Source organism: Malus sylvestris, chromosome 2 (assembly GCF_916048215.2).
Source record: "Malus sylvestris chromosome 2, drMalSylv7.2, whole genome shotgun sequence".
NCBI classification, from domain to species: domain Eukaryota; kingdom Viridiplantae; phylum Streptophyta; class Magnoliopsida; order Rosales; family Rosaceae; genus Malus; species Malus sylvestris.
Window position 1 is genome coordinate 9,879,028 of NC_062261.1, and position 70,530 is coordinate 9,949,557.

The window sequence follows — 70,530 nt, forward strand, 5'->3', positions numbered from 1 at the left end:
TAGCTGATTTCTACAAAATGTCAGTCAAGTAAGAAATTGAAATTAAATATAAATGCCATAGCAAAAAGGCATACCACTGCATAATTGTAGCAACAGCCGAACTGAATGGTTACTCGTCGCTTGCCCCTAATCCACTTTTGAGGTGCTGTATACGTACGTGCTGCAAGAATTTCAGAACAGGTTAGCCAAAAGATCATACATCTCCTAATAAGAATTAAATTACATCAATATAATAAAATGCAACTAGAAAATCCTGAAACAAGTTTGAGCTAAATAATAGACTTTTCATATTTTCTGTATAAAGAAAAAATACATAAAAGATAACTTACAACTCGTCGTGAAAAGAGAGGGGGAACCTTAACATTTGGCACATACATACCACTGAAAAAAGTTCTTTGGCAACTTACAACGAAATTGATAAATAAATAAAATTTGAGGAACAAAATAGATGTAAATTCATAAAAGAAAATCGAAGACATTATGTGCATTCCACACAACTAACATTCTAGCTAGGCAAAGAAGGTTTACCAATAAGGCCTACGTATCAAGTCATCACAGATAGGGAAAACATGTTATTGGAAACATTACAAATATATATACACAAACACACACACATATAACATGTACAAAAACAAGAAGAAATATCAACAGGAAGATCAAGTACTGTAATGGCATTCCGAAAGCAAAGAACTAACCTTTTAATAAACCATTCCTGCCCATCTCTTGAAGCTTATAAACATAATCAACAATCCTATTCTGTTCCGCCGCACTGAAGATACCAGTGTGGAGCTCAAGCCCATCGACAATGTTAACCAATTTCCCATTAATCCTCTCCAAACAAATATAATCTTTCTTCCTCCTAACATTCGTGATCCTAAAGTGTTCCCTCTGCTCCCTAGACAATGTAGACTTCGTAATCCTCAACTTTCCAGTCGCCTCGTTCACATTGACCACCCGCTTATTCAACTCATGCTCTTCCTCTTCTTCCAGCTCATCTTCCTGTGCCATATCGGCCCACGACATTCGAGGGCTTGGAGTCTCTAATAAGGGGGCCAATCCACTGTTAGAAGTTTCTGGGTCGGGTTCCGACATCCCCTGAGCTCCGTCGTCCCAATTACCTAGTGACTTTGTGTCATCATCATGATGCTCCTCACCATTATCATAATCACTACCCACCTGCAATTCCTTGCTCTCCGTATTCAAATCTCCCGAATTCTCATCCGGGTGAACGGGTTTCGAATCCCCACCAAGTTCTTCAATTCCCAAATCACAAAATCCCATTAAGGATATGCCAAAACACAAATTCAAAATTCAAAATTCAAAATTCTTCTGTGTACAGGACAACATAAATACTGAAACTTTTTACTTCTACACACTTTCTAGCCCTAAATTTTCTCAGGAAACAAACAGAAAGTGAAAAAAAATCGTACCTGGGCCGAGAGAGCGGACGCGATCGGCGAGTTTGGCGGAGCAGTGTGGACAAAGATCTCTGGTGAGAAAGGAGAGCCAGGTTGAGAGAAACTCCGAGGCGATTCGGAGCTCCGATGGCTGATACGCTACGAGGAACGGGTCCTCCGGTTCGACCCGGTTGTTATCGGCCGTGTTGTCGGTCATGGATTGGTGGGGCTGGGTTGCTCCGGCTTGTTGACTGGGCGAGTGGATGTTTTTGCTTTGGAAAAGAGAGATGCTAAAGAGCGGGTAGCCAAAAGCGTACTTTAGTGACTGTAAAACCTTCGCCGAGGGGTTTGTAATAATGGAGATGGAGGAGGGGTAGTTTGGTATTTACGAGGGGTGGTCAAAGGTGGATCCGGGTAGGATTTGGAATTTGAGATCCTCGTCCAACAGCTTGTGTTGGGCTATAATAAAAGCTTGCCCACTTGTCCGAGTCCAATCAACAATTTCATTCCTAATTGGGATATGAGAAAGAGTTTGGCTCCTTAAGGTTGAAGAAGGGTTCTTTCTTAAAATATAAAGTCGCTTAGTTATAGAATTTTATGTTTATAATCGAAACTGTTTATATTTTAAATTATTTTGTTAAATTACTTTGTAAGGTTAATCTCTGAAAGAAAAAAAATCAATTAAAACTAAGATAATTTAGTAAATTGACTGAAACAAAATGATAGACGGTTTGTAATACTTTTACTAGATCTGTTCTTTTTAGTAAATCAATTATTTTGTAAGGTTAATTTCTATAATAAAAAAATCAATTAAAACTAAGATAATTTAGTAAATCAATTGAAACAAAATGATAAACGGTTTGTAATACTTTTACTGAATATTTTCTTCTATTTTTATACAATTTGTTGACTAAATGATCTTGGTGTTAATCGATTTTTTATATATAAAAAAGATCTTTACAAAGTGATTTACAATATAAACGGTTCTAATCATAAGCACGAAGTTTGGTGAATAGGTATGGTTGTGAAAATGGTAGTTGAGATGATAGGGATGATGGTGACAAGAGATGGTGGTGGATATGGTGAGGGTATTGGGATGGAGCATGTGGTGGTGGTGGTGGTGGCGATGGTGGTGCGAGATGATGGTAATGGTAGTAGTGTAGTGGCTGCAACGATGCGATGGTGAATAATATGGTGGTTGTAATAGTGGCGACAAAGGTAAATGTTGTGGATGTCATGTTAGTTGTGGCGAAGGTCGGGTGGGGGGGGGGCTGCCACGGTGGCGAGAGTGATGGCACTTGAGGATATGATGGTAGTGCTGATGGTGGTGTCAAAGATGGTGGCCATAGTGGTGGTAATGGTGAGATGATGGAAAATGTGGTGTGATGGTGGTGGCAGCATTGGTGACGGTAATGGTAGCATACCTAATTTTATTTTATTTAGTAAAACTCTAAATTTATTTTCTAACTTATATTTTATTTTATATTATTTTGAAAAACAGAAGAAACATCAATTTGATGTTCTACATAATTCAGGCTAAATATTGTTTTTTGTGTCTCAAAGTATATTTTCACAAAATTATCTAACTAAATGCATTTTTCACCCATTTTTGTGTCTAGAAAACGAAAAACTGTTTTGCAAAACGTTAAGGAACATGCCCTTAGTTTTTGGTGAAGTTTGAGTTTGATTACAAGTAAATTGAAAAACTGTTAAGGCCCACTTGAAGTTGAAGCCCAACCACACTATTCTTAATCAGATTGGCCTCTTTCATAGTGGAAAAAAAAAAAGCAACGAAAAGATAAAGTGATAAAACCAAAATCCAACCACTCACTCACCCGGCTGCAACACCAAACTTGCTCAGCAATGGAGGCCAAACTCCTCCACCTACTCAGCTCAACACCAGCTTCCCCAACCCACCTCGCCCTCTCAAAACCTTCTCCAACAAAACTGAACCATATCTTCTCACCCGCCACCCGTCCGCGGCCTCTCAGAATCAGCACACTAGTTTACAACACCACCGGCAGTGATGGTGGTGGCAGCACTAGCATTCCGGACACTGACGGCAACAGCGTGGCAGCACCGGACCCCACGGGAGTGCGGTTCAAAAAGAGGTCGAGAAGGCGGACGAAGCAGCAGCAGCGAGAGGAGGGCAATGAGGGGGACGGCGGACGGGTCATGAAGGCTCAAGCTAGTGACGCTCCAAAGAAGTGGGAAGATATGAGCTTGGGGGAGAAGGCATGGGAGCTTTACGTGGGGGAGAAGGGTGCTTTGTTTTGGTTAAACAAGTTTGCTTATGCTTCAATTTACATAGTGATTGGGGCTTGGATTCTGTTCAGGTTTGTTGGACCGGCTCTTAATCTTTACCAGTTGGATGCACCTCCTCTCTCTCCCACTTCCATCCTCAAGGGTTCCTGATTGATTCAGTCACTCTCTTCTCCAAGAGATTTTCTTCTTCTCGTTTTGATTTCGATGACTGCGTACCAAATCTTTATCGTTTGCATAGCGTTTGTAGCTCAACTGGTTAAAAGCCTTCACCTGCATCGGAGACTCTGTAATATTACTCGATCAATAAAGTATACACAAAGCTTTCTCTGTGAGACGAAACTATGAAGCTGTAAATTACATTCTTGGAGAGCAGCGATTGACATTGAAATATCGACATGCTATCTGAATAATGTGAGATAACCAGCCGCTTAATGCAAAAGGTTCATTTTCACCTCAATATAGTGCAAAATGAGAGGCTAAATCAAAACTTGAATGAGCACCAAGCATGCAACTTTATGAATTTGAATGGCTACATGGCATTGACTGGCTGAGCGGTCGCATCTCTTTCGGTCTTGCACCTGCAGATAACAAGGGTTCCAACATTCAGATCAAATTACAATGTATAATGCACAGATCATTTACGCGTCTCAACTTGGAGCAACAGGAAGTACACTCGTTAATTGCAATTCTGAAAACATAATTGATACACAGATTTGAAATTATTGTTCAATCGGCATATATCGAGAAAGAAGTTTCGCTGCTCTATCAGGATATATTCCATGCCATACTGGAAACAGTTTGATACGCCAATGATAAAGTTGGGATTAAACCCGAGGAAAAGGATGAAGTAACGAATGTTAGCAAAGGAGGAATCAAGGCTTAGTTTATACACTAACCTATTGCAGTTCAATCGAGAAGCATAATTATGATTGTTGCAATTTGTGCACATCCAATCCCCATTACACCATTGCTTTGCTCTGCGAAGTCAATAAATTATAAGTAAGTCCTTATCAAAGAAGCTAACCTCACAATAAGCTGAATTTATGCTAAAAATATAGGCTCGTCATAATTGACATTTATCAGGGCCGTATGTGGAATTAGGGATATTATCCACGTTTACAAAGGAGTGGAAGCACACTGAAAACAGTTAAATAAACACGAATCTGTAACATCTAATATGCATATCAGAATGTGGTACCTAAGTATGCATATGTAAAAGGAAAAGCTGATTCCAAACTTACCCTTTTCCAAGGAGTGCAGGTGTCAATGCCTGCTGTGTGAATGGCATGTGCACTTGCAAATTCGGAGCCATGCCTGAGCTTATATTGGGATGATAAGGAGCGTAAGGTCCAGTTGCGAGGTTACCACTCGCTCAAACCGAGGATAAGATTGCTGCTGCCCAACTGTCTGCAATTTAGTGAAAAGAATAAGGAAACAACTAGGAGGAGGAGAAGAAGAAAGCATAGGATACTGTATGTAACAATCTTATAAATTTATAATCTAAAATTTCATAGAATAGATAGATCATCCTTACACGTCCTACGTTCAGTCTCTTGTTATCCCAGTCATGAACGAGCTCTTCGGATGCTAATCGCTTCATTCCAAGAGCTTGATACGAAAAAAGAGGAATGTAAATAAGTGAGCATTATTTACAATCTACGGTACCAGCATGTGCTTCTAAACCACAAATATATCATAAGACAATTGCAATGCTGATGAAGAAAGAGTGTACCTGGTGGAAAAGCATCACATTTTTTGCACTGCAGATAAATCAAAATTGGATCAGATATCAACAGTCAGGTAAGGAGAACTCTTTGCTTTGAATGCTCATGTAGCATCATACCTGTGTTCGAGATGAATAATTATGGAAACCGCAACCGCATAGCCAGTCACCACTGTGCCATCCTTTTGGAACTGAGAGAAGCTGATTAGTAGGGTTTGCATGTAGAACTCCACCATTATGGTTTCCACCTACAGACCAAGTAGAAGCCGGCTGAACTCCAAACTAATCAGCTCCTGCTATAGGCCAGTTCAAAGGAAGCAAATGTGGGGGAGCACCATTGGCCATCATTCCACTACCCATCTTTTGGTCCAGTCCTCCTTGGGACCTGGGAAAACAATGTGAATAAGTTGGGAGAGAAGCTCCAGGCATTGCAACCGCTGTCATTGCCGCTACCTCCTTTGGTTGCCCGCACTTTTTGCACTTTTCTCTTGATGCATAATTGTTGTTGGTGCAACCTATTGATCCATTGCCACAGACACCCAACACACAATCCAGCCAAGAATGCACACCAACAAGTCCATCCCACACCAAAATACACATACAAGAAACAGAAACCACTCAACCTAATTGATAGCGAGTTCCTAACCTTTTTTTTTCAACTTGATAAAAAAATGAAAGCAAAGAAAAAGACAAGCTGCAATAACAATTATGCATTCTCATTCGACAAACAATGTCAAGGAAGCGTGTCATTAGGCCGCGAATATGCAAGTCATATACTCTTTCCATAACTGAAATCGAACGCACCAAAGAAAAAAGTCTGTATATTTGTTCAACTGGGAAATTATTTTATTTCTTTTAATGAATTTAGGGGTATTCAATCAGGAATTTAAGTGATTCTCTGAAATTCAATGTGTATTTAATCAGGATTTTAAGATAGTTTATGAAAATCCTTAGAAATCCGGGTGTATTCAATTAGAATTTTAAAGAAGTTTATAACATTCCAGGTGTATTCAATTAGAATTTGATTTTAAAGAATTTGAGAAAGTTGAGGAATTAGAGGGAATTTGAGAGATTTCGTAGTGTATTTTGAGCATCCACAAATCTCACCTCTCCCCAAGAGATTTCGAAGGAATTGAATCAAAATTTTACATGGAATCTCTACAAATCAATTAAACTCCATAAAAATTCATGGATTTATAAATCCATTAAAATCTCTCAAATTCTCAATTGAATACACCTCCTAAACTTCAAAGTTGTGTTTCATTCCTTTCCTATATTCTTATTACCAGAGCAGTACCCTAACTGCCATACACAGCCCCTATCTCTCTCAACATAACCGATAAACGATTTGTAAAATAACCTTCCTTCGCAGTTTATCCAACTTATGAAATGGCAACTGAAAATGGGTAAATGAAATGAACTGAGAAGACAGCACTCCAAGCTTTAATGAACTGAAAATGGGTGAAATGTTTTATGTCGATTAAGCTTGGTACCGTCAATGAAAACTAAAACTAAAAACGAAATGGTTATCAATCGGGCCATAAGCTTTTTAACTGTTGATGAAAAATAAGAAAAGGGAGAGAAAGTTAGAGAGAGAGAGGGGGGGGGGTGAGGTCTAACCGGTGCAGATCCAATCTCCGATGCGAGGGAGCCACTTGGGGTCGGCGGGAGTTTTGGTGTCGACGAGGATGCGAGGCTGCTTGCAGCGATTGCAGAAGGATCCGAAGGCGTAGTTTCTGTTCCTGCATCCACTGCATTCCCAATCCCTTTCTCTTCCTTCCGCCATTGTTCGATTAGATAACAGTTCTCAGTGTTACTCCGCTCCTTTGTCTTTCGCCTATATATATATTTTTATATATATATCTGTGTGTCTGCTAAGCTCGGAGGATGGACGAGCGAGCAAGCGAGCCACAGGGATCGTACGGACTACGGAGCCTTCGAGTTGCCGCCCTTGACCAGTTGGCCTTCAAAAAACAAAGAGGATAATATGGGCCGTCACTATTCGTTTAGGGCCCTGGCCCAATATATCCAGGCCCAATAGGCCCATCACAAGTGAATGATGGGTTTTATTAACCGCGGAACAAAGAAAGCAAAAATCTTTCAAAACAACGAACAAGCCGCGCCTGCTGTTTTTGCAATTCATAAGGTTGTCTCGACGCTCGTAACGGCATCTTTCTCCGGCCACGTCTCTCCACCTGCCATGCTGAGCCCCAGTCGCATTCGACACCCCTTATTATCCGTTTCTTGTTTTTGCGGTTTTTTTAGATTGCTTCTGAAAAAGGCTAAAAGTGTTATTTTGACATCAATAAATGCGTTTTTGCATGTTTACCTTTTGAGTCATAAAAACATTTTTTTTAGAAGCAATTAGCATATGCTTCTTCATTAAGCACTTCCAAATGCTTTTCCAGAAGGCAGAAAGAAGCACTTGGATTTTGATTAAAAAAAGTGCTTTCGACGGTCACTTAAGTGGATCGTTGATTACCTTATCAATGCACATCCTTCTCCACATGTGCTTTTTGTTGAGGTTAGTAACATTTTTAGCTTAATATATACTTCAAGTCTCCGTTGACATGCTATTAACTCTAATCTTAAATGGACCCCGACGCTTAGGTTGATAGATTGTGAATCGGGACAATTTATTAGGTTTGTTATTATCTGAATTTGTCATCTAGATTCACAGTCTAGCAACGTAACGTGTTGGTCTTGCGATGTAAGTTTGTTAAGGGAAGAACTTCACTCTCAGTATCATGTTAGTACCTTGTTAGAATAACTAGGACGGCTAGATCGTGAATTGAGACAATTCATTAGGCGGTCTGTTTGGGTGATAGAACGGAACAGTCTACATAGTGTTGTGGCTTCAGCATTTCTAACCATTCTCTATGGTGACTACACGCGTAATTTAAAACTGAAATGTTGTATTGTGTCGAGAAATCCTACAAGCTCGCTGATCTTCATAAGCTGATTTTTCTTGTATTTTTTCACCAAACTGACCTAATTGCAAGCTACAGGCGGATTATGAGCTAGGCGAAATATGACAACCCGTCCCTAATTTTTACGTTTTTATTAATTTTAAAGGAGTGATTTGACAAAAATGCCCCTAGAGGCAAGGGTATTGACTGTCGTTGACCAACGTATAGTAAGGCGTACGAAATATTATTTTAGAGCACTCTTGTATTTAGACACTTTTAAGTTTAAATTTATTCACATTTTCCACATCACTACACTTTATGGCTTCGTCACATTCCAGGTGTCGGCAAACACAACTTCATTCGGAGTCTTAGTGGACATTCCGGGTCGGGGTGTGTCACGAAAAGCAGGTACCCTCAATATGTTCACCACAGGGGAGTTTCAATTCCAGTCGATGCAGAAACCGGCTGCAGCGACGAGTTTAAGTGGCTAGACTCTCCCAATCCGAACCTAAATGTAGCTGTTGGTGCGCTAGTTGGTGGCTCTTTCATGAATAAGACCTACATTGATTCCAGGAACAATCCAATACAAGGTGAACCAAACACATACAATACTGCCCTTATTGTGGCACTCCTCTCGGGCTTAGTTACCACTTCTCCAGTAGGCAAGACTTTCTAATATACACATAAGCTTTTTATGGGGCCTTCTCGACGCGAGGCCCTAAGTGGCCTTAAGTAGTCGCCTCTTTCTACTACACTTATGGCGGACTGTGTTTTTATATAATATGTAGCATGTAGATTGATTATATAAGTTTGAGCGATATTCTAATGTAGTCTAAACTAGGGTAAGAGATTCAAACTTGGGTGCAGAAGGTGAGCACACTGCGCTGGCCAGCCAGCTTGGTTACGTTAGGTTTGCACTCGTACAATATATATATTTTTTATGTTGTTCTCCTTGTAATATAAGCAGACTTTTGGTTTGAAATTGTAGGCTTTTCTTCTTCTGTTCCGTTTCAAATGATTCTGCAACTACCAAATTAACATGTAGGTTTCAAGGGTCATCACTTTTCACTCGTGATGAGCGATGTGCCATTCGTCAACTAAGAACTTAACTTTTGTTTAATAAGTTGTAACATTTAGAGAAAATGATTTATGTGGTATATATAAACCCAACAGATCCTCTTTGGATCCTTTTGGTGAGGATCATGGAAATCTATAAATTGTGTCAATTCATCGTACATATTGTGATAAGTTTTTATCAGGTATTGTTTGTATTTAATTTTAAATACAAATATTTAAAAAAATTTCTGACCGCATGATGTACGATGAACGGATATAATTAACAGATTTCCAGGATCCTCACAAAGAGGATCCGGATTCTATATAAGCATATTAAGCTCCACTCGTCTTTTCCATATTTTTAGACAATTTTAATTGTTATTTACGTGATGAGAGAAAATAGCACGAAAGAATATACAACTAGTTAGAAACACATTATCTCAACCTACTGTTGTCGATACATGCTATGTAATGGAAACGAACTTGTTCCAAAAAAAAAAAAAAAAAAAAAAAAAAAAAAAAAACCCTAACATAGTTTTGAAGCTTGTTGCTCAAAATTCAGAAGTCAAGGACCACTTACACCTAAACCTAACATAATTTTAAAAACTTATTTATAGTTTATACATTGATATTGAAAGTGAGGAATCACGCTAAATTGTATAATGAGTCAAAAAATTTTATTCATAATGCTAATCATAGTGGTGCCTTGTCTATTTCATCATAAAAAATAAGTTTGTAGCTTAAATGGTAAGAATATTTGAATCACATGATATTTATTCAGACTCCTTCACCTTGGTGAGATTTTGAACCCTACCATTGAGTTATAACTAAAAAAAGAAGGCCTAAGGTCATAAGTTCGATTCGTCCTCTCTTAGTTAGTATCACTTGCATAAAAGGAACGACATTTATCATTGTAAGCGAATAATAGATTCGATTCCTTCATCGCCCATATCTGTTGTATTAATTTTTTTTTAAAATATGACATTTTTCATTATAAACGAAAAATTTCAATTTATATTTGTTATCTGTATATATATAAAAGTGTTGTTCACACCTCCATTTTTTACCTTCTATATATTTTTTTAAACTTTTGAACATTGATCTTTTTCAATTTCATTTGATTGCCGAATATTGAGAATGATGTGGGTGAATAACACTATCCCATATATAAAAAAGTGAAGCTTTAGTAATACCTAAATAAATTGTCTTTCCCCTTCCCTTACAAGTTCATTTTTTTGGAATTGGATCCGCTTCGGACCTTAGTGTCCGGAGCTTAATGATCAATCCATTTGGATGCTGATTGATGTGTAAAAGAAATCAAAGCGGTTGATTTGTGTGTGGTGGGCTAGAAAAATGAGTTAATAGAAACTGTTGAATTCACTTTGTACACCCTAGATTAGTTGATTCTTATGCTCCGAATACTAAGATCTAGAGCGGATCCAATTAAAAAAAAGGGAACTTTAACGAAAAGCACCGGTACTGTTCACTTTAACGAAAAACCACATTTTTACACTAAAAAGTCAATCCTGGTACTATTCACTTTACCCTTTATTTTGTCCTTATCATTAAAACTCAAAATTTTCAAAACATTTTCATTAGTTTTCTTAAAAAAAAGAGAGAGTCAATTCTCATACGTGGCAAGAGGCTAGTTTGAAAACAGAAAACGAAAGGGGGCCAAATGGCAGACAAAAAAAGCAGGCACTGTTGTTCTTTCCCTCTCACATTCTCTCTTTGTCATCATTGCCCTCTCTTACCTTCCACCTAAAAAAAAAAAAAAACACCAGCGTGCTGTACGAAGACGAAGGAAGACGGCGCCCACCATCCACCCATCTGCTCCTCCTCCACTCCAACCTCCGTCGGAATTCCTCGCCTTTTCCACGATTCCGAAGGTCCCTTCTCATCTCTCTCTCTCTCTCAATGTTTTGCTTTTTGCTTTAATCGGTCATCGTTTCCTTCTCTTTGGTGCGTCCGATGCTAGATTTTCCGTTATGTTTTCGAAATTTACGTGCTTTTCTCAGTTTCTGCTTTGTAATTTGGTCAAAGTTTAGGTCTTTTGTTAAGATCGGATTGTTTGTCTGCAAAGTTCGATGAACTGTAGAGCAAAAATTCAACATATGATAATTAGGGTTTTATTTGGTGATTGTTTCAGGAATTGCTGTTAATTAAGCGTCATTTAAGTTTCCGTGCAAATAATATTTTTCTTAATCTTCACCTCCATTTCTCAGACTTTTTGAACTGGAAATGGACGTGGATTTATGATTCACATTTTGGATCTTCTTGAATCTGTTTTTGGGTAGATTTATTTTGCGTAATACTCACCGATTCGTAGTTGAGGGATTCGTATGACTTGATGGTCTGTTGTTGTTTGGTCATCTGATTGCATGTTTGAGTGATTTTGTAGCTTTTCAGTGAAATACTGAAAAGTGCTCGGGTGATGATCACCCATTTGTTCCTCTATTGACGAACTAAAACATTTTTTTTGTACATGTTAATATTTGTTCTCGAGGTGTGGATGTAGCTCCATTCGACTTTAAGTCTTGTTTAAGCAACGTATTAGGTTCGTTGGGCTAGAGTGTATAACCTACATTACTTGAAGCTTAGAACAACAACATCACGCAGATATCCCAGTTCTTAGTGCTCGCATATGCAGCTTGGATTTAAGCCTTTTTCCGTGATTGAGTAATTTGGAGTGGTGAGTGTGTTTAATATGATTTAGCTTAGATTTATTTTGATTTGCGTGCATTTCAGCTGCATTAACTAGAGCACTATGCCAAATATTGCAAGATGGAAACTTCGTATATTTTTTTATGCTATAAAGCCTATTTGAGTTACTAACTTACTAGGCACCTTGCTTTCTGCTTATAACATGTGTTATTCCTTTGAAGGATCTACTGGTAGCTATTCCTTTGATATTGAACTGGTCGCTGTCGTATTAAATTTCAAAGTTTTCATTTTTGTAACTTTGGACAGGGGATGGCAGCAGAGGAAGATGTTGACTTGTCAACCTTGAAGTCTCAGCTGGGTCAAACACGTGAACCGTGGAAGCAGGAGATAGAACAGCGCCAATCCCAAGTGGATGTTTTACAAACAAAGCTTATGGAGGTAAAGCTTTGCATAGAGGGGTCCGAGGAAGATTCAAAAAAAGAATTAGAGGTTCTTTGGCGGAGAGTTAAAACTACTGCAACTGTGTTAACATACTTGAAATCAAAAGCAAGAGTAATGGCTGTTCCGCATTTAGCACATACATCATGCGGCATCAAACAATTAGAAGGGGTGGGCCTTGTTGATAAAAATGGTACACCGTTGTCTGGTTGGTCTAGGAATGTTGATCTCACTTCCTTTGATAGTCTAGATGAAGAGATTTGGGTTGGGATTAGCAACCAACATGATCCTCTGGATGAACAAGATGCGGCTTATATTGGTGAACTTCTTAAATCTGTTCAGATGGTTACGGATGTAATGGAAGCTCTTGTCAAGAGAGTTTTACTGGCAGAATCTGAAACTGCAATTGAGAAGGAGAAGGTGACTTTTGGTCAGGAAGAAATTAAAAAAAAGTCAGTTCAAATTGAGAACATGACTGTGAAGTTAGAGGAGATGGAACGCTTCGCTCTAGGAACAAATGGTATTTTAAATGAAATGCGGCAGAGAGTTGAGGATTTGGTTGAAGAAACTACTAGACAGCGGCTACGAGCTGCAGAAAACGAACAGGAGCTTTGTCGTGTGAAGCGGGACTTTGAGTCTCTCAAATCATATGTCAGCAGTCTTATCACTGTGCGAGAAACTCTGCTTTCATCAGAGAAGCAGTTTCAAACTATAGAGAGACTGTTTGAGCGGTGAGTATGTTTTCTTCTGAAATACATATTCATTTTTCTTGAGTGCTTCCGCTAGATCATTTAGTTGGTTATGCCAGATTCTTTGCTATCTTTGTTTTTCTCTTGTTTGTCCTACAAATTATCATGGATTGAGTGCTTTGCTAGGCACTGTATTGCTTGTGTCATGACAAGTGACATCAAACATGAAATGGTTAAGTATAATTCTTGGTATAATCCATGGTAATTATCATGGATTGAGTGCTTTGCTAGGCACTGTATGTCTAGAAAAAGATTTTTAGGTTGGTACTGTTAGATCCTTTCGTTAAGAAAGTAGCTTTAGCTTCTCGGGCTTTTTCATGTTTTGGTCTCAATTACATGGTTAAGGTACATAGAATATTGACGGAGAAAATGTATTTGAAGTATTTATGTTTCTGATGATGTTTTAAAACATATATGTTAAATTTATTCTGCATATGTGCACTCTCATTCACATAATATGTTTATGCCTGTGTGGTAATCGAAACTCTTCCTTTTGTACAACCATCTACCCTACGTGGAAATATTGGTGCTTTATTATCTGAGACTGATTTGAAACAGGCTAGTTGCAAAAACAACACAGTTAGAGGGTGAGAAAATCCAGAAAGAGACCGAAGTTCAGAAACTTATGGAAGAAAATGTGAAGCTGAGCGCTCTTCTTGACAAGAAAGAGGCCCAACTTCTGGCCATGAATGAACAATGCAAGGTGATGGCTTTGAGTGCTTCGAACATCTAATTTGCTAACGCTCAACCTGGCCGGTGGTTTGCTTTGCAACACAGTTCGGATCAGTTCCACCTATCAACATACCAGAGAGGCATGCAGGAATGAGCGACTCCGGATGGAAATCTATGTCCAAGACCCCTTCTTTCAGTTGTAACATTGTGAAGAGCCCCTTGAACTCGTTATCTAGTTCTGCGTTTGCGCTGTTGCTGGACCGAACCCAGAAAATCATACATTGATTGGAATGCGATCTCATTGTTAAATCATTAATCACTTGCTGTATAGGTTTCATTTGAATATTGTTGGTGAATGATCTGCATTTGTCCGAACTCCGGTGAAGTTTTATATCAAGCATGGTGATTTAATCTGTAGGCTACGTGAAGTTTAATCGGCTCCTGTTTTCTCAGCATTTGTGTTGGCTTCTAAACAAGTCTAATTATTAGGGAAAGACTTGCAGGAAAGGGAGAGATGCCGAGGCGGCAATGTCCCAAATCTATAACATGTTGACGTGTGTTTTAATTTTTCACATGACATCATATGGTTGATTTAAGATACTGTTACCTTAACGCTCCTGTTTTATGCGAGTCCTACCCGTTTGATTTCGTTTTCATCGTTGGTAACTTAGTTTGAAAGCTATTTTTTTTAATTTTTAGAATTTGACTAAAAACTAAAAGTAGTTACCAAATGAGTAAAAAAAATTAAAATTAAAAATAAAATAATTATCAACTGATTCTAAATTAATAAAAAAAAATTTCCTTGTGAAAAAACAAACAAATTCGAAATCCCGCTTAAAATAAACGAAGGCAAACGAACTAATACCCTAACCCCTCTTTACTCCTCCAATTTTCCCCTTCTGAAACCTAATTGCAAGGGAATTGCAATACCAATTAGCAAATTTGCCCAATTGAAGAACCCTTTTCTGCTTTATTCGACGAACTACTTGCTTGGATTCCTTTGTTTAAATTGGAAAACGAAAAGCCTGACATTTTCTCACAATGTCAGTGAGAAAATCAGGTGAAACTGAACCGCCTCAGCCGGAGGAGGGTGGCGGGTCCGCCCAACTATCCCAGCCAGTCCGAACTTCAAATCCTGCAGAAGATGGAGACAAGAAGGTAGTGCATTCTTCTGCTGTTCGTTCTTAACATTTGGGTTCAATTTTTTTTGGTTTTAAATTTGTAAATTAGCTCAATAATTTAGTGGGTTTCCTGTGAACGACAACTAAGAAGCTGAAAGTTTTGAACTTTTCTTCTTTTTTCGTGCGCAAATTGTAGCCTTTTGCTGTTTATTTCTGCAATTTGTAGATTTTTAGTTCATTGACTTTGAGGGAGCAACGGGAAGGGGCGAAAGATTTGTACATTTGTTGGTTCCATATATTTGAATGCCTCTTAATTTTCATTTTTCGATGTAATTGCATAACATCTCTGATGATTTTTTTTTCGTTTCGTTTATCAAAGAGCACAAGCAGGAGACTGAAGGATGTTGATATATGTGTGCCAATTGTATACGGGACAGTTGCGTTCTACCTCGGTAGGAAGGCCAGTGAGTAAGTATTTTCATTTGATTGGGTCCTCGTTTATGCCTTTTTTGTGTCTTTGAATCATTTCCGCCTATGTTTTCCGTTAATTAGGTCTCAGTCACATAAGTGGACGGTTTATGTTCGTGGGGCAACAAACGAGGACCTTGGGGTGGTGGTAAAGCGAGTTATATTTCAATTGCATCCTAGTTTCAATAATCCTATGAGAGTGATTGATTCGCCCCCATTTGAGTTAACGGAATGTGGTTGGGGTGAATTTGAAATTTCCATCAGTCTGTTCTTCCACAATGATGTCTGTGAGAGACAGTTAGACTTGTAAGTTGCGTATTCTGATATTGATTTCATCTACTTGAAAACATCCACAAGATAGTACAATAATTACCTGAGCTCATATCATGCAGGTATCACCATTTAAAGTTATATACTGAAGATGAATCTGGGCCCCAGTCAACTAAGAAACCTGTTGTTGTGGAGTCTTACGATGAAATAGTTTTCCCCGATCCTTTAGAGGCCTGTTTTGCTCGTGTGCAGAACCATCCAGCTGTTATAGTGCCCCGTTTACCTGCTGGTTTCAACTTGCCTAATCCTGGTAAATTTTATAGCTTGGCTATCTTTTTGATATCATTTTGAACCTTCGATTCTTATAATCCATTGATTTTAAATGTCTTACATGGATTTTTTGTCAGTGCCGATTGATCAGAAGAATGACAGCGAACGAGGGGACACGAAGGATCATCCCCTTGGTCAGTGGTTCTTGAATTTTTCAGAGGCAGATGAGCTCTTAAAACTTGCAGCGGCTCGTCAAGAGGTTAGAATTAGTAGCTGTGTTTTCTTTTCTTTTTTTAACTAATCAATGTGGTCAATGCTGTAAGTTTTATTCTGTGTTGTTGCATTGTACAATGCTAATAGTTTTTTTGTATTGGTCTCGTTGTAAACTGCTAATGCTTTGGAACTAACATATTCTCAAATTTTTTCCTCTCCCCCCCGACCTAATATGGCCTTTCCTTTTTCTTTTTAACCTTTTTTAATGTAAGAGCTTATATGATCATGCAAATTGTGGTCATGTTTAGGGTACTGCTTTATAAGATTACTTACTAGAGATTACGTTCTATTACTAGTTTCTATTGGGCTGGTGATTATGATCTGTTTCTCTTCCCTTATAGTGTATGTGTATCCTCGCTACATCTGTCCATTGTGTGCAAGTCTGAGTCATTATTGCTGGATGTCTTACATGTCCCACACTATCTTGAATGCATTTGATTTAGTTTTCTCATCGCGGGTTTCACTTGTAGCTATGACCCATTGCATGTACTGTTGCCCTTGTCATTTCTTGCGACTTGTGTTCCTCTTTCTTCTGACTTTTGGTCAAGTCTAATACCATGTTATTGTTGAGTGTCGTGTGATATTCACCATTACAGAAAGCCTGCGATGAGCTTTACTTTGTAACTTTTAATTTATCGGCCTGGCTTCACATGTAGCTATGTCCAATTCAATGTACAGAGTTGTGCCTTGTTTCACTCTTTCCTTTTGTGCCTGTTTGAATGGTCTGACTGTGGACTGTATTGGGATTTTTGAGAGAATAACATGTTGTACATTGCCTTCAACTTGATAGGTCCAAGCCCACATTGTCAGCGTGAGAAGAAAAATGAGTATGATGGATGGGCCGCCCCAACTGTCAAAACCACCGTCAGGATACGAATATGCATGATCATGCTAGATCATCCTTGAAGTTTCCACGTCAGTGTCAATCACGGAAGATCAAAGAATGGTTGTTGATATAAACATGTGTATCCAGACTTCCACAGTTATGGTAAACTCCATGTTTTATCTCTCCTTTATAGCTAACTAAAGGTTAGTATAGGAACAACAAAGGGTCCTAGCGAAGCATATGACCGAACAAGAATTAGAAGTTTGCGTGCACGAACAGATGAATGTAAAACACGTATGAATGCACTTATGCATATGTTACAGTTATATTATGTTTTAATTGGTCAATTTGTGAGTATCATAAGGAGGGCACTCGGTTTCTTTGCTCATTTTTGTCCAAGTAATTTTGATGTTTTTCGGTCTTACGAGCCGAGTTTACTTTCACCGAATGCAAGAGGTTCAAGATAAGCTCTCAACTAAAAGTTGAATACATGATTCGAACCGATTCCAGTCATTTCACACATTTTAGTTACTGTTACAACAAACATTTTAGTCATTTCAAACAGCTTTAATCTGTTCATCAACTTCTGCTGATGCAGCGGCAATGAACGTAATCAGATCAATTGAGTTTTCGAGTGGAACTCTGATTTCAAATGCAGAGAATTCCGAATTTTGATACAGTGATTTGCAACACAATGTACATATATTGTTCAATTTCTTTGTGTTCTTTAAAGATAGTGTCATCTCATCAAAGGCGCCATATCTGTTTTTGCCTCTCGGAGGTTTCTTAAAGACAAGAGTAACATGGCATTCACATGTCGATAAATTAATAGGTTTTGAACTTCTACTGTAACTCTCTCTCTCTCTCTCTCTCTCTGTCGATTGGCAATCATGGTCCTGCCTTCAGTTATGATGATATGGTCTGTGGTGCTTCTTCCAGTATTCAATTCTGAACTCTCTATCCATATTCATATCGACAAAATGGGCAGCCGCATATATAAATATATGAACACTCGGGAAGAGTTTGAATGTTGTACGTGAAAGCGTTGCAATTCGTATTCACATTTCAAGGTTTGTTGACATGAATTCAACACGAACGTGATTAAAGTTAACCTTAACACGATAAGATTATAAACACGTAATTTTTGTTTCCCTAATTCGCGCATGATGCAGTTTTTAATGTGTTTATACAGTAATAATTACCCACGAAACTTTATAAGAATAAAGTGGTGTTACTGACACTCCAAAATAGTCATTGTGCACTCCTCTTTATAATTGTATTTTTCTCCCAAATATAAAATGTTTGGAGTGCACAATGATATTTTTGGGGTGCACAATGACGTCTCCCAATAGTGGGTGGGTGCAAAAACATAATGTATATCAAATAAAAGGGTTAAATTTGTTGTTTCTCTTCAATTTTAATGAGCTTATCTTTGATATTACGAGTTATGTGGATCACATCGTGTTAACAAGTTGCACTATTACGTAAACATGTTAAAAGTGTGCTATTTTTTTAGTTAAAAGTGTGTTATATTTTTAGTTAGGCAGATTGACTTGATAGACGAATTTGTTTATTAACCATGTCAACTCATTTGACACTATTATGATCAATATGAACCCGATTATTTCACATTTTATTCTATTCAGACTGTCGTGTCATTTTCAAAACTACCATCCATACATATTCGTACATAGACAATCTTGCATGGATATGAAACATTGTGTCTTTGTATATCTGTATGTAGACAAAATTTACGGTAATCATTAGGAATGTGAAATAATACAAAGGAAAAAAAATGAAGAAAAAGCAAGACAGATGGCCATGCCGGCTGCTGCTGACCTAGCTAGAAGCTCCACGGGTGGAATTTTTGAGCTTTAGAACATGGGTTAACTCAATTCTCTCATAAGTGAGTCAGAGAAAGAGACTAGTACTGCTGTATGAGTAATATATGTCTTTAACTTCGAAGCTCCTTCTGCATACATATGGTCTGGTTTTTGGCACAGTGATTCCGATGCAGAAATTCCGACTTTTGATACAGTGATTTGCAACACAATTTACATATGGTCTGTGGTGCTTCTTCCAGTATTCAATTGTGAACTCTCTATCCATATTCATATCGACAACATGGGTAGCCGCATATATCGATATATGAACACTCGGGACCATATGGGTCCATTTAGAGTTTGAATGTTGTACGTGAAAGCATTGCAATTCGTATACACATTTCAAGGTTTGTTGACATGAATTCAACACGAACGTGATTAAAGTTAACCTGAACACGATAAGATTATAAACATGTAATTTTTGTTTCCCTAATTCGGGCATGACACAGTTTTTTAATGTGTTTATACAGTAATAATTACCCACGAAACTTTATAAGAATAAGGTGGTGTTACTGACACTCCAAAAAAGTCATTGTGCACTTCTCTTTATAATTGTATTTTTCTCCCAAATATAAAATGTTTGGAGTACACAATGGCATTTTTGGGGTGCACAATGACATCTCCCAATAGTGGGTGGGTGCTAAAACATAATGTATATCAAATAAAAGGGTTAAATTTGTTGTTTCTCCTCAATTTTAATGAGCTTATCTTTGATATTACGAGTTATGTGGATCACATCGTGTTACCAAGTTGCACTATTTCGTAATCATGTTAAAAGTGTGTTATTTTTTTAGTTTGGCAGATCGACTTGATAGACGAATTTGTTTACTAACCATGTCAACCCATTTGGCACTATTATAATTAATATAAACCCGATTATTTCGCATTTTATTCTATTCAGACTGTCGTGTCATTTTCAAAACTACCACCCATACATATTCGTACATAGACAATCTTGCATGGATATGAAACATTGTGTCTTTGTATATCTGTATGTAAACAAAATTTACGGTAATCATTAGGAATGTGAAATAATACAAAGGAAAAAAAATGAAGAAAAAGCAAGACAGATGCCCATGCCGGCTGCTGCTGACCTAGCTAGAAGCTCCACAGGTGGAATTTTTGAGCTTTAGAACATGGGTTAACTCAATTCTCTCATAAGTGAGTCAGAGAAAGAGACTAGTACTGCTGTATGAGTAATATATGTCTTTAACTTCGAAGCTCCTTCTGCATACATATGGTCTGGTTTTTGGTTTTATCAAGAAGGTAACATGGGCAGACTTAAATGGTAAGACATTTCCAGAACTCATTGCAGCAAATGAACTCAAGTTGAACATGTGCTTCCTACAAATTGTCTGTCACTAAGTTCATGTATATATGTATGAACTCATCTCGGGTTTCACGTGTAGCTATGACCCCATTGCATGTACTGTTGCCCTATCAGTTCTTGCAACTTGTGTTCCTCTTTCCTCTAACTTTTGGTCAAGTCTAATGCCGGGTTACCGTTGAGTGTCTTGTGTGCTATTCACGAATACAGAAAGCATGTGATGAGCTTTATTATCGGCCTGGAATGACATGTAGCTATGTCCAATTCAATGCACAGAGTTGTTGTGGCTTGTTTCGCTCTTCCTTTTGCGTCTGTTTGAATGGTCTGACTGCGGACTTCTATATAGGGATTTTTGGGAGAATAACATGTTTGCATAGCCTTCAACTTGATAGCTCCAAGCCCACATTCTCAGTGTGAGAGGAAGACTGAGTATGATGGATGGGCCGCCCCAACTGTCAAAGCCACCGTCAGGATACGAATATGCATGATCATGCTCGATTATCCTTGAAGTTTCTTCGTCAGTGTCAATCACAGAAGATCAAAGAATGGTTATTGATGTGAAACATGTGTATCCACAGTTATGGTTAAACTCCATGTTTTTTAAATCTCTCCTTTAGAGCTAACTGAAGGTTAGTATAGGAAGAACAAACGACTCTAGCAAAGCATATAATCGAAAAAGAGTTGGAAGTTTGCGTGCACGAACACTTGAATGTAAAACATGAATGGATGCACTTATGCATATGTTACAGTTACATGTATGTTTTGATTGATCGATTTGTGAGCATGACCTGAACTATCATAAGCCAGCCACTCGGTTTCTTTGCACATTGTGTCCTAGTAATTTTGATGTTTTTCGGTCTTACAAGCCGAGTTTACTTTCACTGAATGCAAGAGGTTCAAGATAAGCTCTCAACTAAAAGTTGAATACATGATTCGAACCGATTCCAGTCATTTCACACATTTTAGTTACTGTTACACAGGGACGGTCCTGAGTTTTTTGGTGTCCAGTGCAAAAGCTCAAAATGTGCCCTTTTTTAATATGTAAACATATGTTTAAAAAAAATATTTAACGAGGATACTCACATGTATGTGTAAAAAAATTCATCACTAATAGCATGCAAAATGGCTTCCAATTTTTGTCATGTATGTGTAAAATTTTATTCACATCAACCAAATTATGATTCAAAACAGATGGATAATCACACATACAAACCTGCAAATGGCTTTTGACTTCATCATTAGTAAGCCCATCAACCTTCATTAACTCTCTAATTTGTTTTCGTATAGCAGCTGCAAGAAAAAAAAAACCAATCACATAACGCATTAAACACACATCCAATACATCCCAATCCAATTAGATATTCATCCAATCATATAAAATATAGGTATTCATCAATTTACCCCTGAACTTGTAAGGATTGGCCAACACAAAACAAAGAGTGGCCAACACAAATCTGCCTGTGCAACATTTCCAGAAAAACGCTTTCGAAATCTTCACTGGTATCCATCTGCAAATCCACAAAGACAAGTAATTAATGTTTCATATCAATCACATTGACAAACAAACTAAACAACCTCCTCAAAATTTTAAACCCAAAAAATGTACTAAATTTGATATTTATTAACATAATCAAAGCAACTAAACAAAAACCAAAATTGAAAGTAATAAAAATAAGGCCTAATCGGATAAATGGTATTCGTGGTTATAAGATATTCGGATAATAGCCCCTGTGGTAAAAAAATTCGGATTTAAACTCCTGTGGTCACAGTCAGTTACTATTTAAACCCATGTGGTCTAAGTCTGTTAGGATTTATGCCCTTCTGTCATTCCTCCATTAGGTTTAGGTTGGCCAAATCGGATAAATGGTCCCCGTGGTCATAAGGAATTCGGAAGATAGCCCATGTGGTACAAAAAATTCGGATTTAAACCACTGTGGTCTAAGTCTATTAGGATTTATGCCTGAAATTAGAGGTTTTGTCATTCCTTCGTTAAGCTTACAGGTGGAGCAGAGTTTCTCTGCGTATCTATCAATAAAAAATATCTTACAATAAAAAGAGGAGGGGGGGGGGAGAAGATTTCAGTTTATGGTAAAAAAATTCATTCATCTCAGTTATTTCACAAGAAGAAAAAGACGAAAACAGAGGATCTGTTGAATTTCAAATAGTTAGTTTCACCAATAGGATACGAAGACTTACTTCACATTTACAATTACACAAAAAAACTATTTATCTCAGAGAGGTTTACGTAAAATTCTAGGAAAACGCCAACGATTACTGTCTTATTTGTCAAAGAAAAATAGAATATGTTATAAAGAATTAATTAATCAGTTGGATATTCGGGAGTCAAAAACTCGTTAATTTTATAAAGGCATTTTGAATTATTTGATTTATTAGATCTTGAATTTTAATGAATTATGTGATTTATTAGTTCCACCTCGTTCTGTCGCGTCTCCTCAGAGAAACTCTGTTCTACCTGTAAGCTAAGCGGAGAAATGACAAAACCTCTAGTTTCGGGCATAAATCCTAACAAACTTAGACCACAGGGGTTTAAATCCAAATTTTTTTTACCACATGGACTATCTTCCGAATACCTTATGACCACGGGGACCATTTATCCGATTTTGCCAACATAAACCTAATGGAGGAATGACAGAAGGGCATAAATCCTAGCAGACTTAGACCACAGGGGTTTAAATCCTAACAGACTGTGATCACAGGGGTTTAAATCTGAATTTTTTTACCACTATCATCCGAATACCTTATGACCACGGGGACCATTTATCCGAATAGGCCTAAAAATAAATTGGTATATTTTTGGGATGGGGCTCCTTCAGCACAGATTGGGCATCGTGCGGCCCAACCTGATTCATGGAGGTCATCGTCGCAGAGGTCATCGTGCGGCCCAGTTAATCCCTATTTTAATTTTTTTAATACCTAATTATTTGTATTTTCTCTGTGTTCTTTTCCTCTCACATCAGGTTCTTTAAAGATGGTGTCATCAAAGCTGCCATATCTGTTTTTGTCTCTCTGAGGTTTCTTAAGACGAGTACAGGCCGGTCTAAACATTTAGGAGGCACTGGGTAAAAATAAAAATAGGGCCCACAAACCTACAATGCACAAAAAAAAATTATATATGTTTTTCATGTGATTTTTTTTCTTAGGTATTTGAATTTTCAATATTTTGAATAAGTATTTTTCTTTGTCGGATAATAAGTTCGTCATATATAGAAAAACAAAGTTACAATGTAAAAGTGGTCATAAAGAAAAGAAGATTGTCATATGGTAAAAATACTAGTCAATCAAACAATACTTGACATCTAAAGTCTCTAAGCATGGGACTCTAACAATGCAATTTTTCTGAGCAAAAGCCTTGTAGCTGCGTGAAAGTTCCAATTTTTGCAGCTGCGTGAAAGTGATCTCATTTTTTGAATAATCTTTGTGCTTGCCAAATTAAATTGGTAAAGACATACATACATTATTTTGTTGAAAGCTACTTAACCTTTTTGATGAATTAACCAAATTTTAGTAATTATAATCAAAGATAAAAAAAATTAACAATCAAACAAAAATTAGTAAAAAATAGAAATAAAAAGGCATAAGACTCATTCAAACCCGGGACCTCATGATTACTAGAAAACAACGCCACTAGCGGCTCCAGTTAACCCTCTTGTTGAATTAACCCAATTTTTGTTAAATATAAGTATATAAATGAAATTAACAATCAAACAAAAATAAGTAAAAAAAGAAAAAAAGGCACAGAGAATAGTTCGAACATGGGCCCTTGTTGTTTTGGCTTGGGTTTAAAAATGAAAAGGGCTGCACGCAGCAGCTCAGAGCAGCAACATGCCTTCATTCAGGCATTTCAAACACCTTCTATGGAGGTTCAGAGGGATGAAATCCTCGCTTTTCATGTGGATTTTCGATGATCGGAAGTGGGGCTGCACCTTCTTGCGCTTATGTGGCTTTGCCACTGTATAAGTATATTTTTACGATAAACACAATGAACAAGATGTATAAAAACATAAAGCATCTATTACAACAAATAAATAAATAAATAAAATATATAAAAGTTGATTGCAAACTGCATAATTAGAGTAAATAACTATACGGGAGCATGTCGGAACTTTTTTTGTCGGGATAAGGTCGGAACACTTTAGATAAATTCGGATCGGAAATTCTATATTATAGGAATTCTTAAATGCATTCCAATTTTTCAAAAAAATGTTCGATTTAAGAACTTTTGGGTTCGAATTTGGAAGTTCACTATCTCAATCAGAATTACCATTCCAACTTGGACGCTATTATTGGGATAACCCTAATGGTTTTCCTTTTCAAAATGAATTTTTTGGTTCCTATTTAACCTTAAGATATTTATTTAATATAAATACAAAAATGCATAGTCACGATTTTATTTTGAGTAGAGTGATAGCGTTAGTGGGTTAGAAAGTTAGTTGTTAGGGAAAAGAATCGGTAGAGATCAAACCCTCACCAAAATGTGTAAATATGATTGTCTTTTGTCACTACCTTAAAACGCCATTTGCAAGTCGCAACATTTTTGTAGACTATGAACTGATTAACTCTTACATATTTCATGCTCCAACCACCATTTATGGGAAAATGTTGAGTGGGATAAAGAAAGGCTGAACATTACTTTTAGAGAAAATGTAGGAACAAAGTTATGATAGAAAAAGACTGAAGGTTATTACGCATAACCACATACAACTAACATGGACATGAACTATAAATCCTCTTGTTTTGTAGTTGCTTTTAAAAGATAAACCCTCAAATTTGTGATAAATGGCTTGGTTAAAAGTAGAGCAAACCATTTTCAACAAGAAGCTAGGTCGGCACCATGACCATGCATGAACAATAATAACATCTTATTATAAATTAAAAAAGCAAATACAAGTTTAAGCTAGCCAGCAAGCAAGGTCTCCACCTATTCTTGAGCAGCCATGGATTTAGCCTTCATACGTTGCTTATGAGCCTCGGATGGTGTTTTCACATCTGTTGCCAACCCTAGAGCCTCAAGAAATTTTATGATGTACCAAGTCACGTCAATCTGCCACCATTCGAGGCCTTGTCGAGCTGAGTATTCAAAAGCATGGTGGTTATTGTGCCATCCTTCTCCAAGTGCAAGCAACCCCAACCACCTAAAGAAGTTCAAGATTTTACATAAATAAATGGGATAATTTGGATGCGGCCTCTAATCCTTAACATTCTTTGATTAAAATCTTAATAATATTCAAAGTTTGATCAAGGTCCTTTGACTTTGTACATCTCAGTATATTACTATTAATATTTATAGTTTTATAGCTTTGACATTAATTGTTTGATATTTTATGAGATTTATAATCCTATAAATTTTAAATCCCTCATTATAATACTGTTAGAAATGGTTACAATAAAAAAAATTCAAACATTTTGATTGAATAAATGGATAAAAACTATGTAAAAATAATAAATGGCAAAATAATGTATCCATAATGTTAAAAAAATTGGTACATTTTACAAACAAATTGGTACATTTCACATATAACAAAGTGGTACATTAATAAAGAAGAATGGGTACATTAGAAATAAATTAGGGTACAAATAAAAGATTAAAAATTATGAATACAAATGAATTTTTAAAAATATAGGCGCTAAAAGACATTAATACATGGGTACAAAATAAAACTAAAAAGAAAATACTACAAATTTAAAAAAAAATGTTGCAAATTAAAAGTGGGTACAAACTAAAAATATAAATATATAATACAAAGTTTAGGCATAAAACATAAATATACCATATGTAATTTTTCTATCATTGATTAAATGTCACATGACGGTATACACATGGGTACAAACACAAATAAAACTTTAAAAAATGTGGGCACAAAAAGAAACTAATATATGGGTATTAAAAATGAAAAGAAAATTGGTACAAATTAAAAAAAATATTTGCAAATTAAAAATAGGTACAAACTAAAAATAAAAATATATGATAAAAAATTTAGCCATATATATAAATATACTAATTGTAACATTTTTATCATTAAAAGACCTTGATCAAAAATTGAAAATGAATAGGATTTTAATCAATGGAGTAACAAAAAGAAGGATGTAAACCTAATTTTCCCTAAATAAATACTTGTACGTCTTTGTATAATATCAAATTTTCAAAATAAATTTTTATATCTCAACTATGAATATAATATATACCAAAGGTTTTTAGAGTTGATCAAAAATTGAAAATGAATAGGATTTTAATCAATGGAGTAACAAAAAGAAGGATGTGAACCTAATTTTTCCTAAATAAATACTTGTAAAATCAAATTTTCAAAATAAATTTTTATATCTCAACTATGAATATAATATATACCAAAGGTTTTTAGAGAGATCGCCGGTGTTCCATGCCTGATATCCCCAAATGTGGCCAGCCGAATTTACAAAGAAAGTGCTATGGAAAACAATCACCATCCTCACGCCCTGAAATCATAAGGAACTTATTATTCAAACTTATGAGGGCTAGCTCTGTAGCTATATACATATATCCTCAAAGATGAAAAAAAAAAAAAAGGAAATTTAGAAATCTAGCTCTCTCACCATTGGCCAAACCACGAAGGGAAATCCACCGATGTAATATAGTATACATCCAAGAAGAAATGAGTGTAGAAGGAGAGTGTGATGAAGAAACACATAGAATGGCTGCTTCTTCAAGTCTTCAACATTCCGAAGACCTCCGTACTGAAAATTTAACAAAACAAATATTAGTAAGTATTTGTACCAAAAAAGAAAATTCAATAAAACAAAAAGTGAGGAAATTATCAGTTCAGAGTCTGAGAGAGAAAGTGTGTGGCTTACTCTTCCAAACCGAGAACGGCTGTCTAGAATCCAACCCATGTGACTATACCAAAATCCCTTAAGTGGGCTGTGAGCGTCTTTCTCTGTATCGGTAAATTGGTGATGGTACCGGTGTGTGCTCACCCACTCAATCGGGCTACCCTGCAAATAAAAACACATCAATCGCAGCTTTTTCTCATCTAATGCAGATCCTAGTAAAAATAGTCCCTGAAACAAATATGGAAAGAAGAAAGAAGAGAAAAATAACAAAGTTGAAAAATGTTGATATGTTTTGACATACGTACCTGAACTGAGAGAACCCCACAATAGGCAAACAAGTACTCGAGCAGTTTTGGGAGCCTAAAGCTCCGATGAGCAAGGTTTCTATGGTAAGAAAGAGTGATTCCGAAACCAGTGATGTAACCCAGCACAAGCATCAACCAAAATGCTGTCCAAGTGAAGTAAAACGGTGCAAACAAACAAAGGACATGCACACTCAGAAACATACCAGCTGTGACAATGTCAAGCAGATTCCATTTCCTCCCCCAAAAATTTGCACAAGGAGTCTTAAGAAGGGTGACCCAAATCTTCAAAAGACCCATGGTATTAAGGACGTTCCCCTCAGCTTCTAATTCTATGGATTGGCTTCTTTTTTTAAGGACGTTGTATTGCACTTGTATGGGACGAGTGTTTGTGGAATGGGTAAGTTGGCCATAACTTGGCCTCTTTACTTAAGAGTGAAATAAATAATTTAATACGTAGCATTGTCGCCAGGTCATGGTAGGTGATACTATTAGGGTTTACTTATTGTAAATTTCCCATAAAAAATCTCTAAGCATGTTCTCAGGGTTTTGCATGTTTGATGAAATTCACGGTTAGAAGTTTACGTACTAATTTAAATGTCACGGTCCAAACCATACTTGCAGCTGCTAGCTATGGAGGAAATTCAATTCAAGCACAAGAGGTCAGAAAAGGGAAAAATAGGACCCTATAGCTCGAACGTAATACAAACCCAGCTGAAGCTCTTATATTGTCTGCTGTTATGGTGTCATTCTCATCCCCTCTTATTTGTGCGGTCACGGTTAAGCCACGTCAACATTTTATATTCCTATTGCTTTTTATCTTATTATCTCTATAAAAAATCAATATAAAATGTTAACGTAGCTTAACCGTGACCGCACAAATAGGAGATGATGAAAATGACACCATAACAGAAGGGAAGACAATCTGCCTCCTATTAGGAAACCAACAGCTTGGAGAAATTTTATTATATGTCAGATAGAGTAAGAGCTGGTAAATCAATAAGCTTGCTTGACGACCACCTAAGCTGTAACTTTAAATAATATCTGCTCGTTCTCAAAGAAAATTAATAATTCGTTTTTTTTACTGGCCATCAGATTACACGGGAGAAATCACCATCATTCATTTATTATAAATGTGCAGCTGGTTAACTCTTTTCTGTTTTCAAATTGTGCCACATGATCCGTTATGTCATGCATTCAAAGCATATTTAATAAAACAAAATCATCAACTAAGATGACCATTACACATCACTTGTCTCACTATGTAGTATTGAAATATGTGGTATAAAAAATAGTATAAGTAAACTGTTGCTCTATTTTTATTTTGAATTTGGAGAACATATTTTTATTAATTATAAAACTTTTTGACCGAAGACATGATTGTGATTACTTAGACGTAAAGTTAAAAGAAAGAAGTACCGTTTAATCAAGAAAAGTAAATAGAGATTTGGTAATTCACAAGTTAAAAAATTGGATATGACAAAAGTTTTTTAAACCTTTGGTTTGTTTGGATAACTTTGAGCTGCATCGCCGGAAATTTGGCCCCATAAATATGAATTTTAAGGGAACAAAATGATTTACAAATGAGTAAGTTTTCGTCCGGAATAATAGTGGTGGGACTCCATGTAGTCGACAATTTCTCTAATTAAGAATTCTGCCAAACGATTAAGAATTTATGAGTATATTTGAGTCGGTCGATGATCACCCAACGCAGATGCAACCTTCACTTGGCCGAAGTAACTTGTACATGAAGTCCATGGTGACATCCTCCACTTCCAGACTGAAATAGGAAGTGGTTAAAACAACTGGAATGATTTTTGTATCTTAGCTTTCACTGCTGACATTCACGCATCATCTGCTTCCCTGGAGTCTTAAAACACTTGTGTTTTGCCCGTGAGAAAAAAAGTGATTGTCACAAGTCAGTCTAGATTCTAAACTCCTAAATTAGGAATCATAAAATCAGATTCAAAAATCTAAGCTATGATACCAAACTGACGCAATCTGACCTAGATATTTAGTGTGTCCATTCAGTGTAATGCATTAAATAAATGTATGTAATGGAAGCCAAAGCATCTAAATATCTATAGCGAAAGTATACAATGTAATATATCTGAAGATGTTAAGAAAAAATTATTGAAATTAATCCCTACATGATGAGGGAGGATTATACCATCAGCCAACGACATCAAGAGCTCCAAAGCCTACTAAACTTGGAGGGGAGAAAAAGTAAAAGTGAGTGGGCAAAAGATTTATGAAAATCTATTGTCTCGTTCGAACATACTAACCCGTCCCTACAAAAACTCGTATAATAATCGAAAACATACTACATAGCTAGTATGGAAAGCCAAGCATTAATGTAGAAACAGTTATTTCGAGAAACAGGTAGAAGTCACAATTTCAAAATATCTCACTGTGAAACTGTAATAAATACTAAAATACCATGGCATTAGTGAAAAATTAATATTTCACGTGAGCAGGTAAATCACAAATCATCAACAAAACATATATGGTATGAACACCAAATAATGCAAACGTGCGAGCTCATTCAGACATATTCTAACGTGAACATACTGGGTGTATATATCTACGTTCTAGTACTATAAATGTGAAGTTGGCGCTTAGCACATCGCATACAAGTCTTAGTTGCCAAATGCAAACTATAAAGGTTAACACCTACAATGGATCCAATGTGAACATAACAGTGCATATGAACATACGTGTAAGTTGGTCCTAAACAATACTATTGACACTATATAAGTATACATGATGAGCGGACAAATCATATGAAAACATTCCATGGATAATATCTCAAATCATAATATCGCATAAAGTATTTCATAATATCAAAACATTCTAAAGTGAGGTTCTCAAGATTATAAATCGCATCACCATCAACACATAAAACATTTGCACCTTCTAAAAAAGGGCATGAAATCAAAGCATATCATAAAACCAATTTTGAAAACATATAAGTATAGTATAGTTTAAAAAGCAAAACCCACTCAAACACTGTATGATTGTTACTGTATTGCCCTGCACGCTCTTTGTAATCTTTGCGATACCAACCCTAAAGTGAAATAACCCATACTTAGTAAATAAATTGAAAACTACAAAGAATACTGATGAATGAGTCCTGAACTACTATTTCGGGCGTTCGAAAAACTCATGTTTACCATAGTGAGCCGCCGCACGCACCGATTAGGGCCGGTCTAAACATTTTGGAGGTCCTGGGCAAAAATAAAAATAGGGCCCACAAACCTACAATACACACAAAAAAATTATGTTTTTCATGTGATTTTTTTTCTTAGGTATTTGAATTTTCAATAATTTGAACAAGTATTTTCTTTGTCGGATAATAAGTTCGTCATATATAGAAAAACAAAGTTACATTGTAAAAGTGGTCATAAAGAAAAGAAAATTGTCATATGGTAAAAATACTAGTCAATCGAACAATACTTGACGTCTAAAGTGTCTAAGCACATGACTTTAACAATGCAATTTTTTGAGCAAAAGCCTTGTCGATTTGGTAGAAGTGAAAGTTCCAATTTTTGTAGCTGCGTGAAAGTGATCTCATTTTCTGAATAATCTTTGTGCTTGCCAAATTAAATTGGTAAAGACTTACATACATTATTTTGTTGAAAGTTAAATTTGAATTGGAATGGATATAAAAAATATGTGCCTCTAGTTAACCTTCTTGATGAATTAACCAAATTTTAGTAATTATAATCAAAGGTAAAAGAAATTAAGAATAAAAAAAAATTAGTAAAAAATAGAAAGAAAAAGGCGTAAGACTTATTCGAACCCGGGACCTCATAATTACTAGAAACCAATGGCACCAGCGCCTATAGTTAACCCTCTTGTTGAATTAACCAGATTTTGTTAAAAATAAGTATATAAATGATATTAACAATCAAACAAAAATAAGTAAAAAAAAACAAAAAAAGGGGCATAGAGAATAGTTCAAACATGGGCACTGGTTATTATTGAGGAACAACGGAACCAACGCCTCTAGCTGACCTACTTGATGAATTAACCAAATTTTCTTTTAATTTCCATGCTTACAGAGACATATATGAATAGACTACCCTAATAATTTTGGTGTCTTTGATTTTTTTGAGATCTCGAACGGTCACTCTGCTCTGCTGGCACTAGGCCAGGACTGGCCCTGCAAGAGTAACATGGCATTCACATGTCGATAAATTAAAAGGTTTTGAACTTCTACTGTAACACGAAGTTCTCTCTCTCTCTCTCTCTCTCTCTCTCTCTCTCTCTCTCTCTCTCTCTCTCTCTATTGAATGGCAATCATGGTCCTGCCTTCAGTTACGATGATATGGTCTGTGGTGCTTCCAGTATTCAATTCTGAACTCTCTATCCATATTCATATCCACAACATGGGTAGCCGCATATATATGGACATATGAACACTTGTGAGAATAATGGGCTCATTTAGAGTTTGAATGTTGTACGTGAAAGCGTTGCAATTCGTAATCACATCATATCTTTAGTTAGGTAAATTGACTCGATAGATGGATTTGTTTATTAACTGTGTCTACCCATTTGGCATGATTATGATCAACATAAGCCCGATTATTTCACATCTTTTTTTATATAGATTGTCGTGTCGTTTCCAAAATTTCCACCCCGTACATATACGTATATAGACAATCTTGCAGGAATATGAAACATTGTTTCGTTATACATATGTATGTAAACAAATTTAGGGTAATCATTGGGAATGTGAAATAATACAAAGAAAAAAAAAGTGAAGAAATTAAAAACAAGACAGATGCCATGCCGGCTGCTGGTGCCCTAGCTAGAAGCTCCACGAGTGGAATATTTGACCCTTAGAAATTGGGTTAATTAAAAGGAAAACTAATAAAAAATATTTGAAAACTTTAAGTTTTAATAATAAGGACAAAATAAAGGGTAAAGTAAATAGTACCAGAATTGACTTTTTAATGTAAAAATGTGGTTTTTCGTTAAAGTGAATAGTACTGAGAGCTTTTCGTTAAAATTCTCTCAAAAGTGAGAGAGAGAGAGAGAGAGAGAGTTTAATTAAGAGAATTTTAACGAAAAGCTCTCGTTATTATTCACTTTATGTATTCCTCATAAAATGAGCACCACTTGTTACAGGAGAGAGAGAGAGAGAGAGAGAGAGAGAGAGAGAGAGAGAGAATTTAATTAAGAGAATTTTAACGAAAAACTCTCGGTATTATTCACTTTATGTATTCCTCATAAAATGAGCACCACTTGTTACAGCAGAGAGAGAGAGAGAGAGAGAGAGAGAGAGAGAGAGAGAGAGTAGTACTGCTGTAACAAGTGGTGCTCATTTTATGAGGAATACATGTCTTTAACTTAGCAGCTCCTTCTGCATATGCATGGTCTGATTTTTGGTTTTATCAAGAAGGTAACATGGGCAGACTTAAATGGTGAGGCTTTTCCGGAACTCAATGCAGCCTATGGAACTCAAGTTGAACATGTGCTCCTTACAAATTATCTGTCACAAAATTCATGTATGTATGAACTCATGTGCAAAGTTTAAAAATTATATATATATATATATATATATATATATATATATATTTTTTTTTTTTGTGTTTTAATTTTATGGTTGTCAATGAGTTTCAGTTCCACAAGGCAGCAAGCAACACCAAAAAAGTTTGCTCCCCGTTTTTACGGCGTAGGGCAACTGGGCTGACCTAAGGAGGATGTCGAGGGAAGGTTGCCCTTAACCTGTTGGGCATATGGATGTTTGGTATCTTGCTATTTCTGTTCCTTTGTGTACATGACAAGCATAGAAAAAACGGTGAGACAAATATGTGTTCATTTGGTCCCCTATCGAGGAGGTCGAGGAGATCCTTACATATTTTTGAATCCTTGTAGCAGTGAGTCACATGGTGAGTGTTGTAGAAATATAAGATTATATCTCGATAACACTCAAGTTTTTACGTAACTAGTTAAGAACTACCATTTCTTATGGCACACCTTGAATCTTAAACAAAAGGCTTTGTAACCATTCCCCTCACTTGTGGGGGCAGTTTGTCCTTAAACCGTAGTATATAAACATTCATTGTTAAATTATTAATCACTTGCTGTATAGGTTTCATTTGAATATTGTTGGTGAGTGATCTCCATTTGTCCGAACTCCGGTGAACTTTTAACTAGAAATGTTTTATATCAAGCATGGTGATTTAATCTGTAGGCTACGTGAAGTTTAATCGGCTCCTGTTTTCTCAGCATTTGTGGTGGCTTCTAAACAAGTCTAATTATTAGAGAAAGACTTGCATGAAAGGGAGAGATGCTGAGGCGGCAATGTCCCAAATCTATAACATGCTGTCATGTGTTTTAATTTTTTACTTAACATTATATGGTTGATTTAAGATACTGTCATCTTAGTGTTTCTATTATATGCGAGTTCTACCTGTTTGATAATCATTTTGTTTTCATCATTGGTAACTTAGTTTGAAAGCTTTTTTTTTTTTTTTTAGAATTTGATTAAAAACTAAAATAATTACCCAATGAGTAAAAAAAAAAATTAAAAAAAAAAATAAAATAATTATCAACCGACTCTAAATTAATAATTAAAAAGGTGAAAAAACAAACAAATTCGAAATCCCGCTTAAAATAAACAAAGGCAAACGAACTATAACCCTAACCCCTCTTTACTCCTCCAATTTTCCCCTTCTGAAACCTAAGTGCAAGGGAATTGCAATACCAATTGGCAAATATGCCCAATTGAAAAACCCTTTTCTGCTTTATTCGACGAACTACTTGTTTGGATTCCTTTGTTTAAATTGGAAAACGAAAAGCTTGACATTTTCTCACAATGTCAGTGAGAAAAGCAGGTGAAACTGAACCGCCTCAGCCGGAGGAGGGTGGCGGCTCCGCCCAACTGTCGCAGCCAGTCCGAACTTCAAAGCCTGCAGAAGAAGAAGACAAGAAGGTAGTGCATTCTTCTGCTGTTCGTTCTTAACATTTGGGTTCAATTTTTTTTGGTTTTAAATTTGTAAATTAGCTCAATAATTTAGTGGGTTTCTTGTGAACGACAACTAAGAAGCTGAAAGTTTTGAACTTTTCTTCTTTTTTCGTGCGCAAATTGGCCTTTTCCTGTTTATTTCTGCAATTTGTAGATTTTTAGTTCATTGACTTTGAGGGAGCAACTGGAAGGGGCGAAAGATTTATACATTTGTTGGTTCCCTATATTTGAATGCCGCTTAACTTTCATTTTTCGATGTAATTGCATAACATCTCTGATGATTTTTTTTTTCGTTTCGGTTATCAAAGAGCACAAGCAGGAGACTGAAGGATGTTGATATATGTGTGCCAATTGTATACGGGACAGTTGCGTTCTACCTCGGTAGGAAGGCCAGTGAGTAAGTATTTATATTTGATTGGGTCCTCGTTTATGCCTTTTTTTGTGTGTTTTGAATAATTTCCGCCTATGTTTTCCGTTAATTAGGTCTCAGTCCCATAAGTGGACGGTTTATGTTCGTGGGGCAACAAACGAGGACCTTGGGGTGGTGGTAAAGCGAGTTATATTTCAATTGCATCCTAGTTTCAATAACCCTATGAGAGTGATTGATTCGCCCCCATTTGAGTTAACGGAATGTGGTTGGGGTGAATTTGAAATTTCCATCAGTCTGTTCTTCCACAATGATGTCTGTGAGAGACAGTTAGACTTGTAAGTTGCGTATTCTGATATTGATTTCGTCTACTTGAAAACCTTCACAAGATAGTACAATAATTACCTGAGCTCATATCATGCAGGTATCACCATTTGAAGTTATATACTGAAGATGAATCTGGGCCCCAGTCAACCAAGAAACCTGTTGTTGTGGAGTCTTACGATGAAATAGTTTTCCCTGATCCTTTAGAGGCCTGTTTTGCTTGTGTGCAGAACCATCCAGCTGTTATAGTGCCCCGTTTACCTGCTGGTTTCAACTTGCCTAATCCTGGTAAATTTTATAGCTTTGGTATCTTTTTGATATCATTTTGAACCTTCACTTCTTATAATCCGTTGATTTTAAATGTCTTACATGGATTTTTTTTCAGTGCCGATTGATCAGAAGAATGACAGGGAACGAGGGGACATGAAGGAACATCCCCATGGTCAGTGGTTCTTGAATTTTTCAGAGGCAGATGAGCTCTTAAAACATGCAGCGGCTCGTCAAGAGGTTAGAATTAGTAGCTGCGTTCTCTTTTTTTTTTTAACTAATCAATGTGGTCAATGCTGTAAGTTTTATTCTGTGTTGGTGCATTGTACAATGCTAATAGTTTTTTGTTTTGGTCTCGTTGTAAACTGCTAATGCTTTGGAACTAACATATTCTCAAATTTTTTCCTCTCCCCCCCCCCCGACCTAATATGGCCTTTCCTTTTTCTTTTTAACCTTTTTTAATGTAAGAGCCTATATGATCATGCAAATTGTGGTCATGTTTAGGGTACTGCTTTATAAGATTACTTACTAGAGATTACGTTCTATTACTAGTTTCTATTGGGCTGGTGATTATGATCTGTTTCTCTTCCCTTATAGTAACTCTGCCGTGTAAGTTTATCTTACATTGCCGGTCCCAAGCCCGGATAAAGGAGGAGGGGGAGGGCGTCAGGTAGTCGACAGCCGGCACTCCATGATCACGTTGAATCCTTATGAAAATGAATCCAGAACGAAATCGCGCTAAAGCTAGGGCGTCACCCGTAAGTGGCGCGCTGTGTGGCCTGAGCACAGTGATAAGTGAGCAAGGGTCGCTGTATCTCCATCGGCACCCGGATACAGTGTTAAATGAGTAAGGGGGCTATAGAAACTTCTTTTCGAACGACTCCACTCAAAGTTGTTTGGGAGCATATGCTCCTATCAACTTTACACGGGACACACAAAAGAAGTACTTTGATCCTATTAGACGGGGAATGGTGAAGAAGCTAGGACAGAAGGGTAGAGTTCAAGAGAGCAAAATGCGTTTAGGAACGTGGAATATAGGAACCTTGACGGGAAAATCTATGGAAGTAGTAGAAGTTATGGTGAGGAGAAGGATAAATATTATGTGCCTACAAGAAACTAAGTGGGTTGGTCGTAAGGCAAAGGATCTAGAAAACTCAGGGTTTAAACTATGGTATTCGGGCACAAATAGAACGAGAAACGGTGTTGGCATCATCGTGGACAAGACCTTGACACAAGATGTTGTAGATGTCAAGAGGGTAGGAGATAGAATCATGGCAATCAAGATTGTAATAGGACAAGAACTTATCAATGTGATTAGTGCGTACGCACCTCAAGTAGGGTTGGATACGAGTTCGAAGGAGAAATTTTGGGAAGACCTTGGAGACTTGGTGCAAGGAATTGCTCAGACGGAGAAGTTATTTATAGGAGGAGATTTAAATGGACACGTGGGCAGGGAGACAGGCAACTATGGAGGTTTTCATGGTGGCCATGGTTTTGGGGAGAGAAACGAGGATGGGGAAGCTATCTTGGATTTTGCAATGGCATATGATCTCTTCTTAGCCAACACCTTCTTTAAGAAGAGAGAAGAACATGTGATCACCTACAAGAGTGGGTCGTCAAAAACACAAATAGATTTTCTTCTAATGAGGAAAGGGGATCGTATAACTTGTAAGGATTGCAAAGTTATACCAGGAGAGAGCGTGACTAATCAACATCGCTTGTTGGTGATGGATGTACATATCAAAAGAGTGAGAAAAAAGAACAAGACTTGGAAGTGCCCAAGGACTAGATGGTGGAATCTAAAAGAAGAAAAACAAGCCATTTTCAAAGAGAAAGTAATCACCCAGTGTGTGTGGGATAGAGAGGGGGAAGCTAACCAAATGTGGGATTCCATGGCTAGTTGTATCCGAAAAGTAGCAAAAGAGGTATTAGGAGAGTCCAAGGGCTTTGCCCCACACCAAAAGGAATCTTGATGGTGGAATGAGGAGGTACAAGCAAAGGTGAAGGCTAAGAAGGAATGTTGTAAAGCCTTATATAAGGATAGGACCGATGAAAATGGTGAAAGGTATAGAAAAGCGAAGCAAGAGGCGAAGAAAGCTGTGAGAGAAGCTAAGTTAGCGGCTTATGACGATATGTATAAGCGACTAGATACCAAAGAAGGAGAGTTGAATATCTATAAACTAGCTAGAGCAAGGGAAAAGAAGACAAAGGACCTAAACCAAGTGAGGTGCATCAAAGATGAGGATGGAAAGGTTCTTGCTACAGAGAACGCGGTTAAAGACAGATGGAAAGGTTATTTTCATAATCTTTTCAATGAAGGACATGAAATGAGTGCTTCTTTAGGGGAGTTGAGTAACTCAGAAGAGTGTAGAAACTACTCTTTTTATCGTAGAATCCGGAAGGAAGAAGTGGGTGTAGCTTTGAAGAAGATGAAGCATAGAAAAGCAGTAGGCCCAGACGATATACCAATCGAAGTGTGGAAAGTTTTGGGAGAGACAGGTATAACATGGCTCACTGACCTTTTCAATAGGATTTTGAAAACGAAGAAGATGCCGAATGAGCACTTTGGTGCCTATCTACAAGAATAAGGGCGATGTACAAAATTGCATGAACTATAGGGGAATTAAGCTAATGAGTCATACAATGAAGCTCTGGGAGAGAGTCATTGAGCATAGATTGAGGCAAGAGACACGGGTTTCAGACAACCAATTCGGGTTCATGCCAGGGCGCTCAACCATGGAGGCAATCTATCTTTTACGAAGATTGATGGAAAGATATAGAGATGGGAAAAAGGATTTACACATGGTCTTTATAGATTTGGAAAAAGCGTATGATAGGGTTCCAAGAGACATTCTTTGGAGGATTTTAGAGAAGAAATGAGTACGAGTAGCATATATCCAAGCTATACAGGATATGTATGAAGGAGCAAAGACTGCCGTAATAACTCATGAAGGACAAACCGAAAGCTTTCCCATAACTGTAGGATTACATCAAGGCTCATCCTTAAGTCTTTACCTTTTTGCGTTGGTAATGGATGAGTTAACAGGACATATTCAAGGTGATATTCCTTGGTGTATGCTTTTCGCAGACGATATAGTGTTGATAGATGAAACTCAGGAAGGGGTAAATGCAAAGCTTAACCTTTGGAGAGAAGTGTTGGATTCTAAAGGTCTTCGCCTAAGCCGATCAAAGACAGAATATATGGAGTGCAAGTTCAGTGCAAATGGAGGCCAAAACGAGTTAGGGGTGAGGATCGGAGATCAAGAAATACCAAAGAGCGACCGTTTTCGTTACCTAGGATCTATCTTGCAAAAGAACGGAGAATTAGATGGAGATCTCAACCATAGAATACAAGCTGGATGGATGAAGTGGAAGAGTGCATCCGGCGTGTTGTGTGACCGCCGTATGCCACTGAAGCTCAAGGGAAAATTTTATAGGACGGCAATAAGGCCGGCGATGCTGTATGGCACAGAATGTTGGGCGGTGAAGCATCAACACGTACACAAAATGGGTGTAGCGGAGATGAGGATGCTTCGTTGGATGTGTGGGCACACGAGAAAGGATAAGATTAGGAATGAGGATATCCGGGGTAAAGTAGGAGTAGCCGAAATTGAAGGAAAGATGAGAGAAAATCGGTTACGGTGGTTTGGACATGTGCAAAGAAGGCCTACTGACGTTCCGATTAGAAGATGCGACTATGGGACAGAGGTTCAGGGCCGAAGGGGCAGAGGAAGACCTAGGAAAACTTTGGAAGAGACCCTAAGAAAAGACTTAGAGTACTTGGATCTAACGGAGGACATGACACAGGACAGAACACAATGGCGTTCTAAGATTCATATAGCCGATCCCACTTAGTGACTTGGATTTTCCAAGTCTCCAACCGAGAAGTTTTCCTCACTCGGAAAATTAAGGGAACACTACCTCAACCTATATGCTCCACTCACAAAGCTTCAACATACAAGCTTCAACAAAAGAAAATTCAAAGAACTTAGCGAAGAAGGCTTTGGTGTATTTAACACAATACGTTGAAATGAAGGAAAGCTTATTTATTGATATCCCCGATAAGTTACAAATATGTACATATACTTGAGTCAAAATAAACAAACAAGAGGGAGCCTTCACAAAGGTTGCTTAGAAGAAGTCTCAGCAGTCGGTAGAGCCCCAGAAAGAGAAGGCACCGGAGGGGGATCATTCGGAGCCTCAGTACTGGACAAAACCCTAGAAGGAGGAGGCATCAGAGATTGATCATTTGGAGCTTCATTACGTGGTACAGCCTCAGAAGACGAAGGCAATAAATGCCTTTGGAACAAACCCACAAATCTCTGATGATCAAGTAAAACCTGACCATCAGATTCCTTCATCTGGTCAAGCTTCCTCTTCATGTTTGTAGCATAGTCATGTGCGAGCCGGTGCAACTGTTTATTCTCATGCTTGAGCCCTCTAATCTCCTGTTTGAGACTCATCACTTCAGCCGCCAATGATTCAACTTGGCGGGTTCGAGCAAATAGGCGTTGGGCCATATTAGACACAGAACCTGCACACTGAACACTGAGAGCCAGAGAATCCTTAACAGACAACTCATCAGACCGTTTGGAAAGTAGTCTGTTATCTTTGGGAGTGAGAAGGTTCCTTGCCACTACCGCAGCTGTCATATCATTCTTCATCACGGAATCCCCAACGGTAAGAGGACCAGTAGGGGAGACGAAGGATGGGCGCCATATGTTGTCTGGAGAAGGCGGGGCTGCCTCTTCAACAAGGTTCAAGTCAAAACGACGGTCGGAGGGGCCAAACATTTTCAAAGGTGTTGAAGAGAGAAGAGGTCGGACAAATCAAGATCTTAGAAGTGCAAGAATGGAGCTTCTACTGGTGGATATTCAAGTGTGCTTTGGAACTTAATGTCAGCCCCTATAAAAATCTGCACTCGACGAAGCTTCAGAAATCGAAGAGGCGCCTGCTCAGAAATCAAAGAGGCGTTTGCTTTCTCAAAAGCTGGGCTGCTCAGAGACCACGAGGGTCGATCTCAGAAATCGAAGAGGTGTTTGCTTTCTCAAAAGCTGGGCTGCTCAAAGACCACAAAGGCCGATCTCAGAAATCGAAGATGCTTGCTTTCTCAAAAGCTGGGCTGCTCAGAGACCACAAGGGTCGATTTCAGAAATCGAAGAGGCACCTACTTTTCCAGCATTGTCAGCACCTGTCACACGCACACTCAGCTTTGCGGAAATTATGTACATTCTGTCGAAGATTTCTGGCGAAGTAGAAAGCACATGAATCGTACTGTTCAATCACCCACTTCCCACACGCAACAGTAGCTCATGGGTACCACTGATAACTTTGCCAAAGTTCTATGACAAAGTTGAGACACGTGAAGCTTGCAGCTCCCACTACATCGCTCTGACCAAGAAGGGTAAAAGAATTGCAAAGAAACAACACTAACAAAGTTTAGACACATAAATTTTGAAGGTCTAGCTACCATATTATTACCCACAAGGGTAAAGGAACAGTACCACTGCTGGATAATTGGAAAGTCCCGGTGTGTCAACCTCTGTGCTTCGTGGCAAGGTAGACTAGCAAACATGCCCAACCTTTACTCACATTCGAGAAAACACTCCTAACAAGATTGCTTGCTCCAAAATCGAAGAGGCACCGCCCTCCGAATCTCGAGAGCCAGACTCCCAACATGATTACTTTCTCAAAAATCGAAGAGAGGGTAAAGGAACAATACCACTGCTGGATAATTGGAAAGTCCCTGTGTGTCAACCTTTGTGCTTCGTGGCAAGGTAGACTAGCAAACATGCCCAACCTTTACTCATATTCGAGAAAACACTCCCAACAAGATTGCTTGCTCCAAAATCGAAGAGGCACCGCCCTCCGAATCTCGAGAGCCAGACTCCCAACATGATTACTTTCTCAAAATCGAAGAGAGGGTAAAGGAACAGTACCACTGCTGGATAATTGGAAAGTCCCTGTGTGTTAACCTCTGTGCTTCGTGGCAAGGTAGACTAGCAAACATGCCCAACCTTTACTCACATTCGAGAAAACACTCCCAACAAGATTGCTTGCTCCAAAATCGAAGAGGCACGGCCCTCCGAATCTCGAGAGCCAGACTCCCAACATGATTACTTTCTCAAAAATCGAAGAGACACCGCTCTCCGAATCTTGAGAGCCAGACCCCCAGCAGGATTGCTTTCTCAAAAATCGAAGAGGCATCGTTCTCCGAATCTCGAGAGCCAGACCCCCGACAGGTCTGTAATCTTCACACGCAACATCAGCTTTCCAGATACCACAAACCACTTTTTCAAAGTGCTCTGACAGAGTTAAAACATGTGAAGCTGACAGCTCCCACTACCGTGCTATAACCAAGCAGGGTAAATGAATAGCATTATTACTTGATGTTAGGGAGACTCCTATATATGTCGACTTCCATCCCTAACGGACAGGCAGACCTGCAAAAATGCTCAACCCTTTCTCTTATCTGAGAGGGCATTCCCAACAAAGCCTTTCGAAATATTCAGCTTTCTTTCCCCCCGATAATACCTCTGTAAACAAGCTATACTATAGCAAGATTATCTCATATCATCAGGGTTAAAAGCAAGAGTATCCCATATCATGCTTTTTCCCTGTCTTTTCCTTTGGCCTTGTTCTTACCTGCAAGACAAGGAGAAAGAGAGCAATCAGTCAGCACTTGGAATCAAGCTTCCAGCCAGGAACTGACTGCCTGGAACCCCTTACCTGATTACTTACCTGGCATTGCTCTCGAGTACTCATCTTCAACATCTTATGCTTCCAGGGAAGATACCGCATCTGCCTGAGGAACAGATAGGGCAAGTGAGAAGGATACAAGGAAGCATGTGGAGACAAGCGTAACAGCACACGTGCCGATACATTCACTACTCTATCAAAAGCAAAAGTATCCCATATCAGCAGGGTCGAACGTACTCTAGATTTGATGGACTTGTTTTGACCCTCAAATTCTTCAGTCGGCCTTATACTCTGGAGGAAACCAGAAAACCCTCCAGCCCAGTTCAAGAATAAGCCTGTGGAAAGTTACTTCTTCAAAAGCAAAAGTATCCCATATCATCTCTCCTCATTTTTCTTCTCTTTATCCTTCATGCTGCCTGCAAGATAGGGAGAATGTGAACAATCAGCCGGAGCTCTGATTGCTTACCTTGTCTGTCACCTCTTTGAGCAGATCTCCCAGCTCGGCGACTTGGGGGACTCCTACTACATGGTTTGTATCTCGCTTGACCAAGCATGAAACTACAAGTAAGCTTCAAGTGAAATTGATACATTACCTTGTGCATCTCCACCAGTTACAGATACCACCCCTGGATGGAGGAAGAGTACCTCCAGAGAAGATGCCACATCTACCTATGAGACAGATAAGGCAAGTCAAGACGATACCACACTCCGGTACTTAGAAGTTTCGTGGCTACGAGATCATTCTCCCACAATATTTCCTAATGTCATTTGTACTAAATCATTCACTTGTACCCACTAAAGGAGAGCTTGAACCTATGTACTTGTGTAAACCCTTCACAATTAATGAGAACTCCTCTATTCCGTGGACGTAGCCAATCTGGGTGAACCACGTACATCTTGTGTTTGCTTCCCTATCTCTATCCATTTATATACTTATCCACACTAATGACCGGAGCAATCTAGCGAAGATCACAAAAAGTGATCGTTTTCGCTACCTAGGATCTATCTTGCAAGAGAACGGAGAATTAGATGGAGATCTCAACCATAGAATACAAGCTGGATGGATGAAGTGTAAGAGTGCATCCGGCGTGTTGTGTGACCGTCATAGGCCACTGAAGCTCAAGGGAAAATTTTATAGGACGGCAATAAGGCCAGCGATGTTGTATGGCACAGAATGTTGGGCGGTGAAGCATCAACGTACACAAAATGGGTGTAGCGGAGATGAGGATGCTTCGTGGGATGTATGGGCACACGAGAAAGGATAAGATTGGGAATTAGGATATCCGAGGTAAAGTAGGAGTAGCCAAAATTGAAGGAAATATAAGAGAAAATCGGTTCCGGTGGTTTGGACATGTGCAAAGAAGACCTACTGACGCTCCGGTTCGAAAATGTGACTACGGGACAGAGGTTCGGGGCCGAAGGAGTAGAGGAAGACCTAGGAAAACTTTGGAAGAGACCCTAAGAAAAGACTTGAGTACTTGGATCTAACGGAGGACATGACACAAATGAGCGCAATGGCGTTCTAGGATTCATATAGCCGACCCCACTTAGTGGGAAAAGGCTTTGTTGTTGTTGTTGTTGTTGTTGTTGTTGTCTCTTCCCTTATAGTGTATGTGTATCCTCGCTAGGTCTGTCCATTGTGTTCAAGTCTGAGTCGTTATTGCTGGATGTCTTACATGTCCCACACTATCTTGAATGCATTTGATTTAGTTTTCTCATCGCGGGTTTCACTTGCAGCTATGACCCATTGCATGTACTGTTGCCCTTGTCATTTCTTGCGACTTGTGTTCCTCTTTCTTCTGAATTTTGGTCAAGTCTAATACCGTGTTATTGTTGAGTGTCGTGTGATATTCACCAATACAAAAAGCATGCGATGGGCTTTACTTTGTAACTTTTAATTTATCGGCCTGGCTTCACATGTAGCTATGTCCAATTCAATGTCAGAATGAAACTAGAAACTCTCTTCTATAAATAGAGATCATTCTCTCACAATATTTCCTAATATCATTTGTACTAAATCATTCATTAGTACTCACTAAAGGAGAGCTTGAACCTATGTACTTTTGTAAACCCTTCACAATTAATGAGAACTTTTCTACTCTGTGGACGTAGCCAATCTGGGTGAACCACGTACATCTTGTGTTTGCTTCCCTGTCTCTATCATTTACATACTTATCCACACTAGTGACCGGAGCAATCTAGCGAAGGTCACAAACTTAACACTTTCTGTTGTACCAAAGTCCTCATTGATTTTGTGCATCAAAATTTGGCGCCGTCTGTAGGAACGACATTTATTCCCACTCTCTTCAGCTTTGTTAAGCTGGTTTTCACCATTCGTATGCTTTCTTTTGACCAGACATCCCTTTCCAATATGGGGAGCGAAGTAAGTCACAACACACAGAATGACACCCCTTTTACACCTGGTGCGAAACAACGAAAAAAGGAACAAAAAAAGTTTGGAGTGCACAATGACATTTTTGGGGTGCTAATAACATCTCCCAATAGTGAGTGCTAAAACATAATGTATATTAAATAAAAGGGTTAAATTTGTTGTTTCTCTTCAATTTTAATAAGCTTATCTTTGATATTACGAGTTATGTGGATCACATAGTGTTAACAAGTTGCACTATTACGTAAACATGTTAAAGTGTGTTATTTTTTTAGTTAGGTAGATTGACTTGATAGACGAATTTGTTTATTAACCATGTCAACCCATTTGACACTATTATGATCAATATGAACCCGATTATTTTGCATTTTATTCTATACTGTCGTGTCGTTTTCAAAACTACCACCCCATACATATTTGTATATAGACAATCTTGCATGGATATGAACATTGTGTCTTTGTATATCGGTATGTAAACAAAATTTATGGTAATCATTAGGAATGTGAAATAATACAAAGGAAAAAAAGTGAAGAAAAAGCAAGACAGATGGGCATGTAGGCTGCTGCTGACCTAGCTACAAGCTCCACGGGTGGAATTTTTGAGCTTTAGAACATAGGTTAGCTAAAATCTCTCGAAAGTGAGTCAGAGAAAGAGACTAGTACTGCTGTAACAAGTGGTGCTCATTTTATGAGTAATATATGTCTTTAACTTAGAAGCTCCTTCTGCATACGTATGGTCTGGTTTTTGGTTTTATCAAGAAGGTAACATGGGCAGACTTAAATGGTAAGAAGACATTTCCAGAACTCATTGCAGCATATGAACTCAAGTTGAACATGTGCTCCCTACAAATTGTCTGTCACTAAGTTCATGTATATATGTATGAACTCATCTCGGGTTTCACGTGTAGCTTTGACCCATTGCATGTACTGTTGCCCTTATCAGTTCTTGCAAGAGATGTGCTATCCATACATCCATTTTTACTTCTCACGCAACCCTTATTAATTTTTGTCTGTTGATCTTCTTTAATTCATCCAATCCGACGGTCGAAAGCCAAAAAGGTGTGAGAGAAGTAAAAAGGGATGTGTGGATATCACACCCCTTCTTGCAACTTGTGTTCCTCTCTCTTCTAACTGTTGGTCAAGTCTAATGCCGGGTTACTGTTGACTGTCTTGTGTGTTATTCACGAATACAGAAAGCATGTGATGAGCTTTATTATCGGCCTGGATTGACACGTAGCTAGTCCAATTCAATGTACAGAGTTGTTGTGGCTTGTTTCGCTCTTCCTTTTGCGCCGGTTTGAGTGGTCTGACTGCGGACTTCTACATAGGGATTTTTGGGAGAATAAGATGTTTACATTGCCTTCAACTTGATAGGTCCAAGCCCACATTCTCAGTGTGAGAGGAAGACTGAGTATGATGGATGGGCCGCCCCAACTGTCAAAGCCACTGTCAGGATACGAATATGCATGACCATGCTCGATCATCCTTGAAGTTTCCTGGTCAGTGTCAATCACGGAAGATCATATTGCCGTGAGTCTTTTGAAAATATGAATGTAAATATTGTGTAAATATTAAAGTCCTTTATTAGGAATGATATTTCTTTGTGTCCTTTTTTGTTTCATTGGAGAATAAAGATTGTATATACTTATATACCAAATTATGCAATACATGAAAATAATCCTGTAAAATTCTATTTGGTATCAAGGGCTTGGTAACGGTCAACGTATAGCTGTGGGTGAATTTTATCTGTGTCGTATGTTGAGTAGTGGCTACTATGCAGCCTGTACCGTGTATTGCTGTTGCTGTGCAGTGGATTCTCTCTGGGTAATTGCCGTGAATAATTGCTCGTATTTAAGCAATTGTGGACTGCAGCTGCTGCCTAGTGCAAAGTATATTATTAGGTAAAAAGTGAGTGCTCAAATACCAAGCAAAACAATTGTATTGCTTTGAGAATTCCCAAACAAATTGGGATATTTTCTTACGTGTTAGCTTTTCATCACTGCTTGGATTGCTGTCTATTGCGTGAGGACTTTTTTTGCTACTGGTTTGTGCCGTGCATACTTAGCTGCTGCAGTCCGTGAAAAAAGTCTGCAGTCCACTGTTTTTGTGTCGATCCAACAACCTAAATAGCAGCGTGACACGTTGTTGCTTCTTGTGTTCCTTACAGCGTGTGGTTCCATAATTGATGCGGTGATGTGATTGTCGTGTATTACTATCTCGTGAGTTATGGCGAATACAAGTTGGATTTTAGATTCTGATGCAATGGATCATATGACATATGAAAAAATCTTGTTTTAGTCCATGAAAGATCCTTAGGCCATCTCTAACCGAGGGTTGGCCAGATGGCTCGTTTTAGCCCTCTGGCCCTCCAAGATTCCTCAAGATATTAATATTTTAATGAACAGTACAGGGCCATATTGGCCTCCGTCTCCAACCGAGGGCCAAAGGGCCAGAGGACTCGTTTTAGCCCTGTCACAAAAAACCATCTCCAACCGAGGGCCAAAGGGCCATAGGGCCATAGGGCCAAACATAATTTATTATTTAAAAACTACAATTTAAATTCAAATCTAACGGCTAAGTGATGTCAGCTAGCCGTTGGTAGCTGACATCATGCTGACGTCAGCGAGCCGTTGGATTTGAATTTTTTTTTGCTATAAATTGGGTGGATATTGGGCTATAATTCACACAACTTTAAATTCAATCTATTTCAATTCAATCTCTTGCAATTCAATCTCTTTCAATTCAAGTTTGCAATGAATTCCAACTTTGGATCTTCATCCAATTCCAATTAGGGGTCCTCATCCAATTCCAAATTGGAAGCAAAATGGGCGCAAATGAGACGAGAAGATGAGGAGTCTGATGAGAAGTTCAAGTAAGGCGCAACAAACAAAACATGGCAGCAGCCATGGCTGCGGCCATGATATGTTCTCGTGCCACAAATAAGTACCTACAACAGGATCTTGTTGCACATCTTTGGGCCAAAAGAAGCATGGAGTAGGCTTTTAAGTTTTATGTTGTTAAATGTTTTTAAAAATGTTGTTTAAGTTTCATGTTGTTAAATGTTTTTTTTATGTTGTATAATTTGTATGTTGGTTAATGTTATTTAATGTTGTTTCATATTGTTTAATGTTGTTTCATGTTACTTAATTTAATTTAATGTTATAGGAAAAAAATAGAATTGAAAAAAAATATGAAACAAATTTTGTGAAATAGAAGTTATAGGAAAAAAAATGGAATTTAAAAAAATATGAAACAAATTTTGTAAAATAGAAGTTATATGAAAAAAAAATATGAATCAAAATTTGTAAAATAGAAGTTATAGGAAAAAAATAGAATTTAAAAAAAAAATTGAAACAAATTTTGTGAAATAAAAGTTATAGGAAAAAAATGGAATTTAAAAAAAAATATGAAACAAATTTTGTAAAATAGAAGTTATAGGAAAAAAAATAGAATTTAAAAAAAAATTGAAACAAATTTTGTAAAATAGAATTGAAAAAAAATATGAAAAAAAATTTGATTCATATGAAAAGGAAAAAAAAGGGAAAAAAAGAAGTTTAAATTCATAAAAAAAAAAAAGTTAATACAACGGCTAGTAGCCGTTATATTAAAAAAATTCAAACTATTAGTGTCGATTATAACCGACACTAATAGTAATTAAAAATAAAATTTTTGCTTTGAATAACTATTACTGTCGGTTATAACCGACAGTATTAAAAAATTCTTCTTTAATGCTGTCGGTTATAACCGACAACAATAGGAAAACATTAAAAAAAAAATAGCCAGCCCGGGGCTGGCTGGCTAGCCGAAAGCAGCCAGCCCTCCAGCCCTCTCTGATCCCGTGGGGCCCTCCCAGATTCCAGAGCCCTCTGGCCTAGCCCTCAGTTGGAGACGGTTTTAGGGCTATTTTCGGCCCTCTGGCCCTCTGGACCCTTCGGTTAGAGATGGCCTTATAGAAAGTGTGTGACAACTGCCAATGGTATTACTGCTGCTATTGTTGGAGCAGCAACTGCCAATAAACAATTATGTAAGGGAAGAGAGGGGTTATATTATGTGGATGATGTGGTTCCTGAAAGAGCTAATTTGGTTCATGTGTCACGTAATAGCAATCTACATAAGGTATTGTTATTGCATCGTTGTTTGAGGCATGCATCATTTGGTTATTTGAAACATATATTACCTGATTTGTTCAGTGGTATTGAAGACTCAAAATTGAAATATGAAGTATGTATTTTAGCCAAAAGTCATTGTGCTTCATTCCCTCCAAGTATGAATAGAAAATTTTCTACATTTGCGCTAGTACACTTTGATGTGTGGGGGCCTTCCCCTGTTAGTACTACTTCAGGAATTAGGTGGTTTGTTGCTTTCGTGGATGATTGCACTCATATGACGTGGTCGTATGTGTTGAAAAATAAAAGTGAGGTTTGTGATGTGTTTCGTCTATTTCAACAGATGATTAAAACTTAGTATTCCTCTTATATTAAAGTTTTGCGTTCTGACGATGGTGGAGAGTACATAAATTATGAATTATCCCGGTTTCTACAAGATTGTGGAATTATTCATCAAACTACATGTCCGTATACTTCGCAACAAAATGGGGTTACTAAGAGAAAGAATCGTCATATCTTGGAAACTGCTCGTGTTTTGTTTATTGGTGCGTCCGTTCCTAAACGTTTTTGGCCTGAAGCTGTTTCCTATGTCGTGTATGTGATTAATCGTATGCCATCTCAGGTTGTGGACTTCCATACACCTCTTCAGTTATTGATAGAACGTGTTCTCGTAGTATCCACCAATATCCTACCTCCTCGTATGCTTGGATGTGTAACGTATGTTCATATTCACAAGCTTTATCATAGTAAATTGGATCCATGTGCTTTTCGGTGTGTCTTTGTTGGATTTGCATCCCAACAAAAAGGTTATAAATGTTACGACCCAGAAAGTCAACACATGTATGCAACCATGGATGTGATTTTTTCTGAATCGGAATATTTTTATACTCTAGTATCATCACCTTCCGATCACAAGAGGGAGAATGCTAGTATTTGTGATCTTAATGGTGATGTTGGGTGGTTGGATGTACAAGATGTAATTACTTCAGGGGGAGTGCACTGTGACAGTGACAATGTTGTGCCCGATGCTGCAGAACCTCAGTTTCTTCCTTTGAGACTGTTGTAAGTGCTCAACCATTGACTACGGAAGAGGAATGTGATGAGAGTCCTTGTGCCGTTCGATTAGCTACTGCCGAACCTGAGGTAACTTCACCGCAGGTTGCTGCCGAAGCTAACAACCCTAAAACTTGTGTCGAAGATGCTTCCCTCTCTCTCTCTCTAGCTCAATAGTGGCATTGTCCAATACGTCTTTTCTGAATATCCCTAAGGTAAGTACTATTGATGCTCATGTAACTAATGATGTTATAAGTACATATAAGTTGCCACCAAGGCAAAATCGTGGTGTACCTCCTGACATGTTTTCTCTGGAAGGAAAAGTGAAGTATCCAATAGTGAATTATGTGTCATGTAAAAATCTTTCACCTGAACATCAAGCTTGGGTGAATTATGTGGAGTCAATCCATGTACCAACTTGAGCAGAGGATGCTTTAAAGACTCAAGAATGGGCTGAAGCAATGGATGAAGAGATGAGAGCACTACGGAAAAATAATACATGGGAAGTAGTGGAGCTGCTGAGAAGGAAAAGACCATTTGGGTGCCGATGGGTTTTCTCAGTTAAATACAAGGCTGACGGATCATTCAACATGTATAAAGCAAGGTTGGTAGCAAAAGGATATACTCAGACATATGGTGTTGATTATCAGGAAACTTTTTCTCCAGTAGCTAAGATGAATATGGTACGAGTTCTTATCTCATTAGCTACAAATTTGGATTGGCCATTGAAACAGTTTGATGTTAAAAATGCTTTTCTTCATGGACATTTGGAAAAGGAAGTGTATACGGATTTTCCTCTGGGATATAATGCTGGAGGAAAAACAAGAGTGTGCCGATTGCGGAAGTCACTGTATGGGCTTAAGCAGTCACCTCGTTCATGGTTTAGGAGATTCACTCAGGCCATGAGGAAGAATGGGTATTATCAAACTCATTCTGATCATACTCTATTTATGAAACAGAGAAATGGTAAATTAACAGCCTTAATTATTTATGTGGATGATATGATAATGAAAAGTGATGATTCAAATGAGATTGTCAAACTGGAAAAAAACCTCACTGTCAAGTTTGAGATGAAGAGTTTGGGTGATTTAAGGTATTTTCTTGGAGTTGAAGTTGCTTGTTCATCCAAAGGTATTTTCTTGTCTCAACGAAAATATGTTCTAGATTTGTTAAAGGAAATAGGTATGCTTGGGTGTAAACCTGTGGATACTCTTATTGTGGAGAAACATCACTTGGGAATTTATTCAGATTAGGAACCAGTACATAAAGGCAAATATCAGATATTTGTAGGAAGACTAATTTATTTAGCTCATACTCGTTGGATATAGCTTATGCAGTGAGTGTGGTGAGTCAATTTATGCACTCACCAAGTGTGGATCATATGGCTGCTGTTATGTGGATTTTAGCTTATTTAAAATCGGCCCCGGGGAAAGGAATTTTGTATAAAAATTTCGGTCATTTAAAAATTGAAGGGTTTATTGATACTGATTGGGCAGGTGATGTGACTGATAGGCGTTCTACTTCTGGATACTTTACGTTCGTTGGAGGAAATTTAGTTACTTGGAGGAGTAAGAAACAAAAGGTGGTGTTTAGGTCTTCTGCGGAGGCCAAATTTAAAGGTATGGTGCATGGAGTGTGTGAAGTTCTTTGGTTATGTAAATTGATTTGGGGTCTTGGTTTCAAACCGAATGAGGCTACAAATTTGTACTATGACAATAAGTCAGCACGAAAGATTGTAGAGAACCGGTACATCATGACATAACGAAGCAAGTGGAGGTTGATTGTCATTTCATTAAGGAAAAGCTTGAGAAGAAGATTGTGTCAATACCGTTTGTGAACTCAGAAGAGCAACTTGTGGATATTCTCACTCATGTTGTGTGTAGTAGGTCTTTTGGTGACTCACTTATCAAGTTGGGCATGTGTGACATCTATGCTCCAACTTGAGGGGGAGTAGTGTTGTGAGTCTTTAGAAAATAGGAAAGTAAATATTGTGTAAATATTAGAGTCCTTTATTAGGAAGGATATCTCTTTGTGTCCTTTTTTGTTTTCTTGGAGAACAAGGATTGTATGTACTTATATACCAAATTATGCAATACATGAAAATAACCCTGTAAAATTCTATTGATCAAAGAATGTTTTTTGATGTGAAACATGTGTATCCAGTTATGGTTAAACTCCATGTTTTTTAAATCTCTCCTTTAGAGCTGACTGAAGGTTAGTATAGGAAGAACAAACGACTCTAGCAAAGCATATCATCGAAAAAGAGTTGGAAGTTTGCGTGCACGAACACTTGAATGTAAAACATGTATGGATGCACTTATGCATATGTTACAGTTACACGTATGTTTTGATTGATCGATTTGTGAGCATGACCTGAACTATCATAAGCCAGCCACTCGGTTTCTTTGCACATTTTGTCCTAGTAATTTTGATGTTTTTCGGTCTTACAAGCCGAGTTTACTTTCGTTGAATGCAAGAGGTTCAAGATAAGCTCTCAACTAAAAGTTGAATACCTGATTCGAACCAATTCCAGTCATTTCACACATTTTAGTTACTGTTACAACAAACATTTTAGTCATTTCAAACAGCTTTAATCTCTTCATTAACTTCTGCTGATGCAGCGACAATAACGTAATTGGATTAATCGAGTGTTCGAGTGGAACTCTGAATTCAAATGCAGAGAATTCTGACTTTCGATACAGTGATTTGCAAGGCAATGTACATATATTGTTCAATTTCTCTGTGTTCTTTTCCTCTCACATCAGGTTCTTTAAAGATGGTGTCATCAAAGCCGCCATATCTGTTTCTGTCTCTCTGAGGTTTCTTAAAGACAAGAGTAACATGGCATTCACATGTCGATAAATTAATAGGTTTTGAACTTCTACTGTAACACGAGGTTCTCTCTCTCTCTCTCTCTCTCTCTATTGAATGGCAATCATGGTCCTGCCTTCAGTTACGATGATATGGTCCGTGGTGCTTCCAGTATTCAATTCTGAACTCTCTATCCATATTCATATCCACAACATGGGTAGCCGCATATATAGACATATGAACACTTGTGAGAATAACGGGCTCATTTAGAGTTTGAATGTTGTACGTGGAAGCGTTGCAATTCGTAATCACATCATATCAGGACTTGTTGACATGAATTCAACACACACCAAAAAACAAAAAAGGGCTGTAAACATGTTTTATATTACAAGCTATGTGGATCACATATGTGTTAACGAGTTACACAATCGTGTAAACAAAGTGTGTTATTTTTTAGTTAGGCCGATTGACTTAATAGACGAATTTGTTTATTAACCGTGTCAACCCATTTGGCACGATTATGTTCAACATAAGCCCGATTATTTCACGTCTTTTTTTATATAGATTGTCATGTCGTTTCTAAAATTACTACCCCGTACATATACGTATATAGACAATCTTGCATGGATATAAAACATTGTGTCTTTGTACATATGTATGTAAACAAATTTAGGGTAATCATTGGGAATGTGAAATAATACAAAAAAAAAAAGTGAAGAAAATAAAAACAAGTCAGATGGCCATATATACCGGCTGCTGTTGCCCTAGCTAGAAGCTCCACGAGTGGAATTTTTGAGCCTTAGAACATGGGTTAATTAAATTCTCTCAAAAGTGAGTCAGAGAGAGAGCGAGAGACTAGTACTGCTGTAACAAGTGGTTCTCATTTTATGAGGAATATGTCTTCAACTTAGCAGCTCGTTCTGCATATGTATGGTCTGGTTTTTGGTTTTATCAAGAAGGTAACATGGGCAGACTTAAATGGTGAGACATTTCCGGAACTCAATGCAGCATATGGAACTCAAATTGAACATGTGCTCCTTACAAATTATCTGTCACAAAATTCATGTATGTATGAACTCATCTGCAAAGTTTAATAATTATATATATATATATATTTTTTTTTATTTTTTATTTTTATTTTTAAATTTTTGTGTTTTAAATTTGTGGTTGTCAATGAGTTTCAGTTCCACAAGGCAGCAAGCAACACCAAAAATGCGTGACTGTGAGAAGTTTGCTCCCCGTTTTGACGGCGTAGGGCAAGTGGGCTGACCTAAGGAGGATGTCGAGGGAAGGTTGCCCTTAACGTGTTGGGCAAATGGATGTTTGGTATCTTGCTATTTCTGTTACTTTGTGTACATGACAAGCATAGAAAAAACGGTGAGACAAATATGTGTTCATTTGGTCCCCTATCGAGGAGGTCGAGGAGATCCTTACATATTTTCGAATCCTTATAGCACTCAGTCACTTGGTGAGTGTTGTAGGAATATAAGGTTATATATCGATGACACTCAAGTTTTTACATAACTAGATAGGAACTATGATGTCTTATGGCACACCTTGAATCTTAAACAAAAGGCTTTATAACCATTCCCCTCACTTGTGGGGGCAGTTTGTCCTTAAACCGTAGTATATAAACATTCATTCGTAGACTGTTCACAAAGGATAAATTGAAGTAGGGTTGTTGATTTAGTGGCGAAAATTGTGAATATGAGATGAGTTGTAAATTTAGACTCTTTACGTCCGAATATACTGATTCAAATGGTTGCAGAATACATAATTGCACATACTCAACCTGTCTAAACGTTAAACCTAACACAACCTTTTATACCATATCTTATGGCCTTGTATCCAATTGAGTAATTACAAGTGTCTCTACTTTACTTGGTACCTATAAGAAGAACAAAGTAAATCCACCATTATTTAGATTTTGGACCACCTTTTGGGAAAAAAAAAATAATTCGATTGCACTTGCCAACCAAAAAATCTTCTAACCTTTTGTCCTTGAAAGATTTTATATTTGTTTTAGCTAGCTGGGTTCTATTGTATACGGTTGTACTGCAACCAACCATTATCTGCTCTAATTGTACTAAAAACGAAGATTTTGCCTTTTATTCTTAATAGTTATAATCACTACGTAACCAATTTAGGTTAATGCTTACTCCTTGTTTGGGTGTGATTTTAAAACAACTGAAACCGTTTTTAGAATGAACCTATAATAAAAATTTAAGTAAATTTCGGAAAAATATACTTAAATATTTCATGTAAGAAACACATACTGCAAGAAGCACCATACTTCAAGTGATTTTGAAACATAAAAACATTTTTTTTCCCAAAACACTTCAGTCATTTTAAAAATACTCCAAACGAATAGTAAGCAGTGTCCTTATTTGATTAATAGTTGATAGTTATTAGTCGAATTAACTATTTAGTTTCTTTTTACAACCTTACAAATCTTATTTCTGTATTTATTTTGGGATATTTATTTTTAATTATTTTTGTAGTCGTACAGCACAGAATGAAAGTTGTCAGGATAAGTAATAAGTTGGCAAATCTTTGTTAAGAAAGACGGCTCGAATTTTTGGACGGTGTGGTTTAGAGGAAGACTAACGCATTATGCACTATCTATTAAATAAACAGAGTGTTTGTCTAAAGGATGCCCATTTTTTTTTGCGGGGCTTCAATGATTCCATCTGTTTATTTTTTAAGTCTTCATTTATAGATAATTCTTGCAAAAAATTAATTCCATCTAAAATTATGTACTCATTTGTCAAAACCATGTACTCATTGATTATCATGATGAAATTTCAATGTTTCATAGAACATAGTATTCGTCAATTTCTTTGAACTCAATTAGATGTCTCAAACATTTATAATTTGGCTAATATTTTGTAAGGATGATCTATAAAGTGCAACTTGAAAAATAGATTCGGATAGTTGAAGTTCGATGTGAAGTAAGTCTCACAACTAGTCCCCATTTTTATCGAAAAATAAAGATCCATTTCAATAAAGGGTCTGATTAAATAAATACAGTGACTTTATTTTTTTTTTACCAAGAATTGTACTCTACCAAAAGGTTTACCAAACAAAATGAGATCGCAATTTCTTTGCCTTGTTAGTAGGATATGCAAAATGGTCTGCGTATAATATTAGGCTGCATGACAATGACATATGTAAAGTCCACTTTCATACATCACACTCTTTTGAGTCATTAGAAAATATGGGATATATAGGCATGGATTTGAGGAAACTGATCTTTATTTATTAATGTTCTTTCATAATTCATTAATTGGGTTATCATACTGTCAACCTATATTAGTTTAATCAGGATCAATTTGTTTTCTAACAAACGATAGTTTAGTGGGTTAAATTGTTAGTTGTTAAACAAAAAAAAATTGGTGGGGATCAAAACCGTACTATGGTGCATAGGCATCATTACTTTTCGTCACTACGGCAAAACGCCTAAAATTACGCCCATACACTCAAGGTCTTAGATTTAATTCTCCTCCCTTATTATTCGTATGTTAAAAACCAAAATAGCTACGTAAGCATGCATTATGTAACTTCGATTTTAGCTGCTGTATATTCTATATAATAAAAGTTTGAAACGTCCAATAATTTTGACTTTATATATAAATAATATAATATTCTTGTCTTCATTAGTAAATATGAAACAAAACCTAACTGCAAGAATATGCGGGTTAACACATTGAGAGGGATACAACAGAGTTGAGCGTGACAGATCCTTCCATCAATAAAAACATTATAGATTTTTCTTTGGCCAGTACGCTGTTCATGATAGGAAAATTCGAACAAACACATTCTCAGAATTCTCCAAAGCTCATACATATACAGGAGGACATATAGTATGAGTAAAACTAATAGTCGTTTGATAATCATTTTAGTTTTAGTTTTTTGTTTTTACATATTTCAGTTAAAATATGGAGAGAAAACATATGGTCAAAGGAGAAGGAGAAGGGTTAGAGAATGAAAAGATGAAAGAGAATGTATGAAACAAAAACTTAAAAAAGAAAAATCATATATTGTTTTAGTTTTCAATTTATGTAAACTTCCATTGCAGTTTCTTCTTCCTCTACCCTTCAATCTTCTTCCTTCTTTTTATCTTTCTACTATCTTAAATATCTAGAGAGACAAAAAGAACACAAAAGATAAAATGGTTATCAAACGGATTTTAAAAATAAATAGGAATAACGAAGTACTTGTACATAGAGAGAGGGGGTCCATGGTGTACGTTATGAGGGAAGCAAGGGTAGGCCAAGCCCCAATGGGTGCTAGCAGCCATGCATGCCTCTTGAACACTGTTTTCCCTAATTGACTTGTGAGTTGTTCTTTGCCCCCACATATCACATGGCCTTGCTTACTCACAAAACCGATTCCCTAATTCACTCTCTCCCCATATAAATACCCCTCCACCCCTCCAATCTCCTCATCAAAACTTCTCTCACAGTTCCCCTCCTCTCTCATCTCTCCCTCTCTCTCTACCCTCAACCCATTAAACAATACTATTCAAACCTTTTACACAAACACAACAATGGCTATCAGCAAAAAATCAAACAAGCTACCTCAAACAGCAGCTTTGATGCAAATTCTGAAGAGATGCTCAAGTTTTGGGAAGAAAAATGGGTACAACAATGAAGGTGGTCTTCCAGATGATGTGCCAAAAGGGCATTTTGCAGTGTATGTTGGTGAAAACAGAAGCAGATACATCATCCCAATTTCATGGCTGGGGCATCCAGAGTTTCAAACTCTTCTTCAAAGATCTGAGGAGGAGTTTGGATTTAACCACGACATGGGTTTAACTATTCCTTGCGAAGAAGTTGTTTTTCGATCTCTAATCCACCAAATTTATTGATTTCTTAATCGTCGTCCGGATGATAAAGAAAAGGAAGGGTTTTTTTTTGTGGGGGGGGGGGGGGGGGTTGGTTTCTGCAGAATGTGCAACAGAAATGAAGTATTGCATGTAGCTGCTTCTTCTTTTTTTTCAAGCATTCTGCAAACCTTTGATTAATTGGTAATATAAATTGATGTATATGTCGTCGAAAATTGGTGGTTCTAATTGACCGTGATTTATTAACGTTAGTGATCATATATGACCATCCGTAAGGAGTTTTTCTTCAATTAGACATTTAATGAAAGATTTCGAAGGAGCTCCAAAGCTCTCCCTTTTTTAATCTCTATCTCTCTTAATTTATTCTGTTTCATTTTGGCTTTCTTTTGGTTCACACACCTTATCTTGCACTAGTATATAAAGATGGAGTTCATGCAATAATCCACGTTGAAAGTTGACTGATATATATTTTGCCGAGTTTAATTGGTAATAAGATTTTGGTCAAATTTGCAATTCATAAACTGTACAGGTCCAATTTGAGAAACCGTTTTAGTTGTCTTGGTTAATGATATAACCTGAAATCGGAAAAACAGAAAGAAACATTGGGATATTCTTTCAAAAAAGTTACTTTATGAGTTGAAAGTATACTGTTCAAGTCACATATATAATAATAGACACTATCGTAAATTATCATTTGCTTGACTAAATTTTGCTCGATGAATGAATTTTGTCAGGCAAATAAACATTAACCAATGGAATATAAACGTTCATCGGGCAAAATTGGTCAACGTTTTGATTTCTTTAAAGGCTTTAGCTCAACGAAACTAGTTCGACGGGCAAAGTTTCCTTCGTCAGGTATAGTTTTTGCGCCGTCGGAAAAACTTGGCACGTAATATGGCATCCTTTGTCCGAAGAACCATTCAAGTTTCGTCGTGCAAATGTATATTTTATGATGTAGGGTAAAGGTTTAGTGTTTACTATCCATAGGGCAAAATACACAATTTCGTCATGCAAGGTGAGGTACATTTTTGCATATCCAATTCCTTTGATGATTCTCGCAGTCTGCGAAATTAATTTCAACAACCTAACAATCACACTTGTTTTTATTTACTTCGAGATCGCATAAGCCAAAAATCACCAAAAACAGACTTTTGGGGATGAGGTTATGAAGCAAAATCCTTCAACAATTAGAAACGGAAAATCACGATTTAATAGTTATTTTAGTTCTGATTTTGATTTTTTACAACTACAACCATGGGGAAAACTTAAAGGTGACAAAACCCTATTTTGCCCGACAATTTTTTTCCTCTGGAGAGGAATTTTTTTTTGTAGTGTGAGATATAAAATGATATTGTTTATTACACCATCAATGTGACCATTACATCGTGAACGTCTTGTTACACTATAGACTAAGTTATTACCAGTAGACATGATGAAATGTGTGAGATTATAAAATAATATTGTTTATTATATCATCAACGTTGACCATTACACTGTGAACGTCTTGTTACACTATAGACTAATTTATTATCAGTAGATGTTATGAAATGTGTGAGATTATAAAATGATATTGTTTATTACACCATCAATGTTGACCATTACACCGTGAATGTCTTGTTACACTATAGACTAAGTTATTATCAATAGACATCATGAAATTATCTATCATAGTTATTCAGTTTTAGGCTTTCCTACCTTCACATTTAATAATGTTACAATATAATGTTAATATTCCAACTTCTGAATTATAAGAAATGTAAGGTTAAGCTATAATAATGGTCAAAGTTTACAACATGAAATTATATATATATATGTTTACCACATAAAACTATATATAATGATAAAGTTATAGTTAATAACACGTATAACATTGTTATTACTGTAATAATGTCACGTTATAGACTTCAATCGAGGTAGGATGTTATGCATGGAGGTGATTAATAACACTACAGAAAATAATTCTTTAAAAGAAATGGTATTATAGTACTCTTTTTAAAAAAGAGTACTATAGAGTAACCCTTCCTTAAATGAACCAATACATATGATAAATTAAAACGGATGAAAGTTTATCTCAGTAAACTAAATTCAATGAAGAAAAAACTCATAAACATTATGTCAAGCAAAAGGTTAATCGTAAGGAAAAAGGACATAATTAACAAAACCCAATTCTAATGTTAGGTTTAGGGTTTAGGGTTGAAGAAGTTGTTGTGCTAGGGTTTATGGTTGCTCTACTATTAGGGTTGTGTAAATGTTGCGGATCATTTGTATGCGCGCATGAAGATGAAATAAGCCTATATTAATGCCAGCGAGAATATATATTTAAACTTAATTTCATAATCATATGACGTGGATATTGATAATTCATTTATTATATTGATGATACATCACTTGATTTATAAATTTAGTTTAAAAAATTGGTCGACCTAGCATTATTCTATTTCTCGTTGTGGAACTTTCTAGGGATTTGTTTCATTCTCATTGATTCAAAAGTACTTACTAGTTCGAATTAGCATTAGTGTTTCTTTTATTGTGTTAACACTTGGGCAATCACATTTGGTATTCTATTTCATGAATCGTTTTATCCTCTAATTCTACATATTTAATTAGTTTCATATTAGCTCCACGCTAAACAATCTTTAGGAACATTTTAATTAATAAAAACTTTGCACGTATTCGATAGTTGGAGACACCCACACGACAGATTATATCGTACAAACTTGAAGTACCTACTTCATATAATTTGTGGAAGTCACTAATTTAAACAAATCCGTTAATTAATCTCTACTTTTCTTTTTATGGACCCTAACCCAAGTGCCAACCACAGACCACTACCATGCTCCACAAAGTCGATCCTTCTTCAAAAGCCATGAAAAAAGAAGATATCAATTCAACCAATATTATTCAAAAACCTAACCAGCTTAAAATCTAGTGACGTGCATGCTTTATGCTAATTAATTGGACTCCATTTTTGTACGTTTAGAGGCACATGCAAGTGGGTCTCAATGTCCACTTTGAAGCTCTTGGTTATTAATCACACCTTAGTTAATCGATCACATCGTTAATTAGTCGTACGTACCCTAATTATGATCTTAATTCATTAATGATGGATCGTTTATTCTTATCTATCGTATAATGCTGCATGCACAGCACAATTTGGACGGTTCAAATTCCTTTCCATTTCCTTCACCTCCAAGATTCCAAACTAATTGCGTTTAGAGGCATATAACCTTATTTTGGTAGAAAGGGATTGGTAACTAACCTAACACTTGTGATATATAATCAAGGAGACAAAGCTCACATGAGAATGTTGTGATCAAAGAAAGACGCCATAATCTTTCACATCATCTTTTTCTAAAAACCATTAATTAATTATTGGATTCAAACTGAATCATAGATTTAGGTCCTCTTAGTTGATTATTATGTTGATTGATTGAGAGTTTTCCATCCATATCAATCAGTTTTACTCTTTCCATTTCAGTTCTTGTAATTAATCCCTTTTTGTGCACATCAAATCATTTTGATTACTATTACAATGTAGATTGAAAAGAACTCTCTCGTTATATTATCCACAATAAAATTATCAAAAAATCATTTGAAAAAGTGCAGCCGGCAATAACTTAACTTAAATCTTAACAAGTGAACAATTTTGAGTGAATGAGAGTGTCACTAGCATGGTATAGTGGCAAAGTTAGGCTATGCCGAAGTTTTTCTCCATAAAGAACCAAAAGCCTGAGTAGAAAGTACTACATGAACCCCAACCTACTTAATCTCATCACCAATCCCTTCCACATCGAAGACACAGTTCGTCCCATTATTTGTGGCTAAATATGTGCGCCTCGTGTCCTAATGAAATTCCAACGTCAGCTACAAAATTAGCTTATATATATTATGAATTTGTTTCATGCAATTGCATACAATAGTACGTAATTAAATGTTTTTTTGTAATCTTATTAAGATGATATACCGAAATTAACACAAAGTTTGTCATTTGTCCAAATGGGTTTACAACATGCTTCATACATTTAACTAATTAAGCCCCTTAACTCCCATCATGAATTAATCAATTGCCTGGGGAGATCTTGTTCTTGCATCTAACTTTCCTTTCATTAGGGTTTCATGTGCCCTACCAATTAATACATGAAATTCGAACAATCATGGAGAACCCAACATTTTAGATCTTTACCAACAAAACATTTAAGATTGATGAATGTAAGAGAAACTAAAATCCGACACATGGCTGAATTTGCATGGAAGATATTAGTCACCCACAAAACTTTTTCTGGTACAAGTCTCTTTCTCTGATCTTGCGAAAACCACAGTGCTGCTGCTTTTATTCTGAAGTGGGGATTTCCTAAATAAATTTGGTTAATTTGGATGCAGGAAACGGATTGTGTTGGATAAGCGGGTCAGCTGAGAGGTGGGGAGTTGTAGGGCAGACATGTTTTTGGGTTCATGCGCCCATAGAGAAAACTAGGGTTTCCATTTTTCTCTTGTGAAGTTAGGGTTTTGATTTTTCAGTACCACACAACTGCCACACACCGATATCGTATCCTTCCACAAGTTGACAAATGAGGTGGAGGAAATATCAAGAATGTCTCCTGGAGCTCGAATTATATGTCTCCCAAGTTTGCTGGTTTTTTGTCCCAATTATATATGTCACTTATGGAATTATGATTAGTATAACTGGAAAAGTATATATAAATCAAATATAAAATTTGATTTAAAAATGTGTTCTTATTGAGTGTTTTGGACTCCCTGCCAAATAAATAATGTTTGAGAGGATGACAGTAACATCAAAACAATTAGTTATCAATTATTTGATCATTCAAGGATTAAAAAAATTATGAAAAAGTTTGAATACCAATTAATGATTTCATATTTTTGTCACCAATCAATATATATACCTTATCCATATTTTCATACATGAGTTAATAAAGAAATTCTCCTCTCCAATTGAAAAGTCAATTCAACTTGTCAAAATATTCTCTCAATTTTATTTTGCTGATTCAACATCAATGACTCTAAGAGGGAATTTGAGATAAACCACACAGCGGACCCAATGATAATATTTAGGTATTGAACTTATTGTCTATGTGAGTTAAATTGTGACCTCCTACTCACAAGCGAAGAAAAATATCACTACTCTCTAATAGCATGTTCCCTTAGAATCGAATAAGCCACAAATCAGTTTATATGAGAAGGAATAAGGATGAAAGAAGTATGAGATAAACAGACCTCCCTCGGTTATTCCTTGATTGTTACTGTTTGTACCATACTTGACCAATCCTGAAACTACTGAGCACCGGACAATGTTATACCGTCAAGGACCCAGAAGAGTTTCCCTCCAACCAGGAGGCCAATCACAGCGCGACACGTGTCGACATCAGAAGCCAATCATAGCGCGATACGTGTCAACATCAGAAGCCAATCATAACATGACACGTGTCAATGTCAGAATGAAACTAGAAACTCTCTTCTATAAATAGAGATCATTCTCTCACAATATTTCCTAATGTCATTTGTACTAAGTCATTCACTTGTACTCACTAAAGGAGAGCTTGAACCTATGTACTTGTGTAAACCCTTCACAATTAATGAGAACTCCTCTACTCCGTGGACGTAGCCAATCTGGGTGAATCACGTACATCTTGTGTTTGCTTCCCTATCTCTATCCATTTACATACTTATCCATACCAGTGACCGGAGCAATCTAGCGGAGGTCACAAACTTAACACTTTCTGTTGTACCAAAGTTCTCGCTGATTTTGTGCATCAACATTTGGCGCCGTCTGTGGGAACGACACTTATTCTCACTCTCTTCAGCTTTGTCAAGCTGGTTTCCACCATTCGTACACTCTCTTTTGACCAGGCATCCCTCTCCAACATGGGGAGCGAAGGAAGCCACAGCACACAGAATGACACCCCTCTTGCACCTAGTGCGAAGCAACGAAAAAAGGAAGGAAAGAGGGTTGCTCTTCAAGCTAAAGTCGATGAGCTAGAAGCTCAAAACAACAAAATAGCAATGAAGAATGAGGTCATCCAGTAGCAGTATGAGAAGCTCTTTGAGACGCTCCACGAAACTATGCGTACTCAAACACACGAGCTTGTTGCCCATGTGGACATCAACCATTATCTGGGTGCCCCCCAACACGGAGGGTCATCTTCATTCGACATGGGTATCCCTGATGAGGAGCGAGCTAATCATCAAAACATTAATCAACATAAGACTTCTCTCAACCCAGCTGCTTCGACCTGAAGCAGGAGAAGTAGAGAAAGACACTTTCCTTGCAGAAGGGTTGGAAGGATCGAAAGCCATTTATCGTGATTGCCGAGACTTCCTAAAGCAATGTCGAGAGAATCCCCTCCACATATGCTTGAAGATCAATGACCCAAAGGTTTCTGAAAGACTCGGTCCCCTCCTACGACCCAGGCCAGCTGCCAATCTAGGGAAGGAACGACATGTCCTAGAGGAACATGAAGGTACATGGGGCTCTGAGGTATTCCGACAGACTCGCCCTAGAAGTGAGTACGGCGAGTCCAAAGAAAAATCACACGCCCTTGCTCAAACTTTCCTACTTCAAAGAGGCGATGGAGACTTACGAAAGAAAATCACAGTGGTACATGACTCCAGTCAAAAAGGCCGAACGTCAGGCCGAGATACCTAACTGGAACCAACCCAGGCCTGGCCCTCTTACAATGAGGATCCTTAACACCCCCTTTAAGTGAAGACAAAACAAAAGCTTGGTTTACAACTCTATACTGGAAGGGAGGACCCAATTGAACACCTTAACCTCTTTGAGTCCACCATGGCATATCGGATGCACACCGACGAAGAACGATGTCTTCTCTTCCCCTCCACCCTCTCCGGCGGAGCTCTAAACTGATATTGTCGTCTTCCACCTGAAACAGTAGACTCATTTGAGGAACTAAGGAAACTGTTTGTCTCTCAACACATCTTCCAGACCGATCGCTTGCATTCTACAGATGACTTGTACACTATTCGCTAGAAGCAGGACGAGTCACTACGAGAGTATGCTGGTCGTTTCAGCCATGAGTATTCTCGCTGCGCTGAGGCAGATGACAAGACCGCCCTCAAGGTCTTCACGGCAGGGCTACGTGATTGTTTCTTCAAGTACATGATCAATGCCAACACTTGGAAGACTTACTCTGATGTGATGGCACAGGCTTACAACCATGCCTCCACCGAGGCAAGGACATATCAAGGGAAACCCCCCACAACCACCCCTTATCAGCAAGTAGGGAGTGGAAGCCAGATCCAACCAAATGAGAAGACCTCGACCTTCCAAACGGCAACGGTGCCTCCCCCTGCCTTACTTAATACTTTGCCAAGTCAATAGACATATCAATCTCAGGGTAAAAGGAAAGATTTCCATCCTCACCAGTCTCATTTAAGTAAAAAGAGTAAGGGACACTACTGCGATAACCAAAGGTATTGCCATGATAATCCCCGACCCTAGGCAGTCAACACAGTGGGTCAAGCACGTGTCAGGACAGCCCCTACCCCGAGGTATGAGGCATACACACCTTTAAACGCCACATGTGTGGCCATTTACCCCAGCATAGCACACTTGATACTGAAGCCAAAGCCGAGGCACCCAAATTACAAGCCCACGAAGAACACGGGCACGTTTTGCTACTACCACGAGCATAACGGCCATGGCGGCGAGAAGTGTATCACCATTCGTGATCATATTGAAGCTTTGGCATGTGAAGGAAAAATTGATCAATTCCTCTTTCACCCTCCAAGGGGTAACCGTAACCAACGCCAGGTAAATGTGATATATTCCATAAGTGGTGGCACACCCATATCTAAATCTTCCAACAAGGCCATGAAAAATAGTGAACGAGCTTTAAGGTCTGGTCACCAAGTGTTTCACGTGGAAGACATCAGGGGAGGTAAGTATCAAAAGCCTAACTGGGATCCAATATCTTTTTACCCTGAGGAAGAAAGAGGTATCATCTAACCCCACAACGACCCACTGATCGTGAAAGCTCACATAGCCAACTTTGAAGTATGACAAATCCTGGTAGACACGGGGGCTTCGGTCAATGTCATGTTTGCTGAAGCTTTTAGGGCACTTAATGTAGCTGAACACTTGCTCGACCGCTCGATTTCCTCTCTGATAAGCTTCTCCGGTGATATCGTGCAGCCTTTGGGGAGCATACACTTACCTTTCACCATTGGTACAGGCCCTTACACAGCTACCATTACCACTAACTTCCTGGTGGTTGATTGCCCAACGGCATACAATGTCATCTTCGGACGCACAGGCATCAATGATCTCAAGGCCATGGTATCCACACATATGTTGTTGATGAAATTTCCAACCCCCTATGACAATGGTTACATCAGAGGAGATCAACTTAGTGCACGATCATGTTACAACACTTCGGTCAAGCAACAACACCTGCCTGTGCCCAAGGAAACCCTTTCTATACATGACCAAGTCATAAAGACCAGCCCAGACGAAGCCAACTTGGATCTTCATAATGGCAACAATCAACCCAACGATCTTCGAGATGACTTTTTCACCCAGCAAGTACAACCCGTTGAAGAGTTTGAGAATGTCTCTATCTTAAAAGATTATCCAGATTGCATGGTGAAGATTAGTACCACCTTGTCACCACCCATTCGGTTGGCATTGATCTCTTTTTTGCAAGAGAACACTAAGGTCTTCGCCTGGTCATACGAAGACATGCCAGGCATCTCTCCCGATATAATCTGTTATCGCTTAAGTATTGACCCCAAGACCAAGCCAGTGAGACAGAAGCGAATATCTTATGACGCTGAACGGTACGAGGCAATGAAGGCAGAAGTTAAAAAACTCAAAAGCATAGGTTTTGTCCGCGAAGTCAATTATCCAACATGGGTAGCAAATGTTGTCCTTGTTAAGACGAATCTAACCAAGGAAAGTCTCATGCTCCAAAAGGTCTTGTGGAGAATGTGTGTCGATTACACCGACCTAAACAAAGGATGCCCGAAGGATAGCTTTCCTCTTCCTCTCATAGACAGACTTATAGACTTTACGGCAGGGTGCGAACTCCTGAGTTTCATAGATGCTTACTCAGGATACAACAAAATCCTCATGAACCCTTTAGACCAAGAACACACAGCCTTCACTACTGACAGGGGACTATATTGCTATAAAGTCATGTCTTTCGGCCTAAAGAATGCAAGAGCGACTTATCAGAGACTGGTTAATTCAATGTTTGCTGAACAGATTGGGAAGAGCATGGAAGTTTACGTTGATGATATGCTAGTCAAGAGCAAACATGCTGACCAACACATCACCAACCTATTTGAAACTTTCACCATTCTGAAGAGGTATCGAATGAGGTTGAACCCCAATAAATGTGCCTTCGGCGTAGGCCCGGCAAATTCTTAAGCTTCATGATAAGCCAACGAGGCATTGAGGCTAATCCCGAGAAGATCAAAGCAATCCTCGACATGAAGGAACCGGTAACTTCAAAAGACATCCAGAGCCTTACTGGCAAGGTGGCAGCCTTAACTAGATTCATCTCTAAGGCCACAGACAGATGTGCTTCTTTCTTCAAAGCACTTAAGGGAAGTAAGAAGTACATTACATGGACTGATGAATGTGCTGAAGCATTCAAGAACCTCAAAGACTACATGAGTAAAGCCCCTTTGCTCTCCAAACCTGAGGTTAGTGACACTCTCATTATCTATCTGTCGGTATCAGCTTCAGCAGTAAGTTCCGTTCTCATTCGAAAGGATGGTACTGTCGAACGGCCTGTCTGCTACGCTAGCAAGGCCTTACAAGATACGGAGACACGATACTCCAACATTAAGAAATTGGCTCTAGCATTGGTCATGTCTGCTCGAAAACTTCACCCTTACTTCCAAGCACACTCCATCATCGTGCTTACCAATCATCATATTCGATAGATACTCCAAAGTCCTGATACTTCCGGGCGAATGTCAAATGGGCGATAACATTGGGTGAGCTTGACATCTCCTACCAAAAAAGCCAGCTGAGAAGGGCTAAGCAGTGGCAGACTTCATTGCCGACTTCACATATCATGTTAACATTGTTTCTACGCCTAAAGAAGTGGTTTCATTACCCTCGGAAGCTCAGAAAATAGAACCAACAGCCCCAGCATGGAGTCTATATGTTGATGGCTCGTCCAACCAACAGGGTTATGGAGCAGGACTATTCCTTACGATCTCTGACAAAGTGGCGATGGAGTATGTTCTTCGTTTCAAATTCAAGGCGTCGAACAATGAGGTCGAATATGAAGCCCTCCTAGCAGGCTTACGTTTGGCCAAACACCTTGAGGTTAAACGAATTGATATCTTCAGTGACTCCCAATTGGTGGTTAACCAGGTCACCAACAACTTTGACGCTAAGGATAGCTCCATGGTAGCATATCTGACACAAACACAATTGTTGCTCAAACACTTCCACTACCAGATCACCCAAATTCCTCAAGCGGCAAACAGTCATGCAGATGCTTTGGCTCGCCTCGCCTCAGCGATGGAACACAAGATTGGGAGAAAAATTTGGATCGAATTGTTGGCAGCACCAAGCACCATGGCTGCGGAAGTGTGCAACTTATAACAAGGAGATAGTTGGATTACCCCGATTTATAGATTCCTTGCTCATGGCACCCTTCCAAATGACAAAGTCCAAGCTAAGCAGATTCAATACAAGGCTACCCGTTACTTGATCATTAATGACCAACTCTACAAGCGGGGTTTTAACCTACCATACCTAAGATGCCTTACGCCCGTAGAGGCGGAAACTGTCATTCGGGAAATACATGAAAGAGTCTGCAGAGATCATGCTGGATCTCGATCCCTAGCATACAAGGCTTTTCGCCAATGATATTACTGGCCAACACTCCACCAAGATGCCATCAGAATATCCCGCTCATGTGATAAGTGTCAACGCTACGCAACTATTCCTCACTCCCCTCCCGAGCCACTCACTCCTATGATCAGCCCTTGGCCCTTCGCCCAATAGGGACTTGATTTGATCGGCCCAATGCCTGCAAGGAAAGGCAAGGTTCCCTATGCAATCGTTGCAGTTGATTACTTCACAAAATAGGCCGAAGTAAAACCTTTGGCAACCATTAATGAGGCAAAAATAGAAGACTTCGTATGGAAGGACATCCTTTGCAGATTCGGCATTTTCAATGTGATAGTCACTGACAACGGGTGACAGTTCGACAACAATAAGTTCAAGATGTTATGATCTAAGTTCAACATCAACTTATGTTTTGCCTCCCCAGCTCATCCCTAGTCTAATGGACAAGTTGAAACCATCAACAAAATAATCAAGCGAACTTTGAAAACCAGCTTGGGCAAGGCTAAAGGTTGTTGGCCAGAATTTGTACCCTAAGTTCTTTGGTCATACCGCACTTCATATCGGACATCAATAAGAGAAACCCATTTTCACTTACCTTTGGTACAGAGGCAGTTGTCCTAGTTGAGCTTGAGCAAGCAACGTTCCGAGTCCAGAACTACGTGCAAATCGAAAATGACAAACAACATACCCTCAACTTAGATCTAGTCGAGGGACACAGAAACCAGGCTCACTTGAGAAATGTCGCCTACAAGCAACGCATCTCCAACTACTATGACTCAAGGGTCAAACCTCGTTCTTTCAAAGTGGGGGACTAGGTATTGAAGAAAATATTACTCTGCGACAGAGTTCCGAGTGAATGAACACTTAGTCCAAACTGGGATGGACCGTTTGAAGTTGTTGACATCAGTCGCCCTAGCTCCTACAAGCTTAGAAGCTCTTATGGCAAGACCCTTGGCCATCCATGGAACGGTGATCACTTGAAGTACTATTACAAGTAAACTCACATTGTACAAGAGTTAAGCTTCAGCCGTTCGGCATCCTTTGTAACGAAGACTATTTGGCATGAATTCAATAAAGAGGTGATTTAGACAACTTGATCCTAATCCTCTTACATTCCTAGCAATGAAACACTCGGGTTCAAAGCTTCAACATGAATGCTTCCAACATGAAACAAAGCCTAAATATATGTCAACAAGACTATACAAATAAACGAACAGCTTCACAGTATATTCGTTCAATCATACATTCCAACACATTCATACATAAGCCAACTGTGCTTTGAAAGGGTTCAACATATTTTGTGTCATTCGACACTTGCTACAATGTGCCTAGACACCTTGCCCTTATTCTTACCAACCAGGTGATGAAATGTGAAGAACGAACTCATCTTCATACCACCAACCAGGGGATGAAATGTACAACCTGTACTCTCCTTCATGCCACAAACCAGGTGATAAAATGTACAACCCGTACTCTAATATCATTTGGCAACTTGCCACTCATGCCACCAACCAGGTGAAGAAGGAACTCATCTTCATGCCACCAACCAGGTGATGAAATGTACAACATGTCATTTCCTTCATGCCACCAACCAGGTGATGAAATGTACAACCCGTATTCTAATATCATTTGGCAACTTGCCATTCATGCCACCAACCAGGGGAAGAAGGAACTCCACCTTCGTACCACCAACCAAGTGATGAAAGCAACTCACCATTCATTCCACCTACCAGAAGATGAGTGGTACAACTTGTACATGTGAACTCCTAGCATTCACAAATAATCAAAAACCCTCAAGCTTGACAAATCAACTAGAGGAACACTTATGCCCAACAAGAGTTATAGTCACCAACAAAGTCTTATTGCAAGCCAACAACAACTTCAGTGCCTGGCATACGAAGATCAAGCTATTCAGCCCTCTTGCATCTGCTTCAAACATTTCCTCTCTGTAACAATGCAAACACTACAACTCGTAGAAAGCTTCACACTCTTGATCAAGACAGTGTGAAGCAAAACTAAGTTATAATGCCAACAAGAGCTTCATCAATGGAGGGCAACCACAATTCTCAAAAGCTTCACACACTCTTGATCAAGACAGTGTGAAGCAAAACCAATTTATGGTGCCAACAAGAACTTCATCAAAAGAGTTCAACCACAATTCTCAAAAGCTTCACACACTCTTGATCAAGACAGTGTGAAGCAAAACCAATTTATGGTGCCAACAAGAGCTTCATCAATGGAGAACAACCACAATTCTCAAAAGCTTCACACACTCCTGATTAAGATAGTGTGAAGCAAAACCAATTTATGGTGCCAACAAGAGCTTTATCAAAGGAGTTCAACCACAATTCTCAAAAGCTTCACATACTCTTGATCAAGACAGTGTGAAGCAAAACCAATTTATG

At 37.9% G+C, this 70,530-nt stretch overlaps 7 protein-coding genes, 1 long non-coding RNA gene, 1 other non-coding gene and 1 pseudogene across 14 annotated transcripts in view; 5 read left to right on the forward strand and 5 right to left on the reverse strand.

Annotated features, from left to right (window-relative positions):
* LOC126588511 (RNA demethylase ALKBH9B-like) overlaps nt 1–1,716 on the reverse strand; it is a 3,440-nt gene extending 1,724 nt beyond the window's left edge. The window contains exons 1-3 of the mRNA XM_050253621.1: nt 1,431–1,716; nt 696–1,253; nt 75–160 (exon numbers count right to left, since the gene is read on the reverse strand). Of these exons, the coding sequence (XP_050109578.1) occupies nt 75–160; nt 696–1,253; nt 1,431–1,614 (828 nt within the window). The 5' untranslated portion in view covers nt 1,615–1,716. The remainder of the gene's footprint in view (nt 1–74; nt 161–695; nt 1,254–1,430) is intronic.
* A 1,478-nt stretch (nt 1,717–3,194) lies between these two features.
* Nucleotides 3,195–4,001, forward strand: LOC126588720 (uncharacterized). Its single transcript, XM_050253825.1, has one exon. It carries the CDS (start codon nt 3,261–3,263, stop codon nt 3,810–3,812), a length of 552 nt encoding a protein of 183 aa, XP_050109782.1. The 5' UTR covers nt 3,195–3,260; the 3' UTR covers nt 3,813–4,001.
* Nucleotides 3,916–7,280, reverse strand: LOC126588624 (uncharacterized; annotated as a pseudogene).
* A 3,769-nt stretch (nt 7,281–11,049) lies between these two features.
* LOC126588588 (uncharacterized) lies at nt 11,050–14,290 on the forward strand. Of its 2 annotated transcripts, none has more exons than XM_050253697.1 (3): nt 11,050–11,239; nt 12,321–13,183; nt 13,760–14,290. In XM_050253697.1, the coding sequence occupies exons 2-3, from the start codon at nt 12,324–12,326 to the stop codon at nt 13,932–13,934; spliced, it is 1,035 nt and encodes a 344-aa protein (XP_050109654.1). In that variant the 5' UTR covers nt 11,050–11,239; nt 12,321–12,323; the 3' UTR covers nt 13,935–14,290. The 2 variants fall into 2 exon arrangements, with proteins under 2 accessions (XP_050109654.1, XP_050109659.1); XM_050253702.1 differs by lacking the exon at nt 11,050–11,239 and adding an exon at nt 11,964–12,042.
* A 417-nt stretch (nt 14,291–14,707) lies between these two features.
* LOC126588674 (transcription initiation factor TFIID subunit 14b-like) lies at nt 14,708–17,489 on the forward strand. The gene is made up of 6 exons (XM_050253785.1): nt 14,708–15,031; nt 15,374–15,462; nt 15,547–15,768; nt 15,855–16,042; nt 16,140–16,261; nt 17,066–17,489. Exons 1-6 carry the CDS (start codon nt 14,915–14,917, stop codon nt 17,159–17,161), a joined length of 834 nt encoding a protein of 277 aa, XP_050109742.1. The 5' UTR covers nt 14,708–14,914; the 3' UTR covers nt 17,162–17,489.
* A 3,955-nt stretch (nt 17,490–21,444) lies between these two features.
* LOC126588837 (uncharacterized) lies at nt 21,445–21,979 on the reverse strand. Its single transcript, XR_007611638.1, has 2 exons — nt 21,713–21,979; nt 21,445–21,601 (listed from the first exon to the last, which is right to left on the reverse strand). It is a non-coding gene; the product is annotated as an uncharacterized LOC126588837 (long non-coding RNA).
* Nucleotides 21,980–24,987: 3,008 nt separating this feature from the next.
* On the reverse strand, nt 24,988–27,849 carry LOC126588636 (palmitoyl-monogalactosyldiacylglycerol delta-7 desaturase, chloroplastic-like). The gene is made up of 5 exons (XM_050253741.1): nt 27,442–27,849; nt 27,158–27,298; nt 26,900–27,040; nt 26,676–26,782; nt 24,988–25,464 (listed from the first exon to the last, which is right to left on the reverse strand). The coding sequence occupies exons 1-5, from the start codon at nt 27,736–27,738 to the stop codon at nt 25,251–25,253; spliced, it is 900 nt and encodes a 299-aa protein (XP_050109698.1). The 5' UTR covers nt 27,739–27,849; the 3' UTR covers nt 24,988–25,250.
* A 6,195-nt stretch (nt 27,850–34,044) lies between these two features.
* LOC126588646 (transcription initiation factor TFIID subunit 14b-like) lies at nt 34,045–46,148 on the forward strand. 5 transcript variants are annotated; one of them, XM_050253749.1, is made up of 6 exons: nt 34,045–34,381; nt 34,723–34,811; nt 34,898–35,119; nt 35,206–35,393; nt 35,491–35,612; nt 45,719–46,148. In XM_050253749.1, exons 1-6 carry the CDS (start codon nt 34,265–34,267, stop codon nt 45,857–45,859), a joined length of 879 nt encoding a protein of 292 aa, XP_050109706.1. In that variant the 5' UTR covers nt 34,045–34,264; the 3' UTR covers nt 45,860–46,148. The 5 variants fall into 5 exon arrangements, with proteins under 5 accessions (XP_050109706.1, XP_050109716.1, XP_050109710.1 ...); XM_050253759.1 differs by having other exon boundaries at nt 34,046–34,381; nt 45,835–46,148; XM_050253767.1 differs by lacking the exon at nt 45,719–46,148 and adding an exon at nt 44,960–45,367 and having other exon boundaries at nt 34,047–34,381.
* A 223-nt stretch (nt 46,149–46,371) lies between these two features.
* On the reverse strand, nt 46,372–46,466 carry LOC126614132 (small nucleolar RNA R24). Its single transcript, XR_007620290.1, has one exon. It is a non-coding gene; the product is annotated as a small nucleolar RNA R24 (small nucleolar RNA).
* A 10,398-nt stretch (nt 46,467–56,864) lies between these two features.
* On the forward strand, nt 56,865–57,619 carry LOC126588736 (auxin-responsive protein SAUR50-like). The gene has a single exon (XM_050253840.1). It carries the CDS (start codon nt 56,980–56,982, stop codon nt 57,298–57,300), a length of 321 nt encoding a protein of 106 aa, XP_050109797.1. The 5' UTR covers nt 56,865–56,979; the 3' UTR covers nt 57,301–57,619.
* Nucleotides 57,620–70,530: the final 12,911 nt, after the last annotated feature.

Excerpts from the sequence above, each read along its gene's own strand:
- LOC126588720 (XM_050253825.1), top strand. The coding sequence starts at position 3,261 with ATGGAGGCCAAACTCCTCCACCTACTCAGCTCAACACCAGCTTCCCCA.
- LOC126588588 (XM_050253697.1), top strand. The coding sequence starts at position 12,324 with ATGGCAGCAGAGGAAGATGTTGACTTGTCAACCTTGAAGTCTCAGCTG. Across the intron at positions 13,184-13,759 it reads ATAGAGAGACTGTTTGAGCG|GCTAGTTGCAAAAACAACAC; the intron begins GTGAGTATGTTT and ends GATTTGAAACAG.
- LOC126588674 (XM_050253785.1), top strand. The coding sequence starts at position 14,915 with ATGTCAGTGAGAAAATCAGGTGAAACTGAACCGCCTCAGCCGGAGGAG. Across the intron at positions 15,769-15,854 it reads TGTGAGAGACAGTTAGACTT|GTATCACCATTTAAAGTTAT; the intron begins GTAAGTTGCGTA and ends CATATCATGCAG. Across the intron at positions 16,043-16,139 it reads TTTCAACTTGCCTAATCCTG|TGCCGATTGATCAGAAGAAT; the intron begins GTAAATTTTATA and ends ATTTTTTGTCAG.
- LOC126588636 (XM_050253741.1), bottom strand. The coding sequence starts at position 27,738 with ATGGGTCTTTTGAAGATTTGGGTCACCCTTCTTAAGACTCCTTGTGCA. Across the intron at positions 27,041-27,157 it reads GCCGTTCTCGGTTTGGAAGA|TACGGAGGTCTTCGGAATGT; the intron begins GTAAGCCACACA and ends TTAAATTTTCAG. Across the intron at positions 25,465-26,675 it reads GATCTCTCTAAAAACCTTTG|GTGGTTGGGGTTGCTTGCAC; the intron begins GTATATATTATA and ends GAACTTCTTTAG.
- LOC126588646 (XM_050253749.1), top strand. The coding sequence starts at position 34,265 with ATGTCAGTGAGAAAAGCAGGTGAAACTGAACCGCCTCAGCCGGAGGAG. Across the intron at positions 35,120-35,205 it reads TGTGAGAGACAGTTAGACTT|GTATCACCATTTGAAGTTAT; the intron begins GTAAGTTGCGTA and ends CATATCATGCAG. Across the intron at positions 35,394-35,490 it reads TTTCAACTTGCCTAATCCTG|TGCCGATTGATCAGAAGAAT; the intron begins GTAAATTTTATA and ends ATTTTTTTTCAG.
- LOC126588736 (XM_050253840.1), top strand. The coding sequence starts at position 56,980 with ATGGCTATCAGCAAAAAATCAAACAAGCTACCTCAAACAGCAGCTTTG.